A 72,089-nucleotide genomic window follows, 5' to 3' on the forward strand; every position below is an offset into this window, starting at 1 on the left:
GATTCTCCTCTTTTCTGATGTGTACTCTCTATCTCTTTCTCAGATTTTGTTCACTGCGCCGTGTAATATTTTACAGGGTGAACTGCTCACGATAAGATTAAATAATTGTTGATCAAAACTAGTGCTACAAAATCTTTACTCTATCTTGTATTGAGTGCTACAATAATAATTGATCCGAAAGTTAGAATCATCATCAAATCCTACTGTGAAAATAGCAAAAAAGGGAAAACATAGAGAGAAAATGCATAATTATTTTATAAGCACATCCATTTTGCATATATAAATTATCTTTAGATAATTTGTGATGTTAATAGTATGAGTAATCTACATGCTTTGATAATTGCTCATTTGCATCATTCAAGGAACCTTTGATGTCGTCCAAAGTATTGGGATCAAATAAATCAAAAGAAAATTTACATTTTTCTTTGATAATATCCACATCTTTTTTCATTGTAATCTAGGTTAGGCTACATGCACTTGATAGGATCTCCAAGTCAAAGGATTCAAAAGATAGAGTACTAGATTCATCATAGGAATCAAAAGATAAAGTAACCATTGATATTTTGATATAATTTTCTAAAAATGGTCAAATTTTTATTTTTTTGTTTTTTTCTCCATTCTGCTTTTGTGCTTTTTGGTTGTGCTTTCTTGTTTTTTTTTCACCAACTTTAAAAAGTAGCTAATCTCATATTTTTTCTAGCCAACTTAATGTAATGTATCAAGTTTGCATCGTTGAGGCAAGATTTTTGAAAAAGCCTCCAAAAGCACAAGTTTTTTCAAGTGAGTTGATGCAATATATCAAGTTTTCTTCCTTGCACCTTTGGTTATTCACTACTTGAGTAGTAAGATTTCACACTTCTTTTCTTTCTAAGATCATCATGCTCAGATTCATCACGACGATCATGTCAAGCCATAGCCACGATCAACACCACTTTGCAACTATTTACACAATCATTTTAATGACTGTGCTAGGTCTGGAATGCATCATAGTTAGTGTCAATAACCATGGAAATTCCAAAATACATTATATCGATCCATATATCATTCTTTAACTCCATATTCGGGGATTTGGAAATTTCCCATCAATATGGGAATTCCAAATCAAAATGGATTTTGTGAATTTCGGGAATTTCATTAATTTGGAACTTGGTGCAATGGAACATATTACTGCTTATGGTTGTTTTTTCCAAGATATTGAAAAAAACTCAAAAATGTGGTGTTAATAAACACCTTAGTTTTAATATCCTTGAAAATATTCAAGGAAAATCTTCAGTCGATGGATTCTTGTAGACTTTCTTTGGCCTTCAATACAACCTTTGGGGAATTTTAAAAAATTTTGGGAGATTTTGTACATTTCTTCATCCAAGAGAAGACAATGCTATCTATTGTTTCCCATCGTTCAAGATCTTTTTTGTTGCACATCCAATATTTATCCCAACAATTAAAATACACCTCTACATCTGTAGCATTTTGACAACTACAAACTGGTGCCCAATATTGTATACATATCTTGTTGAAGTTTTTGGAATTTCTATTTGTATCGACCTCACTTTGTGCAACACCAAGCCATATTAGATATATTGGATTTGAAGGTCTAACAAGCACAAAGTCATCTTTCTTAACATCAAGCATTGGTTCAAATGCATGTTTGGGTTGTTTGCTGAGAGAACCACAATAATGATCATTCAACTCTTCCAATCCAATAAAGTCATATGCATTATCTACATCTATATTGGTTACATCACTTTGTGTTCTTGGCAAAAAATCTATGAAAAATAAATATTCTTGGACATTTGGGGTTTGAAGGGCGTAGATAATATGTTTCCAATAATCAATCACTGGTGTTATAAACTTTGTGAACTCTACTTGAGGTCCTTGTACATTTGACCATCTTTCCCAATACTTCAAATAATCTTTAACTCTACTTATTACTTGTTGATGATTCTTAACGTACTCAAACATGGACAGAAACATTGGAACACCCTTTGGAAGAGTAGGCTTTCTTGCAAGGTCTCTCTTACATAATTTAGTGCCACCTTCTCTTGGTAACTAGTTTGGGGACTTTGGATGCATCTTGTATTACATGATAGGTGTATATCCTTGCATATAAAACCGAAATTGAAGAGGTTTTGATTGACCAATAAGTGTATCTTTGGAATCACACAAGTATCCCTCAATGTTTCTCTTAAAGTCAGGCACATGTGTCAATAAGAAAGCTGTAGGACTTGTCATCTCGCATGATTGAAAATGTTGCATAAGATGAGGAAAAGTGAAGGTCATGCTCATCCTTAGCTTCTTTGAAAATTTGTTGAACATTGCATCAATGTTTTCATGTGTATGACCCACCATGAGAAACCCAAGCTGGATCATCTTGAATGTTCCTCATGCAACAAGCAATGATAGATATGCAAAGAGATAGTGATTTTTATTTTCTGATTCACAATTATCAATGATGCCAGGAGGCATATTTCACGGTGGATTCCATGAGGTTTTGCAGTGGATTCCATAAACTTTTATTACCGAGGCTCATACACAAAGTGGATTCTTTGTGCAAGAAGTCGATGGGGACGCCTATCCTTTTTGGGCGTTTTGTTAATTTTATGTGTACATGGGTGATTCCATAGTGGGTGATTCCGCAAAATACATATTTAAATTAATAAACTTTTATGAGTTTAGAGTGCGCACTCGTGATAATTTAAGGTTAGGATTGATTTCTAACCAATTTATTTATGTACCTGAAGACTGCTAGGTATTCACTTTTGTCGGTTTAATTGTATTATTTTTCTAACAATTGTGAAAGCTTCAGTTGATGTGTAGAGCAAGCAGCGGTGGCAGTGGAAAGCATTGGAGGATAGCGTGTATTCAAGTTATCGTCTATATTTTGATGGGCGCATACCTTAGGCATGGTGCCTATATTTTATCGCACTTATTTATCAAAGCGCTTGATATTTATTTATTATTTTTGTATGCGCATGGGCGCATGATTTAGATATTTGTATTGGACATTATATTTGGGTACGCCTGACTTCTTGGGCGCCCATTAGCTTTAATTCTTTATTGGCACAAAAGTAAACTCAAAAGGCTGAAGCGTGCTATTTTGTAATTTGGGCTATTATTCGAGCTTGAAGATGAATAATATATGAAATACGTGCTTTGTGGAGCACTCACACAAGGCATGGGGGGAGATTGCACCCAATTGGTCTCTTGTTCATGTCGTGCAAGCTTTCTACATTGATTTGTGTGCAAAAAGTAGAGTTATTTTGTTCTTGGGGACCTTCTGACGCTCACTACGCGCGCATACGGCGACCGATCTGTGCACTAGTGGTATCAGAGTGAAGCTGTGATCGAGAGCTTCCAATCGTTTACCATCTTGCGTGAAGGCGGAGCTCTTGGAACGAACGAGCTCTTCAGTCAGTTTCGTTGCGAACGGTCGATACTAGTGTGTTCCTGGCGGTCAAGAACCCCCTTCTGCACTCTCTGATCGCGAAGGACCAGCCTATGTAGGCGGAGGACCATGTGCATATCTCCTTCTTCAAGTCGTCTTCAAACAGTAAGCTTCCATAGCTCAAAAGCTTCAAAAGCTTTAACTTAAAGCTTATTAAGCTTAATAGTAAGCTTTAAAAAGCTTACTCCATGAATTTCTCAATCGGCGACAAGAGTATGTCCAGAATGGCATCGAATTCGTCGTCAACGTCCTCAGATACACGAAAATCATGCAAGTACTATAAAGTTTAAGGCTTTTAAATCTTCTAAGTTACTCCAAGTCTTCCTAATCCTGCAAGTTACAAAGGTCATAAAAGACTTCAACAACAACTACTTAAGAGGGAGTTTACACGTAGAAGCATAGAATCTGTCTATTGCTCTCTGGTAGACTTTGTTCACACTTGCAGACTTGCTGAACAAGTTTCAGCAAGAACAGAAGGTCATACGCAGATTATACGCAGTTTCTACACAACATTATTCTCTTGGAAGACGGTTGTGACAACGAATTCTGCATATGCAAAGGACAAAGACTACAAAAGCCAAACAAATTTTGCAAGCCTTGTATACCCGCCTTTGAGCTACGCTCATCCCGCTAATAAGATTTTGAGAGTATGAGGTCTTTTGGATTTTGCAGGATGACTGAACAACACATGGACGATTTTATGGCTGAAGGTGATTTACCCGAACCAATGATGGAGCAAAAGTTGGATTTGATTATGATGCAGCTCGAAGAAGAATGAAGAGCCCGACAAGCTTTGCAAGTTCAATTGGCCAATTTGCAACGATCTACCACCGACTAAGATGGACTGCAACCCGAAGATCTTATACGACGTACCATCGATGCGACACTTGAAGCCCAATCCATCCACAAAGAAACAAAGATAAGTAAAAGAAACTTCAAATTTCGTTCTTTCAATGGAATACGCAATGGAAAGACTGTACTTGCTTTTATCAGTCAATTTGATGATTACTTCCATGAAGAAACATATGCTGAGAAAGACAAAATTAAATGTGTCACTAACCATTTAGTTGATCGAGCATCCTTATGGTGGACTGTGGTCCGCAAGAGCATTGATTGTCCTACTACCTGGGAGACTTTCCAAAAGAAATTTTTGCAGAATTTCCTTCCTCCTCAATTCCATGAAAAAGCCATCAAGCAATGGGATCTTTTACAGCAAAGAGATCGCGAACCTATTTCCCAATACACTGAACGTTTCTGGAATGCCCTACTACAACTATGCATGCTCGAAGATGTACCTGAAGAAACTCATAAACGCAAGTTTATGTCCGGCCTACTTGGACATTTCTATACTGAAGTCAATATGTTCAAGCCAACAACTCTTGAAGATGCAATTTCCTTGGCTCATGACACTGAAGACAAGATTCGCGGAAGAGACAAGTGACCACAACAATTTCTAACTAATGGTAACTATGGTTCCAAACAATTCAATTCAATGCACCAGCTACATTTAGTCATATGATGAATCACATATTTCTGAAACATCAGCATTGTGTCATAGTATTCTTTGATGATATATTGGTATTCAGGTAAAAATGAGAATGAACTTTATGAACATTTGTCTTTAGTTTTTAAGTTGTTAAAAGACAATCAATTTTATGCTAATCCAGAAAAGAGTGAATTTTTTCAAACAGAAATTGAATATCTAGGACATATTGTTTCATCAGAAGGTATTAAAGTTGACCCTAAAAAGATAGAAGCAATTTTAAATTGGCCCATACCCAAAAATGTGCATGAATTACATTCTTTTCTAGGTCTTGCTAGTTTTTACAGAAATATTGTGCAAAATTTCTCATTTCTTGCATTACCTTTGACTAAACTTTTAAAGAAGGGTATTGTGTATAGCTGGTTTGACAATCAACAAAAGTCTTTTGAATTATTGAAACATGCATTAACCCATACTCCTGTATTACAACTACCTGACTTCAACAGACCATTCCTTTTAGTAGTTACTGACGCTAGTGGATCTGGAATAGGAGCTGTCCTTATGCAAGATAATCATCCCATAGCCTACTCTAGCTGTAAACTCAAACCATCTAAACTTAAATATTCTACCTATGATAAAGAATTGCTAGCTTTAGTACAAGCCTTACATCAATGGAAACATTATTTAATGGGATCTGAATTTATGATCAAAACTGACCAACAAAGCATTAGACATCTTCTTAGTCAACCACAAATATCTGATCGATATATTAAATGGGCCGCTTTTATTCAAAGTTTTCATCCCCTTATACAATATCAACCAGGAAAAGAGAATGTTGTAGCTGACGCTTTGAGTAGAAAACCGACAATTCATAATATTTCTGTGATATCATTTGATTCCCTTATCCCTATGAAAGATACTTATCATCAGGATATTACTTTTCAAGCTGATTAGAATAAACTAGTTGCAAATAATTGGATTCCTATTGATTCATTGTCTTACAATAATGGATTCATGCTTTATGAAAAAAGATTATGTGTGACAGTTCCATTTCGATCATTTGTTTTGAATGAAATTCATTGTCCTCCATATCAAGGTCATAGAGGTATTATATCTACTTTGCGTACATTGACTTGTAGATTTTTATTTGCCACATATAGACATTGACGTATCTAACTTTGTATCTGAATGTTTAGTTTGTCAACGAGTTAAAAGACACCATGGTAAACAATATGGTTTACTAATGCCATTATCTATTCCATCACGACCATGGGAACATATTTCAATGGATTTTATCATTGGTTTACCTAACACTAAAGCTAACCATGATATGATTTAGACTGTTGTAGATAGATTTAGCAAACAAGCATATTTTATTCCATGCAAGAAAACTTTAACTGCATCTCAAGCTGCTCAAATATTTTTGAAAACTGTTTTCACTAATCATGGTTTACCAAAAGTCATTATTTCTGATCATGATTCTAGATTCTGTAATAATTTTTGGATTACTTTGTTTGCTAATTTAGAAACAAAGATTGATTTTTCATCTTCATTTCATCCTGAAACAAACGGTCAAACAGAAGCTACTAACAGTACTATTTTAGATCTTTTGTGTGCTTACACCATTTCAAAACCACATACATGGGATACACATCTACATTTACTTCAGTTTGCATATAATAATACACCACATACAACTACAAAGAAAGCACCATTTGAAGTTATTTATGGATATAGATTGCCTACACTTGTTGCATCATTATCAAACAAAATTCAAACTGCTGATGATATTGCTAACATGCATGCCACTATTTTTGATGAAGTTAAAGATATGATTACCAAAGCCCATCAATCATATACAAAACAAGCAAATAAGAAAAGACATGCTATGAATTTTAAAGTTGATGATTATGTTTGGTTACGAATAGAAAAACAAAGAATACAAAGTGTAGATAAACACCCAGTTGTGAAATTAGCACCTAGATTTTATGGACCATTCAAGATCATACACAAAATCAATGACAATTCATTTAAACTAGAACTATCACAACATTGGAAAATCCACAACACCTTCCATATCAATTTATTACGACCTTTTAGAGGCCAATTAATTGTACACCCTGTCTATGAAAACCCTCCTTTGTTAGATAATGGAACTGAAATCCTTGAGCCTGAAACTATTATAGATACTGACTTTATGGCCACTAGAACTGGCCGTAGATATTCTAGATATTTGGTCAAGTTTAAAAACCATCCTATTGAAGAGGCCCAATGGATGCACGCTAGAGACTTAAATGCTTTCCCCATTTTGTTAGCTCCACATTGAGCTAATAGCAATTGAGGACAATTGCTATCCACCCCGGGGGTATGATGCCAGGAGGCATATTTCATGGTGGATTCCGTGCCACGGTGGATACCGTGAGGTTTTGCAGTGGATTCCGTAAAATTTTATTACCGGGGCTCATACACAAAGTGGATTCTTTGTGTGAGAAGTCGATGGGGATGCCTATCCTTTTCGGGCGTTTTGTTAATTTTATGTGTACATGGGTGATTCCATAGCGGGTGATTCCACAAAATACATATTTAAATTAATAAACGTTTATGAGTTTAGAGTGTGCACTCGTGATAAATTAAGGTTAGCATTGATTTCTAACCAATTTATTTATATAGCTAAAGACTACTAGGTATTCACTTTTGTCGGTTTAATTGTATTATTTTTCTAACAATTGTGAATGCTTCAGTTGATGTGTAGAGCAAGCAGCGGTGGCAGTGGAAAGCATTGGAGGATAGCGTGTATTCAAGTTATCGTCAATATTTTGATGGGTGCATACCTTAGGCATGGCGCCTATATTTTGTCGCACTTATTTATCAAAGCGCTTGATATTTATTTATTATTTTTGTATATGCATGGGTGCACGATTTAGATATTTGTATTGGACATTGAATTTGGGTATGCCTGACTTCTTGGGCGCCCATTAGCTTTAATTCTTTATTTGCACAAAAGCAAACTCAAAAAGCTAAAGCATGCTATTTTGTAATTTGGGCTATTATTGGAGCTTGAAGATGAATAATATATGAAATACATGCTTTGTGGAGCGCTCACATAAGGCATGGGGGGAGATTGCACCCAATTGGTCTCTTATTCATGTCGTGCAAGCTTTCTACATTGATTTGTGTGCAAAAAGTAGAGTTCTTTTGTTCTTAGGGACCTTCTGACGCTCACTACGCGCGCATACGGCGACCGATCTGTGCACCAATCAAGTTGAAGTAGTAAGTTCTCTGGCAATCGTTTGAAATGATGATGGCCATCTTGTGGTGTATTATCTTCCATGCATGATTTATTTTGTGCAACGCCTTGATGGTGGTCCAGTGCTTTTTTCGAGTTGAGGGCATTTAGTAGCATAGAGGTTGATCTTGGCATTCCATCTACGTGTAGATCACCATTTGCATGCATGTGTAGTCGCTCCAAGTTGCTAAAGCACAATGACAATGAGGCAATTGCGAAGTTAGGATTGTGAGGCCATAGATCGAGTGAGAAATGTCCATATCTAACTTCTCCATGTCCATGTGTAATCATGCCTATTAAAGAAATAGGTAGTTGAGTAGATCTTTCAGTCTCTTTTAATCAAAGTCTTAACCTAGAGATAGCTGCCTTTTGCTACTATCTTTTGCTAGCCCATTTTATCATGTATGATACACAAGTTTTTATTTGGATCTAATGTTGAAGCCAAGCTCCAACTTTATTATATGTTCTGAAAACTTTTTTGTTGTAGCATGTGACATTGATGCTTCTTTAGAATCACACTTCTCTCTTGAAGACACTTTGTTACTGCAAGTTTCTCTTTGATCTCTGAGCAAATACTACATTTGGAGAACTCACTTGTCTTTGCCAAGGTTACTTTCTTAAACTCTGTGTTCCAAATACAATTGAGGTGGACAAGGACACTTGCTTACATTCAATACCACTCAATGTTGTAATTTACTTCTGCCCCTATATCTACGTGCTTATAAACATCTGGGATGACCAACTGTGTCTCCCTTGATCCATCTTGCATTGTTATACTCTTGTGTGGCATTTGCTCTGCATTCTTCTAACAAAGTCTCTAAGGATGGCTCTTCCCATCTCTGTGTGATCCCAAGCTGCTCTTATTACCCTCTTGTTTCCATGCATTGCCCTCCTCACACCATGCTCAAATTGTATTTTGTACCTGTAAAAAGATATCTTTGGGATTCCATGAATCTCATACCATGCCCTTTCACATACCACTTGTCCATTGAAGATGAAGTTGTACTTCCTTGTTCCCAAGTAATCAATCCTACATGATGATTCAAACTTGTCATAAACATAGTTTGTGCGGTCTTCAAATTGCAATCCCCAAAAGTATTTACGTAATTGTTACATTGCTTCTCTATCAGCAAACTGAAAACACTTTTCTTGGCAACAATCAAACATGGAAACCTGTGAAATGGAGTCCACAAAAGTCCTCAAGTTTGCACCTTTAGGGGCAATAATTTGAGGCTTTCTATTCACCATACAATATGATTTCTTCTGAACAAAAATTGATTTTTTTGCAGAAACAGAATCTTCATTGGTATCTTCCATGTTTTTGGCACAAGCATTTGTAGAGATAAATTGCATGTATGATTGTTGTTGTAGCAGTGATGTTCCATCATCAAAGGTGACTTGTTTAATAGGTCATCTTTCAAAGTGACACAGTGGAGGTTGTCATCTATGTATGTTCTTGCGGTTTGATCAATGTTTTTATCTACCACCACACCAACATCTTCTTCTCCTAGCAATTCAAAGTTTATCACATCATATGGAAAAGCTAATAATATAACCCCTATTCCAACACACATTGTGTTGCCTTCTGTCCATAGCATCACTTTCTAAATCCTCTCCAACTTTCACAATGCTAAGCACATCAATATCCTCAGAAGGTACGACATGGTTTGATTCATAATCATCTCCTTCGTCATGAATTGTAATTGAGTTTGAAACAACCACCACATCTTTCTTTCCCCATTTTGCAAAACCGCCTACAGCTTCATGAACCTTCATTGCGTCAATTGTTGGGAATGGCAAATATGCTGCTACATTTAGACATTTATCAATAGCCACTGAAATATATCCATCTTTAAGTATTTCTCCATGGCATGTCTCATTTGGATGTATTGCATGCACTCTCTCAAGTGCAACAATCTCATGATCAACTAGCGAATTCACAGTTTCTCCAAAATAAAATTTGTTATTCATGATACTGGTACAAGTGAGAAAATGGAGATTTTATAATTTGTATGTTGTCACCTCTCAGAAAGAAAAAAAAGTAATGAAATTGCTAAATACAATGAAGTATCAAATTTCATTGAAATGGAAAATGCACTTAAACATTAGATAGAATGAGTCCAACATCCATAATAGAAAGTATTAATGGAAACATTGTATAGAAAGGGGATAGATTTGACCATATGGCCAAAAAAAAAATTCTCATGAACTATGCTCTAAAGTAAAGAAGAAAATTTTCTTCTATTATTTTTAGTTGCCCTTGATTTTACTTTATTTTACTAGCTACTCTTTGAGTAAGCAAAAACTTCCTTGTGGGTTCTCATTGGGAAAAGATATAGCAGATGTTCAAAACTTGTACTATATCTATTCAACACAAGAACAATGATTAAAATTCTTTATAATGTGTATAGGAAAAGATTTAGCCACCTAGTAAAAAATCTATTGTATGTATTCCATACCATAGCAAATATAAAAATTCTTTGTGATCCCCATAGGAGAAAATATAGTCAAATGATTGAGACCTTTGTTATATGTATTTCGCATGACAAAAAGGATAAAAGTTCATTGTGGTCTCCATAGAAAAATATTTAACCAGATGGTCAAAACCTCAAGAAAAATACATATAACTAGGATAAAAGTTCATTGTGTAACAAGTGGGATACACACCGACTAGGGTTTAGACACTCAGTCACACTAACCGGGGTATATGAGGTTTAAGAGCCCCAAACTAGGGCAACCAATTATTATCAAGATCATACTCTTCACCTCCATCTCCTGCTTCCATGACTTCCTCCTTCCTTCTCTCCTCTTTTCTCTCTTTCTCTCCTCTTCTAGTCTTCTTCCTTCTTTTTCTTTCTCTCTTTCTCTCTCTTTAGCTATTCTCCTCTCTTTTCTGAGCTTCTTTTATTACAAGTGGTATCAAAGCTTCAGGGTTTGGTCCTTTTCTCCTTTCCCCTTCTTTCCTTTTCAAATCCCAAAAAACCTAGTTACTCAGCTTATAGGTACATGTACATCAAGAAGGACTGCAGCCAACTTCAGGTTTTGGAGCAAGTAGAAGCTATGGCTAGAGACTTAGACATATCTAGAGGTAAAATGGTTAAAATAGCAGGTTGTTACTTCTTTTCATGTAGATTTTAGGGGTTCCAGACCAAGTTTAGAGTCCCAGGAGTTGGAAGAGGGCAAAAACTCAGTTACTTTTTGCTCCAGTCCTCTCTCTCTCTCATCTCCTGCAAGATGCCATGACTGCCAGCCCAAAAAACCCCAAGATCTGGCTTGAGGTTGCTCCCCAACATCAACCAACCCCCCAAAACACCATCCGTGACCCCTCAAGCTACTAATCAATTAGTGGGTTGGGGGAGTTGTCACCAAGAAGGCCTATATGGCAACCCCCACAATTTGCGGTGTATTTTGCACTAGTTGCCCTGCTTTTCCCCAACCCTCCTACCCTTCTCTTCTTGGTACCCTGCCCCTCCTCTCACCCCCTTGGCACTCTTGCTCCCATGATTTAGATCCAAGGTGGAGAGTTTGGAAAAGTTTGGGGTAGCCATGGATTCTTCAAGCTCAAGCCATCTCCTGACCTTGAGAGCTCAACCCCCACAAGCCCTTCAACCCATGAATGAATCCTCTCACCCAGATGAAAAAATGGAGTTCAGCATGCATGGAAGCTTTGTGGGAAGCCGTGAAAGCTTCACTTGAAGCTTTCCCTCTCTGAAGCTCAAGCTTAGGGACAAGCACAAGAGCCATCCTCATCAGTAGGACATTCAAATGTTGAAGTCTTCTTCCATGGATGCCCGAACCAATTGGACTTGATTGATGGAGCAATCGGGCATCATGAGGAGTTATGCTCAACAGTCTCCCGAAGCATTAAAGAGGTATGCCAATCTGATCTTAATCTCTCGAATTTAGCCACTTGCTGAGCTTAATCCATTATTGGAGAGATTCAAGATTGCATAAGTTTAATAGTTCAATCCTCTTCATCTGCATGCATCATAGCTCTTCTTGAAATTCATTGTATTAGCTGACGTTAACACCCATTTTGTCTTGTGATCTTGGATGAGCCCCAAAATGAATAATAGCCATTGTAAATTGGGTAAGTAGTAGCCAAACAGTACTGCCAAAGTAACCCCTACCCCAACCTTTGTCATTCCTTGCATCTCATGAAAAGGCTAATGATACCCATGTATGACACTTGAAGTGCATGCAGTCAAAAGGGATGTATGGCAGTGAATACACTTATGCATTGATGAGAGAGAAGATGGGTATGCAATGATGATTAGGATAATGCTCAGTATGCTCACTATGCTATTGATGTTTTTGATTAGGCCTCTCAACCTAGGCTCTATCCATGTAAGGCTTTTGCAATAAGGGACATGCAATGTTTTTGGTCACAGTCCTACAGGGTAGTCACAAAGATCCTATTACAGAAAATTCTATTATGAACTTCAAAGTAAACCCTATAGCTCACCTCAAAGAGGGCTTCGTACCCTCCAATTTGAATAAAAAATCTCCCCAACCAAAGCTACGGTTTGAAAGTTATGCCCATTTTTGTGCACTAGGGTCACTATGGATAGGGTGCAGACCAAACATGCACAATAAATCCATTATAGAAAATTCTGATCATTTTCTGTCCCAAAGGTTAATATCTCATCTCGAAGAGGACTTTGTCCCCTCTCGGACTTGATCCAAAAACCTCTTGGACTTTGTCCCCTCTCAGACTTGAGCCAAAAACCTCAGCAATTGGAGTTTCCTACAAAGATACGCCCCTTTTACTGACAACAAGTCCTGTGGACTGCATCCAAATGGCTGGCTAGAAGGGCAAAAGCAAGGCCCAAGAAGAACTACAGAGGGAGATTCGAGACTCTCGGACCTCCATGAATGAGGAACTAAGCTCAGCACAGGACTACCATGGTGATGTACATGAGAAAATGCCTGAAACGGACCCATACACCCTTCTCAATCACACCCTCTATTAGCATGAGCTTCGTCATATGGAATGACATAATCATATGGTCACCAATCACCGCCAAATGATGTCCAAGTTTGATGAAGCAATAGAGCACATGACTCTCTCAAACTCAAAGACTCAATAGACCTTGGCGTAGCTCACTACTCTTGTTGCTATTAGCAACTGCTTCATCCCAAGAGAAGGCCAATGACTCTAGGTATGAGTTTAGACATCCTCCACATCAGGAACCCTTGCATGGTCCACAAGGTATGCTTGGCGCTAAGGGAATTTCCCCTTCTACCTACAAGGTTGGTGAACCCTCTCATGTGCATGATGATCCCCTATTGAATTCCCACGTCCACCATGCAACCAACATCCATTTGAGGCCTTCTTCCACCCTTGGTGAAATTTCCCCTGCTCTCCCTAGGATCCCCCATGCACCCCATATGAATCAGCCCCATCAAGGACAATATGATACAAATGAGCAGCCTAGAAATCATGGAAAACATGATGGACAACATATGCTTAATGCACCACATGGGATGTATGGAAAGCAAGGCATGTATGGCGACCACGGGATGTATGAACATCAAGGGTTTCATGGAAAGCATGGCCTTAATGAATTACGTGACAAGATAGTCCTCACAAAGTACAATGGGAAATCCCCCTCACCATCTGAGTTAGAGGAATGGAGGTCCAAGTTGGAGTCCTACTTTAATATCTTTCCTCACACAGATGATCTAAAAATCATTTTTTCTTCTCTCCACTTGGAAGGATTTGCCCACACATGGTGGCGCTGTCTCCTGTGGAAAAAAAGTGGTTGGCAAGATGGTGGTACACCCTTGACCAATGTAACATTTTTGTATGTGAATACACAAATGAGTTCATGAACTTGACCATGTATGTGGAGAGCATTAGTGATAGTGCTAAATTGCAAAAGTATATCTATGGATTCGAACCGAGTCTATTGCCAGATATCATGGCCCAAAAACCTACCACACTGTTTGATGCAATTGAATTAGCTAAGAGATATGCCAAAAAGTACCTTAAGAATGACAATTTTTAGCAAGGTGTTGGATATCCTCGCATTTCTTCATGATCAGCCCCATACAAAGGTGGTTTTTGAAGCACTTCTATGCCCAATACCAACCCTAAAGTACCCACTTACCCACCTTCCATGCTGAAAGAAAAATGGGCACTTTTGGGACAGCATTTGGCTCTACTGCTCAGAATTAGTATGGTGAAAATAAATACTCCACTACATTGCCTTCCCATGGATCCAGTAGCCAATGGTTCATTTCCCTAGATGTTGTGAAGGAATAGAAAGGAAAATGGCCTACGCTTTAAGTGTGGAGATAAGTACACTGCGGACCATGCTTTCAAATGCCCGTACAAGATAACCAAGGTCAAAGTTCATAGCATGTATGTCATGGAAGATTGGCACAATGAGGAGGATGATCTGCCCATTGAACAGGTTGAGCCTATGGAGGATGTTGATCACAAGCAATTCTATGACCTGTAGGCTTGGGGAAGTTACTATATGTATATCCTATATATCACATGCGTTCATCAATGCCTATTTATAAATATCCTTATCTGTGAGTTTTTCTTGAATAAAACATAATCATTTTCTATTCAATTTGTGAATAACCCCTTTATATTACACCAATTTGTATGTTAAAAATTTATAAAAATGATATTAGAAAAATACTTTATTTTGAACCCATGTGATGCATATATATATTCATGAGTAACTTACCCGAGCCTGGAGGATGGTTCCCTTCGACCCAGGTAGTGATCCATCACATATACTTGATTTGACATCCCACCCACCTACCACTTCCCTTTGCTCGATCTCTTTGGATGCTTGGATGGGTTCTTGAAGCCTCAGCACCCTTTGCATTCAAGGCAGTATTAATGGAAAGCATGTCTTCATCCTTGTGGATAGTGGTAGCACTCATAGTTTTGTCAAGAAATTAGCCATTAACTAGTTGAAATGTGCCCCTATGGCATTTCACCACCCCTTAAAGGTCCAAGTAGCAAATGGAGAAGAAGAAATCAGCACACATGTATGTCCTATAGTTCCGTTATACTTGGCTGAAAATTATGTGGCACTGGTTGATCTGATTGCCCTAGATATGGGCCCCATTGATGTTGTCTTGGATTGTGATTGGCTGAAACAATTGGGAAAAATTTCTATAGACTTCTCTTAGCTCTAAATAGAGTTTATGATGCATGGATAGCCTATCCACCTAGAGGGAGTTCAAGATCGTGCTGAATTTCAGCTTATCACAGCAAAGCAACTCAAAAGGGAGTATAAGAAATGCTCACAAATCTTTGTCTTGCAACTGAATAAGGACAACCCTGATCATCCCTCTGCAGTATCTAATGATTTAGCCTTGCATGATTTACTTGAGGAATGCAATGATATATTCTAGATGCCTACAACCCTCTCTCCTAAGAGAAAAGTGGACCACCCACTTGACTTAGAGCCCCATTCCAAGCCAGTAAACAAGCCCCCTTACAGACTCTCCAAGTGTGAGCGTGAAGAGGTTGCAAAGCAAGTCAAGGAGTTATTAGAGATGGGCTTCATTAAACCGAGTTCTTTCCCCTATGCATCCCATGTCTTGTTAGTCAAGAAGAAAGATGGCTCCTTTTGCATGTGCATTGACTATAGAGACTGGAAAAAAATCACGGTGAAAAACCGCTACCCCATCCCACGGATTGACAACTTGCTGGATGAAAGGAGCATGTTTTTTCACTAAGATTGGCCTATGCTCTGGCTACCATCAGATTCATACGAGCGAGGGAGATGAGATAAAAATGGCCTCTAGGATTGATCATGGACTTTATCATTTTCTAATGATGCCTTTTGGGTTGACTAATGCCCCCGCCACATTTCAAAGCCTCATGAACAAAGTCCTACAACCCTTTTTGTTCAAGTTTGTGCTCGTTTTCTTTGATGACTTCCTCATTTATAGAAAGTCTTCCAAGGAGCACTCGCAACATGTCAAAAGGGCGTTTGAAATATTGAGAGAGCATGAACTCTTTGCTAAGGAGAGAAAATGCACCTTCATGCAGACATCTGTGGAGTACTTGGGACACATTGTGAGAAAAAATGGCATACAGGCTAACTCGAAGAAGGTGCAATGTGTTAGAGACTGGCCTACTCCTTCCAGCACCACTTCCTTGCATGGATTCCTTGGTCTCTCTTCATTTTACAATTTTTTCATTAAGCACTATGCCACCATTGCAGCACCTTTGACTGACCGCTCAAAAAAGGAGCCATTCTTTTGGGATGCCAATGCGGATCATAGCTTCAAACAGTTAAAGGATGCACTCACTTCAACCCCCATCCTTGTTTTCCTTGACTTCTCTAAGCTCTTTACCATTCATTGTGATGCCAATGGTTAGGGTATTGGTGCAATATTATTGCAAGATCATGGTGTGATTGCATTTGAGAGCCACAAACTTGATGAGAAGGAGATGCAAATGAATGTGTATGACCTGGAGATGTTGGCAATCCTCCATGCCATCAATAAATGGCACCACTATTTGTATGGTAGCCACTTCCAGGTGGTGAAAAATGACAACCGATTCCTTCAGTACTTCTTGACTTAGTCCACTTTGACTCCTAAGCAAAGGCAATGGATGGCAACCTTACAAAACTATGACTTTGATATTTCACACACTCGAGGCAAGGATAACATTCTGGCTGATTCGCTTTCTCAAATGTGGGCATGCAGAGTATCCTCTATCTCTGAATTGCACAGTGATTGGGTTGAAGAGCTTCAAGAGGTTTGATCATTAGATAATCACTTCAACCACATATTTCAGAAATTACAACATGAGGTCACCTTCCCCTTCACGTAGAAGATTATGGAAGAGATGCATTCTTGCCCCACTATTGGTCACTTGGGTGTTTTCAAAACATATGACAAGATTCCCAAGAGTTTTCATTGGAAAGGCTTATGAAGGGATGCCAAGGACTTTGTGACCAAATGTGTTCCATGCCAACAGAACAAGGGCAGTACACTCAGGCTTGCTGCCCTCTTACAGCCTCTCCCTATCCCTAAAGGGAAATGGACTCACATCACAATGGACTTTATCACTGGCCTTCTCGTGACCAAGAAAGGGTGGAATATTATCTATGTGGTAGTTTATCACCTCACCAAAGCTACCCACTTTATCCCCACTAACACCCAATACACTGCCTCTCAAGTGGCCACTTAGTTTTTGGAAACTATTTTCAAGTGGGATGGCTTGCCACAAGTCATAGTACATGATCGGGATGCAAGGTTTATGAGCAACTTTTGGTAGATAGTTTTCACCTCCATGGGGACCAAGCTTGCTCCATCCATTGCATACCACCCTCAGACCGATGGCCAGACTGAAAGAGTAAACAAATGGCTTGAGACCTATTTGAGGCACTTTTGCCATGATGTACAACACAGTTGGGATATGTGGCTCCACTTGGCTCAGTTTGCATATAATAACTCTATGCAATCTAGCATTTAAGTTTCCCCTTTTGGGGCCTTATATGGGTATAAGGTTCCCCTCTCCACAGTCTTATTTAATGATAAGATCAATCCTCAAAGTCAGGTTGAGTTGGATTGCATGCAAGCTTTACTTCAGCAATGTAAAATGAACCTTCAAAAGGCCCAAATACACATGAAATTCTATGCTGATGACAAACAAAGGAATTTGGAATTCCAAGAAGGGGAATCGGTCCTTTTGAAAGTGTCAAAGTCCCACTACTCGACTCTCAAAGAGGGCAGTAGCAACAAGCTGGCCCACTACTTCTATGGCCCATACCGAATCCTGAAGCGAGTTGGTGACTTGGCCTACCTCTTAGAACTCCCCCCTACCACCAAAATCTACAATGTTTTTCATGTCAGCCAGCTGAAATCCTTTGTAGGCTCCTCACTAGACTATGTGGAAGAACTTCTCCTCATAGATGAAGAAGGCATCACTCAGTATATCCCTGAAGCAATCATTGGGTAGCAACGACATAAGCACTTACAATCCCAAACCATTATAGAATACCTAATCAAATGGCAAGGCCTACCCCTAGAAGAAGCCTCTTGGTGCCCAATAACCATTGTCAATGAATTCCCCTACCTCCATGAGGCCCAACGACTGGAAGACTAGTTGGTCATGCCCCAATGGACCACCCTCTGCCTACAAACTGCTTACAAACTGCACACTATTTTAGAATAATTTTATACTTAACTCAATGTCAAGTACATGCTTTTATAGTTGTAGGATGGTTCCCATTTTCTCATTGTGCCTATGGGATTCAAGCAGCTTCTCCTAGGCTATTGCATGTCTCTTGCCCTATTTTTCATACAAAGAGGTTGCCTTAAGAGTGTGATTGCATAAATCTCAACAATATGTCCAACATACGTTATTCTAGTTTTACACCACAAAAAATGGTATGTCAAGTTCACCAAATTCAAGCCACTAGAGAATACATCTTTGCAATGAGTAGGTTCAACTCTTCATTGTTATAATTGATAGAATGGCATTATAAGTACAAGTTGTGAGCAAGACTAAAACAAAACTTTGACAAGGCCTCCTCAATGGCATTTGCAAACTTACTGTTTTGTGCTCGAGTGTAATAAATTGTCTATTTCTCTTGAATATATCAACAAGGGATTATGTATGTACATCTTTGACAAGTTGAGAGAACAAATGTTATTGAAATCGTGAAATTGAACAAGGCTTTCCAAGATGCAACAAAACCTTGGAAATGTGAAAAGGTTATTGATATTCAGGTTAGTGTTTTACATGTAAGACACAAAGCACCATCCTCAAGTTCCAAATGTCGATTTCCTTACTTGGCTTCCAAAAGAACTTTCCTATAGCACCATGTAGGGAGAGTATATAACATTGTGTCTCTTGTCCTTTGATATAACTGGCAGTAAATGTTTGTTCATTAAGTGGAATGAAAGCATCAACAACATGCGGCCTAAGCATGTTCCCTAAAACTTTTATATTTTCATAATCCTTATTATCCATCCTCCTATGTCTCAAAAGTCAGGTCACTCTTATTTTTCAATAAAACCAAAAAAATTAACAAGGTTCCCACAACCTTTGGGCATTGTGAAAACCTCAATAGAGATGGGTCCTTTGGCTCTTGGCCTGAATACCGTCATCACTTGGCCATCACTTCAACACAAACCCTGACCTCAAGCTTTAGAGTGGCTATCTTTCCAAACCCCTTTTCAACAAATTAGAATGTGGCTTTTGTTAAGCCACAAGCTTTCAGGCAGCCAATGTAAGTCATTGCGATTGGAGCAACAACCTCTAGCTACATCTGTCTAAAACAACTCAGTGCTACATCACCTTGTGTATTTTTACATGGAATCAATGTAGTCCATGAGACAACATCATGAGAAGGAAGCCTAGCAAACACACTTTGTGCGTTTGCAAAAAACCCATAGCTGCCGTACATGTCCACCAATGTGCTTCTGATAAAGAGATATGCATTCAATTCCCCTTGAGGCAATGTTAGCATGGATGCAGAGGCCTATAATGCACATCATTCAGGTTGTCACTTTCTTTAAGGAGGCCTACATACATATTTGTTGTAAGGCTGTAGATAGTCCTATTGCATTTGAGGATAGAGGAGCAAGGCCTACCAAGATGAGAGCTATCTAGGACATTGGGCTCTAGTGGGGAAGCTTGTCAAAGATGAGGCAGGTATCAACCAAGGCCCTACATTCGAGCAACATGAACATGAGACTACTAGGGGTAGAGTAGATCTTGCATCGTAGGAAAATCTCCCTATGTTGAAATGTCCTCTCAGGTGGGTCAGTCATAAATATATGTATTCATCACAAAGTTTTAACATAAGTGATTTTCCAAATACCATTTTTACATATTTTTTACATATAGAAGGTTGTCATATAAAGGGGTTACTTATAGATTGAAATAGGCTTTCTAGACAATGAGAAAAATGGAGAGATTGCAAAAAAGAAACATAAAGAGGCTTAGAGGCTTGGGAGCATGTTATGCATGCCAAATAGGATTGGTTTTAGGTTCGTGAGATTTTTAAAATATTAAATATAGTATAGATTTGTTGACTTAATTGGATTAAAGATCACAATGATTCAGTTTTACAATATTTCATTCAATTGGATTAAAGATTGCAATATAGTATAGATTTGTTGATTTAATTGGATTAAAGATGACAATGATTCAGTTTTACAATATTTCATTCAAGGTACCTCCTAAACTTGATTTGTATATCTAGATTACAATGACAAAAAGGGAGGGAAGCTAAAGATTCAAAGCTAGAATGGATGAATCTCACAACTATTATTGGGGCATTGTATCATGTTGAAGATTTAAGCATTAAGAAAACCTTTAGTGTCCAGAGTGGTTGACTACATTTCAGCTTTGAACCAAGAGCCATGATACTTTGATGTTGTCTTATGCAATGAACAGTTCGAAAATGATAAGATGTGGACAAGCTAGAGATGTGTCATAGGGTTTGGGGAGTATGATGTTCAATGGCACGTGCATGGGGATTCAAAGTCAATTAAATGTTATTTTGCTAATATCCATGGTGCCTTGTCCAATATGCATAAAGGCATAGTAGTTCTTCATCAGTTTTATTCATGTAGTTGGATAGCAAGTGGCCTCAAAGAAAGGTGGTAGTGAGCGTATTGGATCAAGAAGAAGATTGAAGGTGTGGCCAAAGAAGTGGATGATTAAGATATGGTAAGGTCAAAAAAGGGTTATCAATGGTAGAATGTATAGCCGGTTAAGCGAAGGCTAAGGATCATCTACTAATCGAGGATTTTATCATGATCCTAATTGGGATCCCATTCTCCAATTGAACTAAAGCACATACACTTGACCTCCTATAAAAACAAGACAATTAAAATAAAAATTCCAATTTTCCAATTGAACTAAAGCAAACGCTTTTTTACCTCTTATGAACAACACTTGAAATAAAAAACATAAAAAAAAGAATTAAGCTCGTAGTTCAATGTCCACAAGGGGCATCTGATGGATACACTTAAGTTAGATAACGAAATTCCTAGAATACATAAAATTTCAACAAAATATAGAGCTCACAATTTCAAAATTCTCGATTCCGTATCTTAAGTTTTAAACAAATTCTCAAGATGTGCAAGGGCTACACTATTGACATGGTCTCTAAAATGTTACCCTTGCAGGAATGAAATTCAGACCCCGCTTAATTGTATCACAAAAATAGGAGCATATTCAAATGTGTGGTAAGAAATGCTAAATTCACCATCCAAATTGTTGCAGGCAATGTAAAATGCTTAGTTTATATAAGAGAGAATTGCCTCCACGGGGGGATGTTGCAAATCGATTTTGTTCTCAAAAATTCTCTGTTTAAAATTGTTAATAGAACTTTACAGCTTTTATGGAAAGAAAAGAAAAAGAATTTAATATCTTCAGTCCTATTATTATTATTATTATTATTATTATTATTGGTTCGATAGGCCAACAGTTATATGTAGCCTATGATCGGCTATATTCGCTCGGGACTCTTAGTAAATAGCAGACTCGACTCGCTAAGATTACGTTCGTTCTGCGCAGGGCGAGGTGTGGCACGTTCCCCTGTGCAGACAAACATTCGACAGTGCCGCCGAGTATCTCATCAGGGCCGTGATCCGAGGTCTGATCCGCACAGGATTTCTGCTTCCTGGCGTCCTTTTGGTGTGATCCCACCTGCATCACAACAGCTGCCCTCTGAGAAGACGGCCATGGAAAGCCTTGGCACAGCAGACCTTTGTGATGCCCACATGGAGGCCATCGCTGCCGGCGATGTCCGCGCGCTGCTGCCAGCCTTCCAGGCTTACGGCAAGCGCCGCGAATTCTCTGGCCCCATCGCCACCGTGAAGGTATTCGAGGACAATGTGCTGGTGAGGGATTCACTGGCAGAGAAGGGAGAGGGCAAAGTGCTCTTTGTGGACGGGGGCGGAAGCCTCCGGTGCGCGCTGCTGGGAGGCAATTTGGCTGCCATGGCCCAAGACAACGGATGGGCTGGCATCGTTGTGAATGGGTGTGTCAGGGACGTGGACGAGATCAATGCATGCGTGATTGGGGTTAGGGCACTGGCCTCACATCCTATGAAAAGCCTCAAGAAAGGGGAAGGTGATAAGAATGTTGTAATCTCCTTTGGAGGAGCGCGGGTCTCGCCCGGCGAGTGGTGCTATGTAGACAGTGATGGCATAGTGGTGTCAAAGCAGAAGCTGTCCAAGCTCTAGTGGCAAGCAGGTATATCAGTGCTCTCTTTCGCCATCGCCCTTCCCTTCCTTCCACCAGTCAGTTGTGATGCTGTGAGGAGAGGATTGCCTTGTCTTAAGTATTATTTATGAACCAGTTGTAGTTGAAGGCAGCTATTTTGCCACATGCAACCAGTTGTGATGCTGTGAGCATTCCCTTCTTGGTTCTCTTGTCTTAAGTAATATTTATGAACATGTTTGGCCCTTTGGGCATTGGGAATTTTGAAATGGGCGATTGCACAGAAGTGGGGATTTGTACCCACATTCTTTGTCGCTGCATTTGGAAGTCTAATTTCACTGGATTTCAGTCTATTACTACTTGAATTTATTCACTGCATGGAGATGCCTTAAACGAGAGCATATATCATCATTAGAGTGCTTTTACTGGCAGAATACCTGGCAAGTGCCCATTTGGACCTGCTCAAGTAGAGAACAGACGAGCACTTGGACTCGTGAATGGATAACTGATCTTTCCACAGTTTAGATAAGCAGCACGTTTCATAGCAAGTGATAAGACAGGTTGATCAGACTCTGCACTTCAAGCATTCTATTTTCAAGGTGGCACACATTTTACATGGTTTTGAAAGTGGGCGTGATGTAGCCATGCCTAATGTTCACATCAAAACACTTTCTGGAAGCAGATTCAAATGCCTCCAACGTGAAATTCCGAGGGGAACTTCAAATTGAATTACATGGATTCGCTATTTTTATGATCAATCCTTCTACATAAGGTTTACAACCTTCTTTAAAGTATTATGAAATTGTAATTCATTTTGGATTGGACATCAATTTTTGGCAAACTGGCCCCCTTAAGTGTGGAGTATGTGGCTGCTACATGTTTCACCCACATATATGCCACAAAGGAAATAGATTTATTGTTCACATATTCTTCCAGTTTTAATATGGTAGTATAAAGTAAATATAGAGACCATTTGGGGGGTTGGAGAGAGAGAGAATATACAAATGATTGGCTTATAGTAGGGTCACTAAGATAGCCAAGTAAAGTTGGAAGCTGAAACACAAACTAATGCAATAGAAGATCACACTTGTGAAGTGTCACATACTTGATCACCAACTGTGGTCATGTGACTCTAAACCACACTGAGTGAGAAGTTGATGTGGCTTCGAATATGCTATGAATTTGTAGTTTCACGAGCTCTATCCGATTACTATGGGGAGAGTCTGTATTCCTCACTTCTACCTGTTGAGATGTTGAGCTCTACATGAGTTGGTATCCACTACGTGCCTTGGTGATGTGGTACGATATTATTCATTGGTGTGCTAGGTGCCCAATATGAGATTATATCAGTGATTCTACAGCTGTATTACACTCATGTAATTCATCCTCGATTATGGCACATTTATTGTGCTACCTCTTCTTTCCTAGTAGATTCATACTAAGTGATCGTAAGCACATACGTTGTGGTACTTTCATATTAGTCTTTATCATGTTGTAGATTTAGTTCTTTTGTGTGGGAGAATAAGAAAGAAGAAGAAGAAGAAGATTTTAGTTCCATCTCTCTATTAGATATGCTCAATGCCTCACCCTCGTAAGGTATCATCAATTATCCATGATGCTCTAAGTTGCAAGGTCCCCATTATGAGAAGCCATGTATGAGCACAGATATTGGGTGGGTCTTGACTTGTATGTTAGATGAGGTCTATGTGATCGAATGGCAAAAAGACAATCTTTATGGATCTAGCCTTTGGGTTAGATAGAGTAGTTATGCTGGTAGCAACTCAAGGCACAATGCATCAAGTTGAGGGATGTGGAAGTTATCAAGGGTCCCTATTTTGGGGTTCGAGACAACACTCATTGCTCGATGGTAAAGGAAATATTCCCTAGTCGACTAGGGAAGGTTCATAATATGGTCAAACATGCTAACAAAACTACCTTCTCGATCTATAAAAAGAAGACCCTTTTAAAGCCATCATCAATCTATCTTTCACCTAGTTAGAGTTCTTCCAACTATCCTTAAGCTCTTTGTCTACCTTCATATTATGAACCTTCCCTAGTCGACTAGGGAAGGTTCATAATATGGTCAGACATGCTAACAAAACTACCTTCTCGATCTATAAAAAGAAGACCCTTTTAAAGCCATCATCAATCTATCTTTCACCTAGATCATTTGTTTGGATTGTTATCTAAGCTTCACAGTGGAAGCACATGGAGGGATAGTGTCATCTTTGTATCAATTTGTTTGAAATTTAAGTAGTCTCTGTTCTTCTCATATTTGTTATGTATTCTCTAATCATTACTTAGATTTTGTCCGATGTGCCATGTAATTTGTACATAATATCAAAGCCCAGGGGACTTTGAGGAGTGAAGAGTACACGCGAGAGACAAGGGCTTCAACAGTGAAGATGAGAAATGTGGTCTATTGCATCAAGTAGCGGTGTTGTCAGGTGGTGGTGGTCTTGTATTGGCAATTCAAACATTGAGGATTCGTCCATGAACCTTTAGCAAAGATAAGTTAGATGGTACAAATTATACTTTATGGAAGTTTAAAATCACAACTATCCTTCATTTCTATGAGCTTTTGGAGATGGTGCTAGGGACTTGACCCAGTGTTTATCAATCCCCAACAAGAGAACCCAAGATCAACATGCCAGAGAAGTTTAATGGTGACCGTTCAAAGTCCAAGGGATTCTTGTAACAAGTAAGACTCTGTATCCACATGCATCCGAATAGGTATCCAGATGATGATTCCAAGGTGGGATTTATTGGTACTTTGCTTTGTGGTCAAGCTTTATCATGGTTCACCCCAATCTTGGAAAAGAATATGCCAACACGTCATAACTATGAGGTATTTCTTTGCAAGCTCACTTCCACATTTGGAGATGCAGACATTGGTCGAGTAGCAAAAACAAAACTTTGGAAGCTACAATAAGATAACCGCCCTACCTCTCCTTATGCATTTGAATTTAGACAATTAAATTGTGACCTCACTTAGTATGAGGATTATTTTATCAGCCAATTCAGATGGGGTCTTCGAGATGACATCAATGACCTTATACTCACTATGCTCGAGGCAAAAAAACTTGATGATTATATCATGCAAGCCATCTAGTGTGATAATAGATTATTGGAGAGGAAGCAAGAAAAGCAAGAATAATTAAGGCCTTGCCAATGAAACCCAAACCCAATCAAAGAAGAAACCAAGCCCGAACTGATGCAAATAGATAATACCAAATTATAAACCTTGACTCCACAAGAAGAGCAAAGACAAAGAGAGAATCAACTATGCCTATATTGTGGAAACCCTGGACACATAGCCCTAAATTGCCCAAATAAGAGGACAAGAATCTTAAGAGTTGCTGCAACCATTCTCAAGTATGAAAACGAGGATGCCCGATTGTAAATGAGACGGTACAATTGGACCTTGATATAAGAAAGGGTCTCTTGATCCCAGCCACACCCCTGGAAACTTTTCTTGTCATAGTCTAGATGATCGTGCCGAGAAAGACCATTTTCCTCTAAGCCCTGGTGGGTCGGTTTTGGGGCCTCTGCATGTTTCATTGATAATGGCTTTATGAATAGATACTAGTTTCCAATACTCCAAAAGAACAATTCTGCAATAGTTGAAGTCGTGGATGGAAGACCTCTAGCATCTAGAGACATTACCAAGGAAACCCGGCCACTCATGGTAACTCTTGGCGATTACAAACCTCATGTATACTTTAATGTCATATCTAGTCCCACAAATCCAATCATCCTTGGGATGCCTTAGCTAGAGAAACACAACCCAAAAATTGATTGGGTTAAGCAAAAGATTTCACATTGTGAAAATCAAGGAAGGTCGGTATATCCAGGAGCCAAAGCCTTTATGGACATAGCAAAGCAGGAACCGACCTACATGATATATCATATACCAACTTAAGAATCTAGTAAGGATGAGTCAGTTAAGCTACCAAGCCAGTATCAAGAAATCCAAGATGTCTTTGAAAAAAAGAATGCAAATCTCTTGCATGAACACAAACCATATGGTTGTGCTATAAAACTCCATGAGGGGGACTCAACCACCTTTTGGACCCATATACATGCTATCCCCTAATGAAGTAGCTGAACTACGCAAGAACATTGATGAGAACTTATTCAAAAATAGGAGATTTTAAACATATCACACACACACACACACACACACACATATAATACAAAAGGGGATAATATAAAGGGGATATTTACATATTAAATAAAAAAGGGTTGTGTTTTATTCATGAAAATTTCATAGATAAGGATATTCATAAATAGGCCTTGAATGCATGTGATATAAAGAATATACATATAGTAAATCCCCTGAGGCTTCTTCATTAACGAGTCCCAATTCTACTTATCTCTAGCTCATTTAGAATCCGCATGACTTTGTTTGGGAAGGCAAGGCCATTGCATTTGTTGGGGCCTTATCATCGATCCTTTGCATGTAGCATCGGTCCCCTCAACCTCTCATGTTCACGTGTAGTTGTGCCTCTCTTCTATCTTACTTGCTACATCGATCTCATGTTGCCGACGATCTCATGTTGGTCTCTTATGTAGATTGTTAGATTTTCAAAAATGAAATTTAAAAACTCAACACATAGAAGATAAATTGATACCAAATAGTATTAGACACTACAAAAAGTTAATGATGGGTTCTAAATAATATAAAAGGTAACAAATTGTATGACTCCCCAAAGGTTTACTGCAAAAAGTACAAAATAGTTAGTAAGATGAGTTTAAGCTATAAAGTATCAAGAGGTAAAAATACATTCAAATGTATCAAAATGTACTAAAATGATATTTATACTAATATATACAACAATATACCAAACACTACAAAAAGGTTGTAAATAATACAAAAATGTACAAAAAGTATCAAATAATAATCAAATTTAAATTTTTTAAAAAATAACCAATTTATATGGATTTAGAATATACATTTTCCTAAAGGTTTACTACAAAAGTACAAACAAACATATGATATGGTACCAAATGGCACCAAAAGATACTAGAAGGTATCGAAATGTTCCAAAAGTCCATAATAAATATACCATAATGTCTAAATTTTTTCATAATGTTTTAAAATGTACAAAAATGTTCATTATAGAATGTGCAGTATGTACCAAAATATATAAAAGATACCAAAAGGTATGAAAGAATCCAAAATTTTCATTACAAAATCTACAAGAAATCATGTTCATTTTTAATGTGAAAAGAGAATCAAATTATACAAAAAATATTCAAATTTTATCAAAATACACCAAAATAAAAACAATAACAGACTAATTAGGTACAATAGTTACCAAAGGAGAAGAAGGTGTTGAAAGATCATAGGTAAAAACATGTTGAGCTTCCACCTCTCGAGTAAGAAATTTCAAATCCTCACTGATTCCAACTCAACAAAGCATACACTTTGAAGCATTCAGATTAGCTTGTACTTCTTTTAGCTCTTTAACATTAGCCAACCTTGTTGATGTAGTTCGTTGAGGTGAGGTCGAGGTGTTTCTCAAACATGATAATGTCATCCTTAATTGTTTTAGCCACAACATTGGAGCTCTCAACCCTCAATAAGATCTCCTTCTTTCATTGGAAAGTTTCGCTCAACTCATGTAATTGCTCGACTTTTGCATAAACTTTGTTAGAACCATGTTGGTAATGCCTTGCAATCAAAAATATAATCTACTTCAAAAGGTCCAAACTTCACAACATTATCCTCTTCAGTGTAGATGTTGCTTATACCTTGTGTATAGTTGATCCTTTTGTTTAACCTAGGTAGGCCATCCTAAAATACACCTCCTTCAATTGACAAATTTTGTTTCTATCCCTCCAAGCTTACTTTTACATATTTTTAGTACATTTATCTGAAACTTTGCCCATGAAATCTTATGTGCTGATGGTTCATTTTTTGTAAAATTACACCTCTCAAATGCATAGCACTTGGTAAACTTTATCATGATCTCTCCACATGATGGGAGGGGACCTAGTACACCTTGTGGAAAAGAAATCTATTGTTTGAAAAGAATCTAGGTTATAGATGGTTCAAGTATATCTTGGTATTCTTTCAATGTAGTAACCTCAATACTATGAGCCATTGATCCTTAGGAAGATCACTAAGTCTCAAGCGATCTCCTTAAGGCTCAAGTCATACACCTCATATAGTTTCTCAACTATAGAGCAAAATTTGTTGAGTACAAATTACTCATCCATTTCATTTTTTCTTGCAATGGACAAGTATTTAATTAGTTTCTGTATATCACAAAAAATTCATCCTATAACTATATCAAATCATACAACCAATGATGCAACTGCTTATCCCTCCTCATTGCCAATATACTCTCTTACATAAATGAGGTCTTTTTTGTGATCTCACTAAAGAGATCATTTGTCCTCTCCAATGATTGACCAATATCTTGTGTCAACACTCCAGATCCTTGTATTGTTGTATCATTCTTTACTGCTGCATGCCTCCTTTTGGTTTTGTTGGTGAATATTTTGGTTTCCTTTGTCTTGGGTACTTTCTCAATAGCAGCTCTAGGGATCACCCTAAGTGCATATCTGCATGCTCCTATCCTCATATATATCAACTAGGGAAAATGTGTTGAGATGTTAAGCTCAAAACAATTTGACATGCATGTGCCTTGGTGATTGTTTCCATATTCATATTAGTGACATGGAGTGCTCAAGGGAATGTAAAAGAGTTTTGATTTGAGCATACTTAGTTGGGAATCATGTTTTGACATGTTTCGACCTTTGTTTGAGTGTTAGAGACTATTCCTATGGGAATCTAATAAGGTACATAAGCTTTCCAAACCTCATCATTTCACAAACAAGTTGCAAGTATTGGATATGTCAAGAAATATTTGGATACTATAAAAAATTATAGGTGTTTCTCATGGTATGCTTATATATTGAGTTTAGCACATAGTTCACTAAATTCGTAGATTGTTAATAAAAGTAGATTTATGAGTTCTGCTACACAATGTCTAAGGGATTAATTAGATTGTTAGCTTGAAAAGCATACCTTCCATACTTGGAAGTTCAGATTGATCAATTTTCGTAAGGACAAAGATAGTTGGAACTATATTGAAGGAGATAATGTTAAGACTCTAGAGTTACTAGAGCTAGGTATGGAATAACCTAGTCAAACTATTTGCTACAAATATCAAAGCTAGAAAGGTACAATTGACGTCCAAGTTAAACAATGTCAAGCATGGCAATCAGTCTATTAATGACTATGCATTCAAGATTAAGAGCATTGTTGAAGATTTTGGATCTATTAAAGTATAGGTTGAGGACGATGACATAGTAGCTACATGTTTAGATGGCTTGCACAAGGAGTGCAAGAAGTTTCAAACCTCCATCAACACAAGAGACATTATCCTTGATTTTGCAAATCTAATATCTATTAGAAGAAAAAAACTCAAGCTTTGTTGTATCTTCGTCACAAAGTAATAATAGTTTAAAATAGGTACTCTACTCTAACGCAAATAGAGGTAGAGATTGTGATAGTAATAGAGGTCACGGTGGTTGCCATTATGGGAAAAATTAGGGGAAATCTCATGACTCACAAAAGCTTCGCATATAGGTGGTAGAGGCAAGTCTCAAGGTAGGGGGAGTTGTAAAGGGCACGACAAAAAAAATGCCCTAATTTGGTAAAAAATGTTACATTTCATATGGATTTTCAAAAAAGAGAAAAGATGGAAATAATAGAAATGGAAAAAGACAACATAACAATAATGCATCTACCAATAATCAATTTGATAATGAGATTTTTTTTGTTATGCAATACTTGATGATTGTAGTAAATGTAGATGCATCGATGATAATGATTGATGATGTATGATATGTGGATTCAAGTGCCTCTAACCACATGGAGCCTCATGAAGAATGGTTTAGAGAAATGAAAAATCTTTAAATGTTTGATTTTTGAAAAGTGGGTGATAATATAGTGCCAGTATATTGCTCATATTTCATTTGGAAGCATCAGTGATGGTGTGATGGCATTAGCAACTCCATTTTTTAAAAATATGATACATCACATGTGTAAGATTTAGCATAAGTGTCGATTTATTATATATTATGTTGTATCTCTTGTGTTTATTGTGAAAAATGATTGAGAATGCTAGAGTTATGTTTGCCAATATTTAAAATCATAAAAAACTCAATCACTTTCAGTCATTTATATAAAAAATATTTAAATTACAAAACCAGAGATCATGTGGGATTTAATTCGAAAATAGATATTTTGTTGGGTTTTGAGAGGAATAATATCCCTACTCTTTGAACTCGTGACAGGGTTATAACAATGATCCCCATTTTGCTCTAAAGAGTATCTAATGAAAATACAATTTTTAGCCTTTGGATAAAGCTTATTTTCTAGCTCATCTAGCACATGAACATATGTAATACAACCAAACACTTTTAAGTGTGACAAATTGGGCTTCTTGCCTATAAAGCATTCTTCAAGGGGGGTCATGCCATGAACTCTGACTATGGAAGTTCTATTCATAATATAGACAATAGTATGAAGAGCCACCTCGTATGCATGAAGTGCAGTGACTCGTCCATGTCCTCAGGATATTGAACTAGTCACTGATATATACTATGTTGAAATTTTGATCATGCTACCTTTCCTTCCCTTCTAGCTTGCTCATACCTACCTAGTAAGTTCTCCATGGATACATGGTGTAACATACAAAAAATAATTCACTTTTTCCTCCATGGCTTTATCCATTCTCTTTTCTATCCCATTTTCAAATAATCAGTTCTCCTACTAGTTTGTCATTCTTTACCATCCATAACATCATGTTATATATATCCACCATCAGTAACCACTCCAAAATGTATACCAATGCCTCCAATACTAGCCAACCTTCAACCATGCTGCATCTAGATGAGCCCGTCACTGCACAAAGCCTTTTAGGGTTTCCATGAAGCATCTAATAAGAAATTTCATTGGGTATAGACTAGTCTTACAATCTCCACTTCATCCATAATATATATTACGAGATGAGTCTATATTGTGAGCATGCTTGCAAGTAAGTACCTCTCAAAGAGAGAGACTATCTCCATTGCTTATTGCCTTGCAGATTCAATGGAGGATGTTCTTATCTCCTTTTTCTAAATCCAATACACTAAGTTTGATAACTTATAAATCACCAAACGTATCTCTCGAGTGAGAGAATCCACAATCACATCGATAGTATGAATACCAGAATTTAATACATTTCGAACTATAGATCAATGCAAAGTAAAATATATATTCGCAGTACTTGCTCAAGTCAGGTATTATCAAGTCCAATATAAACTTGGCATATCTTATCCTAATCATAGGATTTTAATCTTGTTAGTCGGTAATCCTTAGAAAATGCAAGCGTCTTAGAGAACGTATCATATCTAGTCGCATGCAAATAGACCTGATAATTTACTTCATCATATGTTCATATTTAGAGGATAGGATGTAAGGAGCATGAGGTAGCTATACATGATTAGAGTTTGTTCTGTATACTACTCATGTTGTCACAATAAATGACAATTGGACCTTCCACCTGCACATCTAAATCAGCCAATAACGTTTGTAGCCATACTACCTCACATGCTGCAACATCAGCACCTCTATACTCAACCTCTATACTCGACAAAGCAACTGTAGATTACTTTTTACTGCTCCAAGTAACTGCTGCACTACCAAGAGAGAACATGTATCTGCTGGTAGATCTTCTATCAGAAATACTACCAGCCCAATCTGCATCTGTGTATCCAAACACCTGTATATCTGTACCTGCCTCATAGAAAAGTCCATAATGTAATGTGGACTTCACATATCTCAATATGCGTCTGATTGCATCTAAATGTGGCTTTCTAGATACTTGCATAAACTGACTCACAAGACCAACAACGTAGCTCAAGTCTGGCCTTGTAATGGTCATATAGATCAAACTCCCCTCTATCCTCCTAAACATAGTAGGGTCTTCTATCTCATCCCCAACATCAGCACTCAACTTTACATTTTTCTCCACCGGGACTGAAAGTGGTTTGCATGCTATCATACCATACTTGGACAACATATCCAAGCCATAGTGTCTTTGGGACAGCCATATACCATCATCACATCTGATCACCTCAATGCCAAGGAAGTACCTTAGCTCACCTAAATCCTTCATCTCAAACTTCTTCTTCAAAAAGTCCTTGACTTCAACAATCCCACTATCACTATTACCTGTAATAATCAAGTTATCCACATAGATGACTATGATGACCAAACCTGCATCTCCCTTTCTCACATAAAGTGAGTGATCAGCATCAGAAACATAAAAGCCAATATTGACAAGATACTCTTTGATCTTGTAAGACCATGCTTTAGGTGCTTGCTTGAGCCCATAGAGCGCCTTCTTTAACCTGCACACATGCGTGGGATGCTCTAAATCTTCATAACCTGCTGGTTAATCCATATACACTTCTTCCTTCAAATCACCATGCAAGAAGGCATTCTTCACATCCATTTGCTGCAACCTCCAACATTTGGCTGCTACCAAAGCAATCACGTATCTGACAATTGCCATCCTAGCAACTGGACCGAAGGTTTCTTCATAATCTATGCCATATGTCTGGGCATAGCCTTTTGCAACCAGCCTAGCTTTGTACCTACTAATAGAACTATCAGTATTGTGCTTAATCTTATAAACCCACTTACATCCAATAGCTTTCTTGCCCTTTGGCAATGATACTAGATCCCAAGTGTTATTGGCCTCTAATGCAGCCATCTCCTCATCCATTGCTGCATCCCAATGAGTATGACCAACAGCATCCTCAAAGCAAGTGGGCTCAACATCCTCAACTAGTTTCACCATATAAGCATAATGGTGAGATGCATAACCTTCAAAACCAAATCTTTTAACAGGGTATCTGACCGTGCGAGATCTGCGTACCACTGGATCACTCAATGGAGCCTTTACATTACTAAAAGCTCTCTGTACACCTGGTGTCTAGACAGAAGGAATACCAAGCTCATCATCCAAGCTCTCTGAGCCACTGGAGTGTCCATCAAGAACTGCATCAATGCCATTTGACACTTTATTCTTTCCTTTGTCTTTACCTATAGTGCTACTAGATGCACTTGAAGATGCAGAGCTACTCCTTAGTCTCCCAGACCAAGGACTGCCAAATGATGTCTCTGGTGCACTAAGAGTCCGTGATTCTTGCTTTTCAGCCTGTACATGAGTGTCATGATCATGATCATCATCCAATGCATCACTACTAGATGCATAACTACTCATTTCATCAAAGATGACATCCCTGCTCACTCTGAACTTACATGTGATAGGGTTATAACATCGATACCCTTTCTGCTCTAAAGAGTATCCAATAAAGACACATTTTTCTGCCTTTGGATCAAGCTTCTTCCGTAGCTCATCTGGCACATGAACATATGCAACATAGCCAAATAACTTCAAGTACGATATATCAAGCTTCTTGCCAGTAAAGCATTCTTCAGGAGTCATAACATGAACTGTAGGTGTGGGAGTTCTGTTCATAATATAAACAGCAGTATGAACAACCTCAGACAAAAAATGCTTAGGCATATTCTTTTCAGCCATCAAGGCGTGTGCAACTTCTGCAATATGCCTATTTTCCCTTTTTGCAACCCCATTTTACTGTGGGGTATACCTGCATGTGAACTATCTCTTTATCCCATGATATCTCAGAAAATCACTGAACTCATTCAAGAGGTACTCTCCCCCTCCATCTGACCTCAAGCACTTTACTTTCAAGCCTGTTTCTCTTTCAACTGCAGCCTTGAAAGTTCTAAAGTTCTCAAACGCTTCACTCTTTTCCTTCATAAAATATATCCATAGCTTTCTAGATACATTTTGTGTGGACCCCCAAATATCTATATGCACAACATCAATGATATTTCCGCTTACATCTCTATCATGTGAAAAGGGTTGTCTTGCATGCTTACCAAACTCACATGCTTCGCATACCTTATGAAATTCTGCAACTCTAAATGTAGGCAAACTTGTTACCAACCCTTTGGACTGCATTAATTTCAACCTTTATACATTTGCATGTCCAATGCGTTTGTGCCAAATTTCAATATCTGCAACAACACATTTTCCTTTAGCATACATAGCAGCATTCATAGTAGAAATTCCAGCATCTAGAGTAAACATATGTCCAACTCTACTTCCCTTTCCAACTAACTTGCACTTGTCATTGAAGTCTTCTACAAAGCAGCCCTTTGCATTAAATTTGACTTGCAGCCCTTGCTCTACCATCTGACCGACTGACACCAAGTTCTTTGTAATAGATGGCACATGTAATACATCTGAAAGACTCTTTGTCTTACCATCATGCAAGGATAAGGGAACTTTTCCAATATGTGAAATTGGGTGGCATGAATCATCACCCGTCTGCACATAACCTGTATTTTGCAAATCCTGCATCTCTCCAAACCATTCTGTATGGCTGCTCATATGATTGGATGCACCTGAACCAATATACCAAATATCATAATGTATTCCCTTTCCTGTAACAGCATTTAGTATATGCTCCATAACATACATACGTTTATTTTTGTCTTCATCCTGTCATGAAAATGATGCATAGTTTCCTTGCTGCAACTTACCACACTGCGAATATCATCTTTCTTAGCATAACATTGGGTTGCAATATGACCTGTTTTGCCACAGTAGTGACACACAATACCAGAGTTGTTAGAACATTTGTTCTGCCATCCACCTCTTTCTCTAAAGCTCCCCCTACCTTTAAAGTTACCACGACCTCCTGAAATCTGCATATCGCCAAATTGCTGATTCAATTTGTTTTGCTAATTGTCACTACCACGTCCTATACCACGGCCTCTTGAAGAGAATCTGCCACGTCCCCTTCCTGAACTGGAGTAGAAAGCTTGGACCCGTTCACCACTTTTTTCAGATGTCTCACTCTGCATGTTGATCTCTTCAATGATTATAAGGGAGACCAACTCATCAAAATCTGGAAATGTCTTTTTGATATATACGGAAGTTACAAAAGATTTCCAAGCCTTTTCATTGTTAAGTCCACCCAAGGTAGACGACACCAAATCATCATCATCGGGCATTGCATCAATCGCTGCCAAGGCATCTGCAATGCTCCTTACCTTCAGTGCATACTCATTGATAGACATCTTCCCTTTCTTCAATGTATTCAACTCTTGTGAGTTGAATCTTCCATGCCTTTGTATTTACGGAAAACATACTTTCAAGTATGGTCCAAGCTGCATATGAATTCTCTGCATTTCTAATATGTCCCAGCATATTATTGTCAATTACTGCAGACAGCCAATACATGAACTTTTTGTCTTTTACATTCCATTCCTTTCGTGCCTTTGTCTCTTCTGCAGTTGGAGGATCACTCATCTCCGGCTCCTTTTCTTCACCTGAAACAAACTCGTAGAGGCCTTTACCAATAAGGAAGTTCGTGACACAGAACTTCCATGAAGGGTAGTTGTTCTTGTCGAGCTTCTCAATGATGGGGTTCCACTGTTCTCTGCCATTATCACAAAACTGATACCAAACAACAAGCAAATCTTTTGCAATCTTTCACAATACGTGCACAGCACTATACCAAACAATCTTTTTCACTGATTGCTTAATAGCACATGTAATCTGCAACTTGTTTGTAGATAAACCTTATGTTTTCTTTTTGCAAACACCTAAAAAATTACAGATTCGCAATCTGTAACCTGCACACCCACTTTTGGTCAATACAGCCGAAATCAAAGTGTACGCTAAAACTGTTGTCCGTAACCTTGCGGCTCTAAAACGGGGCCTGAAATGACCTCGAATGGCCAAAATAGTAGCGGGACAGCCCTAAAGGGCTGATCTGCAGAATACACAGCACTCTTCGTGCACACCAAATCTCATTGCAATCTGAGATTTTTTTGCTCTGCCTTGCTTCTGGTGCCTCCACAGGCACTGTCCAAGAGAAAGAGTGGAAGAATGGGAGAGCTTCTTACCCGTGGCTTGCTTTCTCGAACCTTGCTTCTTCTCCTTCACTTCAGCTTCTGGTGCCTCCACAGGCACTATCCAAGAGAAAGAGTGGAAGAACCTTGCTTCTGGTGCCTCCACAGGCACTGTCCAAGAGAAAGAGTGGAAGAATGGGAGAGCTTCTTACCCGTGGCTTGCTTTCTCGAACGTTGCTTCTTCTCCTTCACTTCAGCTGGAGGGGAGCATCAAGCTCTACCCAGAGACCTACGGACCACTTATTGCTCAAGTGTTTCGAACCGAGCGGCCATGGCTACCTCTCACATAGCCGACGCGAAATGCCTACCTTACGGGCGTAGTGAGCTTACCTTGATGCTCGATCGAGTACCCTCCTCTTTCTTGCACACCGGTAGCTCCACGATCCTTGAGGCAAGCTCAAGCAACCTCAATCCCTCTCCCATGAGCTTCATCCTCCATAGCCACGCGCGAGACAAGAGAAGAGAAGAGAGGAGGAGAAGATGAAGAGAGAAGATGGAGAGCTTCTTCTCCAAGATCCCTCATTCTCACACAATCACTCCCTCACTCCCTCACACTCTCTCAATCCCTCTCTCAAGCACAAGCAAGAAGGCAAGAAATAAGAGAAGAAGAAGAAGAAGAAGCTTTGGCCACACACAAGAATGAGCTTCCCATTCACTTTTCAACTTTATATACATGCCCTATTTTTCATGGGCGGTCATCCCCCTTTTTTACATGGCCGGCCATTAGCCTAGGCCCATTTTCTCATTTCCCACCGTTCTAGTCTATCCTATCCCCAACTAATGCATACAATTTGCATAGGAGTGAGCCTGGCGCTCTCTTATAAGGTTTTGGAAGTGTTTTTGCACTTAATGGTGCGCTTTTTATTCTTTTACTCTCCTTGGGCGACTCTAAGACCTCTTGAGGATCATGTCCGTGCATTTTATTTTTCCCAAGGTCTAGTTGCCAGTTAAGGTGCCTTTTCCTTCTTTTCTCTTTTTTCCATTTCTCACTCCTCTGTGCTGCGATAAACATCAGCCTTTGAAATTAGCCTCTCTCAGTGGCGTGGCTCTGATACCATGTCAAGAATCATGTGGTGGGAGGACTTGCTCAAGATGCTGCACCGAATACACATAGAATGCACAAAGGAGAAGCTCACTCAAGAGACAAGAAGAGAGGTGGAGGCCAAAACGTTTTCTTGCTGGTTTCTTCTTCTTCTTCCAGACACTTTACAATGTACACAACGTATAGATAAGATACAACATAAAGGAAAGTGGCCTACTAAGTCAAACAATGCATAACCGACTACATTACACTACAACAAAAAGGCTCCATAGACACACTTGTAGACTCAATATTTGAACTGTGTTAAAAAATGTCGAGCGCGTTTATTACCGCCTCTACTGTTGTGTCTAAAATTTCGCGTCTAAAAGCGTGCTTATAGTCAGAGTTACACGCGCATATAGACGCGCTACGCAAATATATAATCATATTTATAAAAAAGTGGATATATTCATAATGTGCGTCTATACACGCGTGTATTTGCGCATCTAAAAAAGCGTTTCCTCTGCAAGTTTTTGACGAGAATAGACGCGCATTTATCCTGCAATTTAGACACGCAAAACAGAGGTGTGAAAAAAAAACTAGCTCTCTGGTTTTTTCCCCCCATCAAAATCAAATTGTATGCTTAGGGAAAACAGAGAAAGATTATTTCGAAGATTTTTGTACTGAAATTAAAACAATGTATGTAGAACACGAAATTTCATATATATATATGAAACATTTTTACATGATGAGTTCTAGTGCTTGTGACCTCAAGCATGGTCATGGTCCCAAGCACTAGCTGAAAGTAGTACATATCAAAAATAAAAACTACAAGCCAAGGTGAGGCATGCATGTATGGGGCTCCTCTACATCTCCTCAAAAGAGGCATCATCATTGCTACCATGACCGCTCCCTGTGCCCCTGCCGTTGCTGCCACCGCTACTGCTAGTTCCCCCTTCGCTATCCTCAACTGCATCAGGGTTCGCCTACACAAAGGATTAAGGTATATAAATACCATTATAAACAATAAATTAAAGTTACCTATACTTTTCATGTAAAAAATAAAACATATCTCTTCTTGTTGTGGAATCCTCATGGCATGATTATATTGCTCCTCTGTGATGAGTCCCTCCTCGTAGAAATGCTGCCAAGTGGATGCCCGGTTATGACCTCGATGGTAGCCTAGCTCTCTAGGAGTAGGCATCCTACCAATGATATGATACTACAAAACAATTTGAACATATAACTTATTAGAACACACTACATAATGAAGTGAAACAAATTACAAAATTTAATTTTTAAAAAAATCAAATAATACTTACAAACTCAGCCTCCCATGACTCCCTACCACCCGATTCATAATGCGACGATCCCATGGTTGCCATTTGGATACATCACGCCTCTGCATGCTGGTGACTTGTCATTTTCTCTGTTGCTCTCTTCTTGGCCTCTTTCCACTCCTTGCGGTGGCAATTGGGTGGTTGGCCATATCTAGGGCGCCCCTGCTCTTGTCTCCGCAGTGACTCCTTGGTGCACATCATAAGGTGAGACCTCTTGTTATGAAGCGTGTCTCTCACCTTTGACCGTCCCCAATCATCTAAGAATCGTGAATTCTCGGGATTAGGGTACCTTCTATGTACTGTCCGCAGCACCTCTTGCCATCAACCATTTTTTTGGTGCTTGAAGGGAATCATGCAATCTTTGTATGTGGCATACACGACACTCCTCAAGTAGGCTATCACTTCCCTCCCCTCAGTCATGCAAGATACCACCAACATCAGTGGACAGAGTAGTACATTTGTGGAGGCTCACCTCTCTCATTTCTTGGTTAGGGTGATCGAGAGCCACCTCCTAGGCAACCCCCACAAAGCCCTCGACCTCCTCGTCCTCCTGTACAACTCTCCCTCCTCCCTCGACGGGCACTACCCTCTACCTCACTCGATGCACGTTCTTCTACATATGCATGTGCTTCTGCAAATGCACGTGCTTCTGCAGATACACGTGCTTCGGCCGATCCATGTACTTCAGCTGATCCCTATGCATCAGTTGATCTGTGTGTATGCATAGTGCGTGGAGTACCTATTAGTAGAGGTGTGACAAGTTTTGGTGTTTGTATAGCAGTGCTAGGCAAAGATGTGATAGGTGTCCTAGACATCACACTGAAAACCTCCTCTGCAGTGGGAGGGCGATCAAGATAATTGGTCATCTCCCCCATGAATTACTCCTTGTTTGGAAAACCCCCAAAAAAGCTACTAACACCTCTAGAAAACTGTGCTAAGGTGTTGTTCATGCGTTCCAACTGAGGATCAGTGCTGGAAGATCCAGGATTCCACATCTACACAAGAAAAATCATATTACCCTGTGTAGATAAAACATATTACATGTAGCGTCTATATCTACGTCTCTGTGTGCGTCTCTCAGTGCACCTATTTCTGCATCTATACTTGCGTCTACACTGTCATCTGGATGCACTGACAGACGCGCACACTCGGACCATTTTTTTCAAACTTGGTTAAAAAACGCACAAAAAAACCTCCATAGATGACAATCTATAGCATGTAAAGAGAGAGAGAGAGAGAGACAAATAGACAGAGAAAGCAAACAAGATAGAGAGAGAGAAGAAGAACTCACCTTCTTTGCTTGTTCTGACGTGTGGCAGCTAGGTTGCAAGCTCCTTGTCCTCCTTCTCCCTTCCTTGGTAAGTTGCTTGAATCTTCTTCTCTTCCTTGCTGTTTGGCTCTTGTTCTTTACTCTTTGGCTCTTCCTTCCTCCTATCCTCTTTTTTCTCTTATTTCCTTCCCTCATTGTCTTGATGAAGTGATAGATAGACATGATTAGTGATGTCGAGCTTGAACTACAGAAAACATGCAAAAAACGCAGGAAAGCACTGGTTTGAAAAGAAATCCACAACTTTTTTAAAAAAAAATTTATATTTGCGTAGCGTGTCTATAAGCACGTGTAGTTGCGTGTGTATATGCGCAGATAATACTTATTACATGCGCTGACAGACGCACAGTAACAATTAAACTGATTAGATGCTAGCTTTTGGTTGTTTTTGGATCAACATGACATGACTTTCCTAGTCTTTCAATATCAAAATGTTTGCCTCCATGTTGTAAGTATCAATGTATGCATTTAGGGAATATGATATATATACCAAATGAAATCACATTTGTCCTTATGATCCAGGTGTAATTATGTCGTATATACATCTAATCATGCCCTATACATGCATCACTTTGGAAAAGGTGGCCATAGAACTTATTTGGAGGATTTTTTATGTTTTCTTTTAGTTCTTATTTTCTTATTTGGAATATCACTTGTCCTAATAATCTTATTTCTAACAATGCTACTTTGTTTTCTTTATAGCACTCCATCACAAACCGTGATCCTATAGATTTGTAGTTCTTGCTTGTTGCTCACCTTGTTTCTATCATGATGAACTTTATCAATTAACTATGATGTACAAGAGTCTAGACCTTGGAAATTTTTTTGGTCTTAAGAATATGAAACCAAAGTTTTTATTGTGATTTTCCACACTAGTTTATACTTCTTTTTTGTATCATGTATTATGGGACCTTACCATCTTATATTAAGAATTGTTATCTCTTAAGTTACATCTAAGAATGCTCTCTTGTAAGCTACTTGGAAGTTGATGCCTAAATTTAGAGCAAAGGTGTCAAAATGAAGCTCACCAAAAAGGATAAAAGTGTCATTGATTTTGTCTTGAAGCCCGACCTTGGGCATCAAATTTAAAGCCTAATTTGAACTGTGAAGACTCGGTTCTGGCAACCTTGCTAATTTTAGATGTTGATACTACTAATTAGCAGTCGTGTCAAATTACACTTTCTAGATATGTAGGGCAATGTACCATCATGTGTCCCTGCTAGTTTCAAGACTTCAAAACAATCTAGTAGAGGTTAACCTAATCTAATACTCACATTGTGGCACAAAATATTTCAAAAATTTTTAAGGGCTATGAATATCCCTTCGTTCATAAATGGGAGCAACCGGTTCATTAGACTAGATGGAAAACTGCACTCGACTACAAAAAAAAAAACACACACACACACACACACACTCACTCACTCTCTCTCTCTCTCTCTCTCAGCGTACCTGATTGGTTTGAAAGTCTCACAATCCCTTTGTTGAGAGCCTTCAAGCGCAACTCGATTGTTGGAGAGAAGGAAATCGCTTCTTTGTATGGCTCAGTATGCTCATCGTGACTTGTGGTACTTCTAAAGCATGTCACAGTTGGCATCTTAGAAGGAACAACTGAGGTAAAGTACGCATGCCGATGCGCATACAAAAGCTGGGAAGCTAACCGGGGTACAAACCAAATGCTAAGAATTGAAGCCGTCATCTCTCTCTCTCTCTCTCTCTCTCTCTCTCTCTCTTCAAAAGTAGGAACTACTAGGAAGAATCTCACCTTCTGACAGTCGCTGTAGGCTGCATTATAAGCTTCACAAAGGACACCTCAAGGTGTGCCTCACTGTCAGGCTACAGAGACATTCCATATAATTTTGTGCAGCTGTTGATGATCATGTTGCTGCCGATCATTGATCTCTGGTTGAGTCATGAGGGCCATCACATGCCACAAACTTCTCTGGCACAGAGAGCCAACCTCCAAGGCCGCCATCTTGCTGCTATCGTATCGAACTCAAATGACTTACATAGTCCATGGTATGTACAGATGTCTCTCATAAGAGGATCATCACATGCGATCCATTGTCAATCCCTCTGAATTGGGATGTCCTACCAAACAGTCAGTATATTCACTGTCCTTCTTCAATATGGGCAATGAACGCAATCTTACTTTTTTCTTTCTCCTTTTTTTTTTGCAATATCTATGCTTACTATGACTATGGCTGGCCAACTCTCTACTTAGACTTCATGGACGCAACCTGTGTTGAGAGAGAGAGAGAGAGAGAAAGAGAGACAGAGAGAGGGGCGGGGGGGCGCGACAGGTATGAAGGGCAAGGTTGCAGGATTAGAAATGAGAAAGATATTCTGCTGGAGCTGACTTGTGCTATATCATGGTTTTGCACAAGCTTCCCATGGCGACATAGGTCTTCCTTGCCCTCTCGAAGCCTCGAACACACCCACGGCCACCTTTAACAAAACCTCTACCTCTCTCTCTCTCTCTCTCTCTACTAAAAATGTCCCACCTTTCATATATAGTCAACAGTTTCAGAACTTAACATAGTAGACACAACGCCATTTCTATGTTCGTGAATTGTATACATAGATTCTAGAGAGCCAGGATGGGCTAACCGTCCTCTCTCTCTCATTTTTAGGATGCCTCATTTTTAGGATGCTCCATTGACTTCAGCAAGTTCCCATAACAGTGATCTATTTTAGTCACCAACAAGTGGACACACTGGCTAAATAGGATGAAAAGAGGACATGTGTACATTGGCTACATGTGATCTAGGTGTAATTATGTCGTATATATATCCAATCATGTCCTATCCAATCACATTTGTATAGGGCATGATTGGATGTATATAGGGCATGAAATCACATATATATAATTAGCTTTGAATGGTTGGATGTATATTTGTAATACTCAGAAAGAAGTAAAGTTGGTAATGTATTCAAACAAATACTAGCTGTTAAGAGGTTTGGTCATATTTAGGGAATTTATGAGAAATAAAAAATATGTGCGTTTATTTTCACATCTATAGGCACGTTTATAAACATGGATATATAGACGCATTCTGTATACTAGCATAAATAGACGCTTTGATACACGCGCTTATAAACGCGCCCGCTTTTTCGCATGTACAGTGCGCGTCTATAGGGCCTTTCTCTTATAGTGCTAGTCCATTGGCGCTATAACTATGCCAGCTGTAAATAGGTGTAACAACCTGAATATAATAAGTAATGAGTCACTGGCCATGTGAGAATCATAATGACCACCGACATGCGAAGTGTAGACGTGCGGACCCATCTAACCAGGCGGTCCATCATTAATGTCCGTATGTGTTGAGCTTGTCATCTCAACAGTTTATGGACAATATGCCTCCATCTTACCTATCTCTTTCAAATCCATCCACACTCCCACAGTTTTCAACTTTTCCGTGATACGAAGCTGCCAATATTCTTAAAAATATTCATATTGGCATGTTAAGATCTTATGCTATAGATATTATTGGAATCCCACAAATGGTTGATATTATTGGCATCTAGCAAATGGTTGATCTATAAATGGGTCCAATATGGCAACTCATAGAAGACTAAGAGCCATTGCATTCTTCTTGGAAGTGACTCCTCGTGGACCATCTTCTACTCATACTAGCTTTGGATATTCATTCTTACGTGCGTTGTCCAAGAAAACCTTCTCTCAAGTGAATGGCCCTTTGGCAATAATGCACTGTGCCCTTGATAAACCATCTTCATCATCATTTGTAAACTCCTTTCAAAATCCCTAGCTTTGGTCCATATAAATGGACATGCATGGTAACTTGAGTTGATCAAGGTTGCCATAACATTTATATCTAGTCAACACAAACATAAAAGAGGTATGTTAGACACTAGTAATGAGAATGGAAGCTCATTTACTTGAGCACTCCCCAAAACCTAGAAAGTATGCATAATCTTTATATAATTGGCTCATATATCAATGGATCGCCTCCCAATATGCTTACTCATGTCTTCCACAATAATTCTCTCCTCCTACAACATCTTAAGCTCATCAACTAATGGATGGAGATAGGCGTCCATATTCTTGAATTTATAGGACTTGAGAATAAGCAAGCTAACGATTAGAAAGCCTATCTTCATAGAAAGCCATGGCAAGAGAAATTGTAGTTCACAAGTACTGTTGGTGGCCATACATTGTAAGAAGTTAAGTAGAGTACGAATGGATTTATGCCATCCATAGCAAGATTGAGCTAAAGAATCATTACCTCTTGTGTAAAGACTTATAAGGTGGAGTCAATGTGACACCATATCTGCAAGTTTGTTGGTATTTTTTGGATTCCATTTGTGGACCTATTTTATGCATGTCATATTGTCAAGCTCGCCATGTATGATATGTGAAACATGTGGATGGACAATATAAGTAGAAAATATTTGAGAACCTTTTGATAGATGGTTTATCCTTGTAGCTCTTGTTAATACCTATGAGAACCCACTTCTGATATGTTTCCATGGACTCATGTTCTCCTCCAAAGAGCACACAATTATTGATATTTGCATGAATGTTGTTTAATCCATATCTAGCTTTTCCAACACTTGTCATATATCATTGGAGACTCTATCATTGTGTTTCTAGATATAAATATGTGACATTTTAGTAGCTTGAAAAAACCCAACATCTTGAAGAAATAAAAAACGTTTCTTGTTTATGCAGCGAAGTAAAAAGAGTGTACTATGTATCTCAACAACTTGATCACACTTGCATCATTACATTAGTACTTTGCTTGTATAATTAAGAGTGTAAGAGGAATCTTTGTGAGATGCCCAACACCTTGGTATATAATGGTATGGATGCCTTCTCTCTCAATGGATTAGATGATTCGGCATCCATATTAGATAGTAATGTACCCTTCATCACCTCCATCTAAGGCTCCAAGATTTGAGGAAGGTCTAGAAGGTCCCCAATATCTTTTTTTGTCAAGGGTGCACTAGATGAAGTACCTTAGTGGGTTTATTGACTCGGAGTCTCCTTCCATTGTGTACCCACAAACTCTTTTTATTGGCCACAATAGATGCATTACTTAGGATGGATCAGTAGCTCTCTATGGATATGTTTAATGCATATTTAATATGATTAAAAGTTACTTCAATCAGAGTTTGATTACAAAGCATGATTAGTACATACTGACTCAGCTCTCACCCACCAACACACCAAGAAGCACAAAACCAGGGTGACCAGGCAGCAAAGTATATGCTTGAAGCTTTGCTCCTCACCATGAAACTTGTAGACACACCTCTCTTGCACTAAAAAATGCACACACACAAAATACTCAAGAGAATCCCACAGTGACTAAGAGACAAGATCAGGTGACTCCTCTTCCACTACACACTCAAGATCCATAGTTTTTTGCGCAAAAATAGAGCAAGAAGGAGGATGGACAAAGAGAGTTTGAGAAACAAGGAAGAGGAAAGTTAAAGAGACACCACCAAATCAGTCGTGCTCCAACCTCCTCAACCACCTTTTCCCAAGAACTCCAATTGCACCCTTTTACACCTTTATTAAATCAAATATGTCACTATACATGAACTAAGGTATGAAAGACTTATGTGTTACATGCATTTTTTTTGCAAGTTCCTTAAGGTTTTTTTAAAATGAAACAACATACGCAATAGCTTTTATAGCTCCAAGCCAAGCATTTACAATGCACCAAAACATATATCAATGAAGTACAATGAATGTGCACATATCACATAATTTTTAGATAAAATAAAAGATAGATTTTTTGGTGACAAAATCGGAGGCTATCATTCCTCCCACACTTGAATGGTGAGCTCCCATGAACCAAAGAATCGTGGTAAAATTCCATGTCAAGCTTTAAGAAACACTTAGTCTTCCATTCTCATCTTTTGTGGATCATTTGTCCACTTCCTCAACAACTATCTCTTGTCTTTGACTTCTTTTTTCACTTCACACAATTTACTTCAATAAAAAATGAATGATAAGGAACAGATACCATTCAACTTTGTTGTTCAAATGAACACCATCTTCATGAAGAAGAAATAGGGAAATTCCACCACTTTAGCAACAAAAAGGTGAAAACCCAAAAAAGATCTTTCTTTCAATACACCCACTCGTTAGATCTGACTTTGAAGTTCTCTTACCCATGTGACTTCATCCTTGGCTTGTTCATAAAAATGAAGGAAAGTAGAAAATTGGATTCTTTCCTTTCCCACAATGTATTGAATATGAATTAACATGAAAAAAGGGTAAAAAACGTAGGGCTTATTTTCTTTTAAATAAGACATTCTCTTCTTCTTCCTTGACTGGTCATGGAAATTGCCATGAGATCTACAAGAGAATGCCAAAGAAGAACATTCCATCAAGGTGCAAGGAGTGAGAAGGAAAAAACACATCACTGCAAATCCGCAAGACAAGGAGGTTGCTAAAATGATGGCGTGAGGGACCAAAAATCAATGTGCAAGTACAAGCACATGTAGTGGCTTGGGCTTAGAGGGTCCATGCAATAGGTCGCTTCTTCTTTATCCATCTTAGTTTTCTTTCCATAACAACCTCTAGAGTGGGTTAGGTGAGGCCATGAGGAGGATTGGAAGAGTTGGATTATTGAAGCACATCTTCAAGTCATGTAGGCAAACCTTAAATACCGCAGGCAAATTAAGTGATGGATGTATGGTTCTGAAGTTGATTGGGGTAGTCAATAATAGAAAAGAGGTGGAAGACGCGAAGCATAACAATTAGTAGGAAATTGAAGAGCAATAATAGTAGATCATTTTTCCTCCCTCTAATATTGTGTTATTGTGTACATCCTTCTACCTTATCTATACTGTAATGGTAAGCCTTGCCAAGAAAGCACTCAAGGAAACAAATGGCTTGACATTTTATGGGCATGATCTTGGCTTGCTTCTTACTATCTATGCAAGATTTCCCTAGGCCTCTATTACCTGTAACATCTTCCTTTGATTGGGAACCGCCATGCACTTGCCATAGCCTCCATGAACCACTTCCTCTTCCTTTCCCCCCACCAATGGATCTTCATGCCTCTTTCTTGCTGACTTTGTAGTGATACCGGTCTCAACAATGGAACCAAGAATGACTCGGCTCACCAAGAACCACAAAACCAGGGTAACCATGTAGCAAAGTATATGCTTCGAGCTTGGCTCCTCACCATGAAAGCTGCAAACACACCTCTCTTGCACTAAAAAATGCATACAAACAAAACACTCAAGACAATCCCACACTAACCAAGAGATAAGATTAGGTGGCTCCTCCTCTTCCTCCACACTCAAGATCCATAGTTTTTTGCATAGAAATATAGCAAGGAGGATGGACAAAGAGAATTTGAGAAAGAAGGAAGATGAAAGTTAAAGAGACACCACCAAATCAATCGTGCTCCAACCTCCTCAACCACCTTTTCCCAAAAACTCCAATTGCACCTTTTTACACCTTTATTAAATCAAATATGTCACCATACATGAACTAAGGTATGAAACCCTTATGTGTTGCATGCATTTCTTTTGCAAGTTCCCTAAGGTTTTTTTAAATAGATGAAACAACATATGCAATGGATTTTATAGCTCCAAGCCAAGCATTTACAATGCATCTAAACACATATCAATGAAGTATAATGAATGTGTATATAGCATATAATTTTCAGATAAAATAAAATACTTTTTAATGAAGAGTCCTAATATTTTAGCTTTTTTGGTGACAAAATAGGAGGCTATCATTCAATGAAGATTTCCCTCCAAGCACAAAAAAATCCCACGAAAGGGAGGCTGCGAGTACTCTCACAGATTGGAGCAACAACAAACAAAGAAGTACTTAAACACTCTCCTCTTTCACATAGAGCCATGAACCTCTGTGCACAAGAAATAGTGCCATGAATTAATTTTGACTCCCTCTTTCTTATAAGATTATACATGAAGCACTAGAGAGGGGAAGAGAGTTGTGTAGAATGAGAACAAGAGATAAAGAATAGTCAAGTTGGAAGATAAAGGAGGGACAAGACCACCCCTTCCAATCACCTTCCCACGACTCTTCACATCCTTATTTTATTCATGATGTAAAATGATAAAATACATGGTCTTGTTGATTAAGGTTTATAGCCTTTAATGCATTAGGCCAAATACATGGTCTTGTTGATTAAGGTTTATAGCCTTTAATGCATTAGGCCAAATACACCATGATTTTCCGTGTCCAAAACAATGTGCAATTGCACCACACTTAACAATACATATCAATATAGAATTGAGAAATTTTGCATCAAAAGAAGGGATCATCATTCTCCCATACTAGACTGGTAAGCTCCTGCAAACCAAGATTGGTGAAGACCTGCAAATGTTCATCACTTTGCTTCATTATGCTCCCACACTAATTCTTCAAACACTCTTCTTTTGGAATCCAACAAGGATCTCCCATCCACATTTGGTCCACAAAAGTATAACTCTAGAAACATAGTAAAAATGACTTTGCCACCATAAAGCTCTGTGCAAGAAAGGCCCCATTAAATAAACTTGCATTGTAGTGTACCCTCACTAATGATAGCTTCAATGAAGATCTCCTCCATGGCCTCTTTATCTTGAATATGAATTTTGGTTTAAGGCTTGATTTCAGTAATATCATTGCAAAATTTATGTGTGGAGTAGAAAGGCTTCAAAAATTCATGTGAACTAGACTTAGATGTAGGGTTTTTTTTTTTTTTTGGGTACATTTGTAATTTCAATTAATGACAAAGAGAAAAAATTCGTCTCTTGCTACAAATCCCTCCTTTGGCTGTTACAATGCTTAGTGTTGTGATGGCAGCCATCGAGATGAGAAAATCGTTGCTAATTTGGCGGTATTGGGTTCTTGTGTGTTGCCTTTCTTCATGCTTGATGGTTGCCTTCTTGGTCGATACACTGAGATATCATGTTGTGACTGATCTGGCAAGGGGAAACAATAGTTCAAGTCAAGCCTTCCATCATTTTTCTTCTCTTGTCTTCTGATTTTGATGGTGATGCTCTTTTTGAAATATGGTCCTTGATCTTGTGCCAATTATGAACTCACTAATTTTCTTCTTTCCACACTTTTGGTTGAATTTCAACTTCTTTGTTTTCCTATTTGATCACCTCCCTCCTAGCAAATGCACCAACAAAGATTGCCATCCAAACACAAAAAATTCATAGGAAAGGAAGGTTGTGAGTACTCTCACAAATCCAAGCAACAAACAAAGAAGTACTTAAACACTCTCCTCTCTCATAAGATTAGACATGAAGCACTAGAGAGGGGAAGAGAGTTGCGCCAAATACACCATAATTTGATGTGTGCAAAACAATGTGCCATTGCACATCACTTGAAAATACACAACAATATAGAATTGAGAAATTTCGTACCAAAAGAAGGGTTCATCACATACTTTGCTCACCATTAACTCAAAGGTGAAGACTTCAATGCTTTTGAGTTGAAACTCATTGAATCATCGCATATAGTCTATAGACAAGGAATGGTTTCATTGAATTGCAAGCTTACACTAAGTGCAAGAACATGAGATATGCTGATTGAGATATGCCTCTTGGTCTATAACATCACAATCCTCGTCATTTTCCATTTCTCCTATGTAATAGGCAATAAATTTCTCTATCTCAATTCATTGTTCTCTCTCTTTTCTATTTCACTCTTCCTCCCTCTGCCTCATTCTCTATCTCTCTCTCCCCTCTCTCCCCCTGTCTCCCCATCTCCCCATCTCTCTCTCTCTCTCTCTCTCTATATATATATATATATATATATATATATATATATACCTCTCGCTCTCTCCCTCTCTATCTCCTTCTATGTCTCACTTCCTCCATCCCTTTCCCTCCATCTGTCTCTCCTTCTCTCCCTCCTCTTTCTCTCTCTCTCTCTCTCTCTCTCTCTCTCCATGTTTCTCTACTTCTATATATATATATATATATATATATATATATATATATATATATATATATATATATATATATATATATATATATATATATATATATATATATATATATGTATGCATGCATGCATGCATGCATGCATGCATGCATGCATGTATGTATGTATGTATGTATGTATGTATGTATGTATGTATGTATTTTTATCTCTCCCTCCCTCTATCTCTATCTCTATCTCTCTCTTCCTCCTCTTTATCTAGACTCCCTCTTTCTCTCTCTATTTATTTTTATCTCTATGTCCCTAGCACGTCTCTCTATATCTCTCTCATTTCCTCTCTCTTTGCTCCTCTCTCTATTTTTCTCTCTCCCTCTCCATCCCTCTCTTTATTTCTCTCTCTCTCTCTATTTTTTTCTCCCTCCCTCTCTATATTTCTCTCTCTCTCTCTCCCTCTTTATCTCTCTCTCTCCCTCTCTTTCTCTTTTATCCCTCTCTCTCTCTCTCTCTCTCTCTCTCTCTCTCTCTTTCTCCCTCTCTCTCTCTCTACTTTACTTTTCTCTTCCCACTCTATATATTTCTCTCTTCCTCCCTCTCTCTATTTTTCTCTCATTTTCTATATATATATATATATATTCCTCTTTTTTTCTCTCCCTCTATTTCTCTCTCTCTTCCTCTTTTTCTCTCTATTTTTCTCCCCCTATATTTCTATATTTTTATCTCTCTCTCCCTCCCCCTCCCTCTATATATATGTATGTATGTATGTATATACATACATACATACATACATATACATATAATTGTTTATCTACCTCTTTCCCTCTATCTCTCTATTTTCCATTCTTTTCTTTACTTTTCTCTCTCCCTCTCTCCATTTTTCTAGACTTCCTCCCTATCTTGCTCTTTTCCCCTTCCTCTAACATGCTCTTAGAAGTAAGAAACATGATGTATCATAGTTGAAAGTATTTTGTTGCATTACATATGTTCATATGTGTAATGGGTTTAAGAAAGAAATCAGACACAAAGGCTAAATAATGTATTTTCATTGGATACTCTATTGAAAAAAAAGGATATCATTGTTATAACCCTAGGAGTGGTGAGTTTTAGTGAGTAGGGATATAATTTTTTATGAGATGAGTAGCTAGTATGCATCTAGTAGAGATGCATTGGATGATTTTGATAATAAAGATAGTCACGTTGTCGTAGCGCATAGGGTTGAAGGTCACCATAGGGGTTTGGCAAGAAAACTGGATAAGATAGATAGAGATGTGTCTTCAAGAGATAAATAGTTTACAATGAATGTTTAAAGGTTCAAGAGGTACTTCACGGTCAATCACAGGGGTTTGAGAGAGAAGAATGTATGGCGGTTCAAGAGCTTAGACTCTGGAGATGGTAGAGATAAGAGAAGGGTTGAAGGTTTTAAGCCAAGTTCTTGACGATGTTAATAGAGCTTCCAATTGCATGTTCTTTGCAAAGATCACAAGAGTATTATCTCATAAGTTCTAACTCAAATCAAGCTTGTTTTCTTGACTATAAGAGCAATCACAAATTATAAAATCAAGTACAATATCATGTCATGTATCATAAACAACTCTGCATCCCATCATTCATACATGATGCCATACCATGAATCGACTTTGCATGATTACATTCAATGTAGATTGTCAGGGACAAAAGCTCATGAGTCAATTACAAGGCTTGTAGGGCAAAGAGACTTGCTTCAAGAGAGCATTGCCAAAATTTTGCTCTAGTGGAAGACAAGTTTCAGATGCATGAATTTTTCTATCTTTCCAAAAGACAAGCTTTTGTGCTTCAGCCTCACGGAAGGTAGAACACTCCCTCTTGTCATGTTGTTGCCTATCACACCAAATACAATGCCTCTTAAAACCTTCTCTCATGGGTCTTTGAGTTGATGATCGTCCTCATTCTTCAACTTTGACATCCATCTTCTCCACCTTAGAACTGATTTATGTAAGATTTAGATGCAAGTCACCCATGCTTTTCATGAGTTCATCCATGACATCATTTTTAGAAGGAACATAAGAAGAAAGAGTTAGTTGATTAGTCAAAGGAATAGGGGATTTTGAAGGTGGAACAAGCTCCATCAATGGATTTGTTGAAGTTGAAGTAGATTCCAATCTTAGTCACATCCGCTCTCTTTGAGAAATCATGTTAATTGCATCAATATCATCTATCCATGTAGTCTTGACTTCTGATTTCGGAGGTAGCAGCTTCCAGGTGATCAACAAGCTTCTCTTGCAGAATGGGATCTGTAGCCTTAAGGAATAATTCAATCTTCTAACCTTTCATACTTTGTTGATCTTCAGCATCAAGTTGTCCAAATTTACTTTCAAACTCATGGTATAAAGTTGTTGCAGCTAAAACTTTGTTGAATTTCTCAACCCAATCAATGAAATTTTTCTTTGTCATTAGGTCAGAGTCTTCTAAGAAGAATTCTTCGCGTAGGGCCTTTTTGAATGCAGCCCAATCCGCATCTCACTGAAAAAGACCATGAATTCTTTCTTTAAGACCATGCTTGGCTAGTTTGGCAAAATAGTGACTCCATGCATATTGTGGTATACCAAAGAAGAGCATTTTCTCAACATATGAGCGAATTAAAAAAAAGACATTTTGACAATTATTATTATTTAAATCCCACCCAACTTCCTCTAGGGCATTGATAGCCATGGAATCAATCTTCTCTTTGTCTGGTCTTTGTTGTTTTTGTTAAAACATTTGGATTTGTTGTTGCTGAGTCTGCTGCAGTATGTGTATCAACTATTGTAGAGTATCTCCTAAAGAATCCTCCATCTTGGAGTTCTCTTACACTGACCTTCACGTCGGGTTCACCAATGTTGCAGCATGTAGGGTTGAAGGTCACCACAGGGGTTTGGCAAGAAAAATGGACAAGATAGATAGAGATGTGTCTTCAAGAGATAAGTAGATTACAATGAATGTTTAAAGGTTCAAGAGGTACTTCATGGTCAATCACAGGGGCTTGAGAGAGAAGAATGTATGGGGGTTCAAGAGCTTAGACTCCAGAGATGGTAGAGATAAGAGAAGGGTTGAAGGTTTCGACCCAAGTTCTTAAAGATGTTAATAGAGCTTCCAACAACTGCATGTTCTTAGCAAACATCACAAGAGTATTATCTCATACGTTCTAACTCAAATCAAGCTTGTTTTCTTGACTATAAGAGCAATCACAAATTATAAAGTCAAGTACAATATGTTGTCATGTCGCATAAACAACTCTGCATCCCATCATTCATACATGATGCCATAGCATGAAGCAACTTTGCATGATTACATTCAATGTAGACTGTTAGGGACAAAAATGTATGAGACAATTACAAGGCTTGTAGGGCAAAGAGACTTGCTTCAAGAGAGCTTCAAATTGAGTTCCTGATAAGGATAAGCTACCACAGACAAGAAATAAGAGAAAAAGCTCCTCTTAATTCAACTCAAAGCATCTATAAATGATCTACAAACATTGCCTTGCCATAGGGGCACATAATACTTGCATATTTTAATAAAATGTATTCTGTAGAGTAAAAATTGAATTAAAAGAATACTGCTATAGATAATTCTCTAAATATAGCTGAAGATATCAGCCCTAGATCAATCCAAATATCTTTCTGAATTCACCTCTGATGATAGCATAAACTTTCCCTAACATGGTGTCGGTGTGTTTGGTGTCAATATTCTACGGGGGTAAGAGACAGTAGGGTGAAGGGGGATTCAGGGAGAGGAGTAGATAGAAGAGAAGGGGTTCAAAGAAATAGAAAACGTAGAAGAATACTCACAGAAAGAAATAGAAAATGTAGAAGAATACTAACAGAGATTAAGCCTATCTGTTTATTTTTGCATTATGAGAAGATAAAAATTCTTGTAGACAAAAACATGTATAAAATAATACCTTCCACTATGGCTCCAAAAGGAGGGTAAAATACTAGCACACTTGGCCAAAATTCTACTAGATCACTCCCTCTTCATCTCCCACTTCAGAGTGATGCTCACTGCTTGAAAACATTGATTGCACGTCATACGATTTCGCTAATCTTTCTTTTTACATAAAATCCTCTAAACAATAACTGAAAACTACATGCTTTCTTTTACATATTATCCTAATCTAGAAATTGTCTACAGTTTTATGGATTTTTACAAGAGATAATATCTAAAATATAAAAAATTGGCCAAAAATCTAACATTTTTGAACCATGGATACTAATACTAATGCCTAAAGTGGCATTGTCTCTCCAGATCTATAAGGAAGCTGCACTCTAGAGCTTTTCACACGATGTGCATGTAGCGGCACGACAACCTACAAGTAGAAAAGTAAGAACCACAAACTCACTGTTAACTAGAGATATCATCTAGGTAGTAGATCTATAGTTAGTTCTTAGTCTGGGAGCCTCACATCTTCATGTGCATCTACTAGTGTTGTAAGTTATAACAAAGGGAAGAAGAAAATGTCAGATGGAAATAAAAATTATATTGGCCCAAAGAGCTTTGATGATGAGCTTTGCATTCCTTTAGTGAGAATACCATGTATACAAAGAGCACATAGTAATGTAAATGCTCCATTGAGTGATCCAATGGTATGTAGGTCTAGCACAGTGAGATACTATGTTAGAAGATTTAATTTTGAGAGCTATGCAAGTTACCATTATGCTTATACGATAAAGGTAGTTGAGGATGTTTAGCATGCTTCTTTTGAGGGAGTTGTTGGTCATGCTCATTGGGATGCATCAATGGATGAGGAGATGGTTGTACTAGAGTCCAACATGACTTGGGATCTTGTACCATTGCCCAAGGCTAAGAAAGCTATTAATTGTAAGTGGGTCTACAAAATAATTGCATAATACAGATGGTTTTGTAGGTACAAGGCCATGCTAGTTGCAAAAATCTATGCGTGGACATATGATATAGATTATGAGGAAACATTTAGTCTAGTTACAAGGATGGAACTATCAAAATATGTGATTGCTTTGGAAGTAACCAAAGGGTGGAGTTTATATAGAAACATAGTTAACAAAAAATGGATGTGAATAATTACTTCTTGTAGGGTGATTTCCAAGAAGAGTGTATATAAAGTAGTTGACAGGCTATGAGGATTTAAAGTATCCCACATTATGCATGTAGATTAAAGAAGATGCTTTATGGACTGAAACTTTAGCTAGAGCACTATCTAATAAGATTGAAGGATATCTTGTCAACATTGACTTTAATATTTTAGGTTCAAATCACTCACTTTATGTGAGGAAGAGTAATTTAGGTTTGCTTGTCATAGTCATCTCTATGGATTACTTGATTATTATAGGTGATAGTGATAGTGGGACAGCTAATGCTAAGGGCCTTTTGAAACAAAAGTTCGAGATGGAGGATTTGTGTAGCTAATATACGTACTATTAAGATAATCAGATGTGCTGATGGTATATGGTTTTCCCAAAGACAATATAGGTTGGATATATTATCCAAGCATGGTATTGGTCTATAACTTTGTAGAAGAAAGTTTTTTCAAATTCCTCACAAATTTTGAGATATTCAGCATAGATCTATGTAGACTAGCTATTTACTACAGTAAACAACAGGTGATTCTAGGGAACAAGTGGCTTTCATCTTAACAATGTATATGCCCTTATTATCATGCATTTGAGCATGATACTGGAGTGTTAAATGCTCAAATTTGGAGCTTATTTGCAGGCTGGAAATAGCGAACTGGTTGTTAACCTAAATTTGGAAACAATATACCTACAGGGTTGAAGTATATGTGATGCTTATTTACTACTGACAAATGCTTGGATCATACCACTTGACTGGTAGATGCTTTTTGGGATATTGTGAGTGCTGAAATTCCAAAGTTTGGACTAATTTGTTGCTGGTTATACCAAGAAATTGATTGGTTATTGTCTATAGGAAGGATACCTATCATCTTCACTTGACATACATGCAATATATTCTGACCGGTTGGACATATATCAACTCCTGCATAGAGTGGCAATCAAATGAGATGTTTTGGGGCTATTTTGAGGTTTGAATACTCTTTTTTTAACATAGAAAATACTGCTGGTTATAGTAGTGGACTGGTTGTATTTGGTACTGCTACTTGCATACAGTACAAACATTGATACTTGTATGGATATAGTTTGCTGCTGGGATGTTTTACCACTACCATAGAATGTTTTAAACTAATTTGAGCTTGGTTTATGCTCAGTTGACTGTGTTTTTTCATTGTTGGAATACAATTTATAGCAAGCAAGTTGTCATGAATATTGTCCTGAATTGTAGGAATCTGTCCTGAATAGCAAAAAACTGGTCCTAAATTGTAGGAAAAGGAGTTAGATACTTACATGTTGTATACATCACTGAATACCTAAGCTGTAACTATGGAAAATGCTCAAGGCACTGTCAATATCCCTCAAATTGTGGGAGAAAAGCTCGACAACAAAATTTTTTCTTTATGGAAGTTCCGTATGAAGAGTTTTTTTGGTTGGCAGAGGTTATTGGGACTTATATACAAGTGATGAGGCTGAACCTCAAATATATGAAAGAATCTGATAAATGATCAGATAAGGGCTCATAAGCTATGGACTGAGAGAGCATGCAAAGTGTTACATTGGTTTTCCCTATGTATATCAGATGCTATGGTTATACACATTACTGGATGTAGTTCCCCAAAGGATGAATGGGATATACTCATGAAGAATTATGGAAATGTAACACATGCAAGAAAGATTCAGCTAAAGCAATAGTTCAATAACACGTCTAGGAATGGCAGAAGCATTCAGGCTACACTACAGAGATAAAAAACATAGCAGATCAGCTTGCAACCACTGGATCTTCAATGTCTGAGGATGATATGATTGCAGTGACACTGAATGGACTTGGCAAAGGGTATAAAGCATTTGATACATCTATTTCTATGAGAGTTGAATGCCCTGATTGGGATGAGCTGATTGCTTTGCTACTGCATGAGGAAGTTAAGCTTGGGCTGAATACAGGTTCTAGTACATCTCAAAGCAGAGACACTCTTTGTTATTCGCCAGGGTCGTAGAGGTGGCAGAAGCCGTGGCTCTTTTTGAGGTCGAGGAGAAACTCGAAATGCTTATGGGGACAGCATAGCAGAATGGCTCGCATGGCACAAATACATAGGACCAGCATGGATTTGGTGGCAGGGGGAGATCACCCCATGGTAGAGGTGGTGGATTTGGTTCATTAGTCAAATAGAGATAAGGACTATCATTACTATGGTAGATATGGACACATTGCAAAGGATTGTTACAAGAAGCAGGGAGATATGAAGGCAAAGGGCAAACAACATGGGCACTATGGATCTTCTAGCAGTGCTCATGATGAGCAAGTTGACAGGTTGTTTGCCATGCAACATGTGTCTAAGAATGCATCTAGGCAAAACAGAGATGAGAGATGGTACATTGATTCAGGGGCTTCAAATCATATGACACCCCATGGAGAATGGTTTGATGAGATGGTTGCAGGTTCACATGGTTATGTGTGTACTGGGGATGGCACCCAACATGACATTCAACACACAGGAATTGTTCTGTTGTTGATGCGTGATGCAAGAAAAAGTGCCTACATGATGTACTACATGTACCTACAATAACCAAGAATCTTTTGCCAGTTGGACAGATGGCCGAACAGAATCTGCAGGTGAGATTTAATAGAGATAGATGATTTGTTGAAGAATATGGTAATGGCTGCAAATTGATTGCTAGAGGCCGAAGAGATGGAAGAATGTTTACTCTTGATGCGCCAATTCCAGAATTGACAACAGCCATGTTTGCACATGATGATGGTGCTATACGGGATGTTGAGTTATGGCATAAGCGCATTGGCCATGTTAATGTACAAAAGCTGAAATCTATGCAATAGAAGGAGATTGTGCTTGGATTGCCTAAGTTCAAGTATCATGAATTTGGACATGTATGTGATGTATGTCTGTTTGGAAAGCAAGCACGGTTTCCATTTATGAGACATGTACAGAATAGCTCACAACCCTTGCAATTGGTACATTCAGATGTATGGGGTCTGTCTCATAATGCTTCATTTGGCGGTGCTCGTTACTATGTATCCTTCAGTGATGATTTTAGCAAGTATACTTGGCTTTACATACTAAAACATAAGGATGGTGTGTTTGATGCATTCAGGGACTTCAAGAAGCATGTTGAAAATGAGTTGAGCTGTAAAGTTTCATGTCTTAGATCAGATGGAGATGGAGAAAATGTCTCTAATTACTTTGAAAGGTACCTTGCTAAATATGGAATCAGAAGATAGTTAACTTGCAGCTATACATCGCAACAAAATGGTGTAGCAGAAAGGAAAAATAGGGTACTAATGGAATCGGCAAGAGCTATGCTGAATGAGAAGAGTTTGCCAAATGATTATTGGGATATCTCAAGATACAGATGCTAGTCCTCACTCTCATACATGTTCGAGAGAGGGTGGCTTAGGTGGGTGTTGTGGAGGCACCGATGCAGTGTCTTTGTCTTGTTGTTCTGGTGGAGATGTATCACCTATAGGATTTGTCACACCTATGAAGACATCTACTCCAATGACTCCATCTTTTGCTTAGCCACCTACAAGTGGCACCCCTATGGTTTCTACTCCGAGAGATACCACCCCCATGGGTATACCAAATGCTCAGGGGTCACTTGGTTATGCCTAGGAGTGCGGTCATAGGTGGGAGAGGACATACCTTATACATACCCTATAGAGGTATGGATACCTCATAGATGACAGAATAGGAGCTGTGATTATGAATTATGAGGGGAGGAGGGTGATGTCTCGCATGAGAGAGTTGTGCCAACAACTTTTTTGGCACAGTATCTTTGACCATTGGAAGAACATACCCGAGGGGAGCAAGGACTAATAGTAGCATCCTTGCATGATGATTTTTTGGTACCTACCATGGCAGAGATGTTTTCCATTGGGTGGATGATAGAGTGCATGTGTGCGTATATGTCACACAGATGATCAGATGCATGCAAGGCATTCAAGAGTGGTGGCTCAAAGCTTGAGTGGCTAGATGCAAATGACTAGCAGAGATTCAGGGAGGAGACTACAGATTTTACAAGATGTTGGCGACAACATTAGCCGGAGGCAACAAGTGCATGATTGAAGGTAGGGGTCATCCATCATCTTGGGAGTGGCGACCACAGGACTTATCTAGAGGACTTTGTAAATTTTTTTTTCTTGCTTTCTTATTTGCAATATCACTTTTACTGAGACACTTGTACTAACAATCGTGTTTCTAATAATTGTATTGTTTTCTTTGCAGCACACCATTACAAATCACAATCCCACAGGCTTGGAGAATCGATATGTAGAGAGACATAGTCTCAATGCATTGATCAATAGACTATATGCACGTGGCAGTCTAGTAAGTTAATCATCTTTCTTGTCCATAGTTACTATTTTTATTAAAATGTATTATGTATAGTGGATTGATCTGTAGTTATTCATTTTGTAGATTCTGTTTGATGCTCCTTTGCGTCGGGACAAGCTTTTGAATGGCAAGGATTTATAGCTCGTGCTTGGATTTATGGAGTACACATCCTCTCCTTTTTTGGTCATGTGATTTATGCAGGCATCTTCTATGTACTATGTTGTTATCATCCTTTATATCTTGCCATAATTCTATGAGTTTTCATCAACGAGCTTGTACTTATTCTATGTATCAGTCTTGTGGGTTCAAGTGTATTCTGCGCTCATCTTGACGACCATTGTGCACCTAATATATAAAATTTGTAGAATATAAATATAGCACATAGTGCTATATGTGACAGGGGATCCAATTTTTTTTTCTATGTAACCATCACTATTAGCGTCGCAAATTTACTATACGCATTGCTATTGGCACCGCAATACGATCTCTTTAATACTTCTACAGTCATTGGATAACTTTGCTCTAGTTATTTTTCTTCACCTAAAACAGACTCATAGAGGCCTTTTTCGATAAGGAAGTTTGCCATACAAAACTTTCATGATGGGTAGTTACTCTTGTCTAGCTTCTTAATAATTAGATTTTCACTATTCTTAATCATTGTGATACAATTGAGTATCAGACAACAAGCAAAGCTTTTGTAACCCTTTGTAAGATGTACACAATAAGGAAATGTGTGGCCTTTTTCATAGATTGCTCAATACTACATACAGTCTAGAGGTTAGCGAATAAACCTTGTGTTTACTTCTTAAAAAACACCTAAAGAGACTTATATATTTTAAATTTGTAACTTGTGCACTTCAAAATTACTGACACAATCCAAACTATACTATGCTCTAAAACTATTATTTGCAACTCTATGAATGTAAAACCACCTAAAACATTATCAAATGGCTAAAAATACAGTAGATAATACTTAAAGAAATTATTTGGGGAATATAATTTTAATATTCTATTAGAAAATTTGGGAATCTGCCAAGTTCCACTTTCAAATAAGGAGTAAAGATTTGACCAAGGGGCTAAATCTTAACCCTATATTTGAGAGTGGAACTTGGGGGGATTACTTATATAGTATCTAGGGAAAATTTCATCTTCAAGGGGATAATATTTAACCATGTGTCAAAATGTTAATCACATTAGGAATTTCCAAAATTTATGAAAATTTTCAAATTCTTGAATATGTGGTTTTTTTTGCTTCACCGTAACTTTGGTACCTCCACTATCCTAGGAAAAGAGAGAGAGGATGGGAGAGGCTCTTATCAATTACTTGCTTGCTTGAAATCTTTCTCCTCCTTCACTCCACCCTTCAAAACCAGCCTCTCTCAATGGTATTTCTTGGATACCATGTCACAAATCATATGGTGGGGGGACTTGTCTCCACTAGATACATACAATACACACAAGAGAAAGCTCACTCAAGAACACAAAAAGAGAGATGGATACCAAACACATTTTCTTGGTGGCTTTTCTACATTCTTTCTCTGAAACTGCAATGTTTACAAAGTATAGATAAGATATAGCATAAAGTAAAGTGGCATACTAAGTTACAGAGTGCATAACTAACAATACAATCAACTAGTACTATAACTATGTGTGTTGTATATAGATGTAACTAACCAAATATAAGAAATGACAAGTCACTGGCCATGTGAGAATCATATTAATCACCAACATATTAGGTGTGGATGTTTGGACCCATCTAATCAAGTGATCCATCATCAATATGTTCAAGAGCTTGCCATCTCGACAATGGGTTCTACTGAGTGTTTTATAGAAATCGGTCTTATTTTTTATGTGGTGCGTTTAGATACATGTGTCTAAAGAGCATATGTAGGGATTTTATTTTGATAATTTTCTTTAAAACTTGTTCCCTTCACAATATGAAAAATCATTTCTCAAATTGTAATCCCCACAAGTCTTTGGAAGTTAAATGATTGATGTAATATTTATAATTTACTTGCATTATGATTAGTTCATTGTAGTCAAAACCCTTACTCAAATTCTAGTCCCCCACAAGTCTTGCCAATGCCATAATTGATGTAATACCTTACCCTAAGAAATTCTAAAACTAAGACCCTTAATAGTTAATATTTGAAATTCATAACTCTTTAACTAATGCCATAATCATGTGTGTGCGAAAGCCAATGTCAAGAGACAATTTCATTCCCTTCTCAAATGAGTTTACTGTCATCTTGGAATTTCCGCCCTATATCAAAAGTATCAAAAACCCAAAGAACTACTAGATGTAGTATATGGTATAGTAGTTGTTCCTAGGGAGGAGTTTTTTCTTTTAGAACCTCATGCTGCTAAAGATATCACTCCATTGTACATGCCTATAAACACATCAAAGTGACATTCTATGTACTAAAAAGGAGAATAAGGCTATTGTATGATGAGTTTCATAGTCTCTTGTATAGATTTGCTATTCTTTGATGGTTTAAAATCTATGCCTTTCAAAGTATGATAGTTCCTTATATGTGGAAAATGCATTAGGAAAAAAATGAACTCACAGATGGGCCCTTAAAAATAATATAGTTTAAGATGTGGGCCTTTTGGATTGTCCAATAGGAAGGCTAGATGTTGACATCCATGGAGGGTGAATCTTCTCTCTCCAAATCTTGGGTTTTTTATTAAAAAAAGAGATAGTAAGGGATTTAAAAAAAGGGAGAGTGAATAGTATACAAAATTTGAGTTTCTCTCGCCTCATATTTTTCCCCTTTTTAATTTGGAGAATTTTCAATTTTGATTTTTTTCCCTCTCATGAAATCAATTTGACCCAAAAGTTAAGCAACAGACCACTTTCCCTCTCTCTCTATACTCGTGAATTTTCGTCTCCATTGAAGCTCCCTATTGAGAGTAATTAGGGTTTTAAGCATTCTACTTACCTTTGCATTTTCTTCTCCATGTAGCTACAAATTTTGGAAAAAACACAAGTGCCCATCTCTCTTTGCATTTTCTCTTGTTTACTATTTTTTCAATAGGGCTTGATGTCGTTTCTTACTGTTATTGCTGTTTTTTTGCAGAGGTTGTTTTGGGCAGGAGGCATAGGTGCTCATCTCTCTCTCTCTCTCTATGTGTTGTTTCTCTTTTATGTTGTGTTTTCAATAGAATTTGATGTTGGTTCTAGTTGTTGTTTTCTTACAAAGTTTATTCGGAGCAAGAGACAAAGGTGTTAATCTATCTCTCTGTTTGTTTGTTTTTTTGTTGATATATTTTCAATACAACATGATGTTAGTTCTAACCCTTGTTGTTATTTTATTACAAATATAATTTTGGGTGACATTTCATAAGTGCTCATGTCTCTCTCCCTCTCTCTTTCTCTCTTTGTGTTTCCTCTTTTCTACTGTTTTTTCAGTATACCTTCATGTAAATACTAACTCTTGCTATTGTCTTTTGCAGAGATCAATTTGGGAAATATTGGATAGGTGCTTAATTTTTTTTCTCTCCCACGTACTCACACACTCTCTCTTTCTTCCTCTCTACATTATCCCTTTTCTACTATCTTTACAATAGGGTTTGATGCTAGTTCTAACTTAAGAATCAATTGTTGTTGCAACACTTAACACAAGGTAGAGTAGAGATTCTATAGCTCAATTTAAGGGTAAATTTGCCATATTTTGTGGTGCCAAAATTTATTCATTTAATTAGTGAATTTTATGTTTGATGGGATCGATGTTTTCTAATGTCCATCATTTGAAATGGGTTTTGATCAGCAACGATTCAAGCTTATCTTTAGAAGATTAGTTTATAGGTAAATTGGCCCTATTTTATATTACTTATATTCATGCAGTTATCTAGATATTTCTTGTTAAAAAGGGATTCATGCAAGTATTTTTATTAAAAGGGATTCATGCATGTATGTTTTTGTACATGCAGGTATTATACAAGGTTTAGGTGAAGCACATTATTCTCGATCAACTATTTTGATGTGGTGAGTGATTCCTTTGTGTTGGATGATATGGATTTGCTGGAAGTCGATGGTTCAAAAATCCTCTGATTTATTGGTCCTATGTGTCCATTCGGATCTCCATGCCAACTGGCAATGATCCATGAAACTCTTGTATCATATCATCCATATAATGCACAATGTGTTGAGTCTTAGAATATCTTAGGTGTCAATCCAATGTGCCTATTAAGATTTGCATGCCATATGACTGCTATCCTTGTAACAACTACTCTATATATCCACATTTCATACAATATATTGAGTCAAATTAGACTCCTATTCATTATAATAAAATTTATTTTGGCAAAATTCTTTGAGTATTCTTGTGCTATTCTTTTCATTATATTTCATGTAAATGATATGATTAAAGTGATACCTTGAAATTGAATCTGTACTTTATGTCGATGTACATATCCACTTGCGTTTTGATATCGATGTTTGTGTATGTTTACAAATGTGTAAACATCTCTTAATGCCATGTTGATTTGTATGGCATATTGGTGATTACTGGACATACTTAAAATGCTTATTATTTAGGGGTTAATACATACTTCTTTACATCTAATGCGTAGGTTATAATGCTTGAGAGAAGAACAAGCATTCTCTCGATAGAAGTACTAATAGAAAAGATGAAGAAGGGAATTGGATCACTGGTATGTATCATTGCTCGTCTTGGATACATATGCATCCAAGTATGAAGGGATCTTTTAGGGTGAAAGCATCTGCAATTGTAGATGTATCAAATCACTAGAAGAAAGGAATGTTGATTCTCACCTTGTAACAGAGACATTTGTACAACATGTATTCATCCAAAAACAGATACATATTGCATCCACTGTGCCATTTCAATGAAACATTGCAAACAATAAGTATTTGCAACTCATTGAGAATGAGAAATTTCATGATATCTATGTAACTACTTGTCTCTTTTTTACAGAACTATACCCTTTGGATTGCTATGAGTGGCAAAATGTTGAGAGTTTCACATGTTCTTATAAGTATTACCACCTCGAAATTGGTAGATTGCTCTTTAAGGGGCATACAACTAAGCAACTCGCAGAGAACCTTGTTTTTTTCTTTGACTCCAAGTACATATCTCCCAAGGGGGGTCAAGAATATGGAACCCTTGAGTCTATGCACATATCAAATCTCAATAGCATAGAATGGCCATTGTGTAGTAGCAGCATTTTGCACATGTGTAGCAAAAAAATTTCAGCAGACATATTGAATTCTATGAATCCAAGCACGGCTCAAAGAATGTACATCTAAGCTGGTTCATATCGATTGCAATTTTTGCACACATGTTCAAGGAATGTGAGGGTTTGAGATGTACCAAAAGCACATACATCATAAAAAGTGTATCAGAGGATTATGTAATAAGAATTCTAGGCAAAACTTGGACATAAAAAATGACTCACTGTCCTGACACAGTGGAGTGTCGAGTCACAACAAGGGACATGGCTTTTAGGTAAAATTTTTCTCTCTTAGTTGACTATTATCTTACTGTGGGATGAATCAGTTAACTTTCCTTTCTAATTATAGGTACTTTGTCACATGACAGACTTTATGCCTAGTGTTTATCATAGATGGAGGATACTCAAGAATAAATGGTTGTGCCTTGATTAAGACATGCATGAAAGTGCAGCTATGGATGTTGGTGTCATTGTGAGGGCTGCAAGCCCCAAGTGTTGCGAATGGAGGATGATTGGCCCTTGAGTATAATGCACCAGGAAAGAAGATCTTGGTTGCAAACTCCATAAAATTTGCAAGAAGCTCCAAAAAAGGGGAAAGAGAACCCTCTCTTTGAAAATATAATGTTACCAGTGGAAAGTGTGTGGCTCCACATATTTTAGGAATTGTGAAGTTTTCCTAAAAATCCCAACATCAAAAATTGTAATATCCCTCTGGAATAGCTCCTGGTATTTCAGGCAGGGAAAAATCACCAAAAAGTGGTGAATAGGTGTCTGGCCCACATGGATCCTTTGCATAGAGTATGCAGTGTTCCCATAGGCAGTGCACCATGTAAATCACCTTTGGATCTCGTGGAGTGTGATTGTGCATTGGCAATTTACCTCCTTGCATTGGATGCACCCCTAGAGGAGGAGAGTGATGAAGATGTAACTCCACAGGTTGTTTCTATCACATATATGAGAGAAGAACTGATTGAAGAGCTCATAAATGTTGAAGAGAAACATCGGGTGGTGGCAGAGAAAGGGTTGACTCGCATGGTGCCTTCTTTAGAACAGCCACAAGTCGACAAACCCAACCTTGCTCCCTTGATGCCCATTGAAGTAGATGGTGCACAATACTTGCTTCTATCAAATGTGCTGCAATACTTGGAAATGAAGGAAGAAGAGTTGTTTTCCATCCTAGTCACAACGATTCGATGGAAGACCTGATCGATTATGATTACATGGATGTGCATCCAATGATGGCAGAGATTGGAAGATATGATGGCGCAAGCTTAGATATAGTGAGTTCCATCATAGTAGCACAAGAGCATATTACCTCGATTGAAGAAGATTACCTTGTGTCGAATGCTGAATTTGAAGCACTATAGCATGATCTGTTTGGACCAAGGCTCAAGCTTCCTACCAATGAGTTTGTAGATCCCTATGCCCAAAGAGGTGCCTCACTAACACACGAGGAAATGAAGATATAAGATGATATGGACAAGGTGAAATTTCTAACTACTAAATATTTTTATGTGACAAAACTTGATGGTAGGGTGTGTCAGGTTCCCCGGAGTCCACTGGTGAAATCTTGGCAAAATATGATGCTTGCAGCTGCTCTCTGGCGTCTAGGGCTGTTTGATTTGACTTTTTCATTTAGGACATACTGTATATAGATGAGTTTGCATCAAGGCAAGGAGGATCTTGGCATGCGGATCGACAGAAGGATTCAGCTATGAAGGAGTACATTGGCAACCTTGTTGCAGACTTCGTGGTCTTCCATAAGAAGTGCTCATGATGAGGTCAAGAAATAATCATGAAAATTCGAGCTTTGACCAAGTTTGGACCTTTTCGATTGATACCTGTGACATCTAGCTTGGAGAATGTGGTGCTAATCAAGTGGTCAAAGATTCTTTACATGTTTGACCAATTGCATGGTGGAGCAATGTGTGTGCTTGCTACATTAGGTAACCTTATTAAAGTGTCAAATCCACTTCTTCTAGAGAAAGAGCTGAAGGGGGAGTGCATCATTTTTGAAGCAAAGAAGAAACCTATATTTTCATCAGGCTATTCCCTTCTTTCTAGTGATGAAAAAGCCAAGGAACAATTGAGAGTTCTTGTTGGCTATCAGCTTTTTGTATCTGCCATCATTATCAACCATCGCATGTATATTTCTTGATGAATATAGGATATTTTACTTTGTCCCTATACATAAATATTTATTGAATAAATATGTGTTCATGTAAGTGTGACAATAATGTGTGGTATATGAATGACACATTTGCATACGTTAACATAATTCAACACGTAGTAATGCACTTGCGATTGTGCATAAGCAATAATGTAACTTGTATTCATATGTATTACTACTTTCGATGCGTTCGTACATTAAACAAAAATTAAGAGTCATGCATTTTAGGAAATAAAACAACTTTACTCAATTATTTGAATTCAGTACACATTGTATGAGATATTATGTATGTATAAATAAATATTCAAATGTGGCTGAGTATACAAAAATTTTTGGCCTTCCAAGATGTTATAGTGCTATAATACTAATTACAAAACCTTGAATCATTAATCTTATAACCTATGGAGGAATCCCCTTGCCATGTCAAAGCCAAATGATAAAGTTCATGTCTTTATATATGATTGTGATATGCTTTGCATGGATGGCCGCAAGCTATGTATCATCAAGCAAGTTGATGAGAAACCCCTCTACAACTGTTTGTAGGCCCTCCATAGCTGCAATAGTCCACCTTCCTGCTGATGGGCCATCCCACACTCGGCCCCAAAATCTTGCCATCCCTTTCAGCTCCAAGTCTTGCATGACTTCCCGAACAATCTTATGAAAATAACTTTTTGGGATAAGAAGTTGGTATCCGTGTTGGATTGTCCTTACATCCTGAAGGGAAACAATGCCTGGTTTCCATCTCCCCTTCTTCTGTGGTGGTTGTTGTGCTCTATGGGGAGCACCTACTACTACACTAGAGAAGGCTCCACCTTGTGCTCCAGTGGCGGGCCTTGGTGTGAGGTCTTCCTGAGGCCGAAACGATGATATGCTTGCTTAGTGCATGCAATGTAAGCTCGAGGAGGGCAAGATGGAGAAGAGACAGGGTTGGGGGTATGAGAATGGAGGAAGCAAAGAAAGCAAGATATGAAAATGAGAAGAAGAATGATTTTTTAACCCATTTAAACCCCAAAACTGGGCTAATGCAGCTTCATACGCACTATCCATCGTGTGATCATAAATCCATAACCTTTTATTGGAATGTGATGAAACTTCACATGCACACTCGTTAGGTAGCCAAGAGCCCCTTTTTTTTTAAATGAATGCATGCAGACCCCTGGTTCAGGCGTCTGGAGCCACTTTCCTACAAATGGACCAAGGGTCTATAGGCAAAAAATAATTTGGGCTCTTGGCCACCTAATGAGTGCGCATGTGAAGTTTAGTCGCATTCTGATATAGTTTAGTATTTTAAAAATTATCCCATACCAAAACTATGGATGGATTGATAATTGAGAAATCAACATCGCAACTATTGGCCCTTAGAAACTTCACACTGCATAGACTATACACAGGCATTAGGAGTAAAGTCTGCAACAAGAAATTGTAAATTTTTGCATGTTTTTCCTATTGAAATTGATAGTGCTAGCAAAAAATGTAAGTAAGAATTGAAAATACAGTGAAGATGCACAGTCAAAGTTGAGAATGAAAGACAAGAGTAAAAATTTAATTCATATTTTAAGGGCGTATATAATAGTTTTGCACTAGGACATAGTCATATGTTCAATGCATGAGGATAGCACTATGCCAAAAAATATAAATTACAAACTCTGTTCATTCCATTGGAACGAATGCATGCTTCACAGCTTGAAGATTTCATACAAGTTGGAAGTCCTTGGGAGTTACAATGATGCACTTTGCATGTATTGCACAACATTGAGCATCAGTCATTAAGTCAAATAAAAAGGCCTTTGCAACACATAGTAGAGCATGAAGACATTTTTTTGTGAAGCGATCACGTCTATCTTGACCTTGTGCCAAAAACCACCTCCTGCTTTCTATGCGGTAGAGGTCTTGCACAATCTTGTGAACAAGTCTTGAGAAGCTCGCCTTTGGAATGATGAGATCAAAAGAGCGTTGATACCTCCTAATTTCTCTCAAGGCTATTGTACATGGCTTCCACTTGCCTTTCTTGTGGGGATGTTGAGGAGGACCCTTGTGAGGGCAGCTTGAGGAAGCTGGGTTAGGTTGAGAAGGGGGTACATCTGAGCTAGTAGATGCTCCAAGGGGTTGAACACGATATGGGGCTCTGAGCGGAAGCTTATTTGCAACTACCTTAGGCCTAGCCATATTTTTTGCACAAGAGATGTGAGAACTCAATGAATAAGATAAAAAGTGAAACCCTCTTTTATATAACCCTAAACTGTAAGACTCATTCACATAGATGCACACTCTCTCTTTCTCTCTTAAACTATGGATTGCATTCACACTGAACACATTGTTCATCTTACTATCTTAGCTCTCTTCGAACTCATTTGCTGCCTCGTCAAAGCCTTGTTTCTAGCCACTTGGCATGGTTTTCTATGGCATTTGAGGCTTCATAATGCACTCTTTTAGTGACACGACGTGATTCCATCATGTCTGCAGTTGATTCATCAGCACTTTCATTTGCTTTCTTTTGTGAGAGTTTCGCTTCAATTGCTACTATAATCCTATACCACCAAGATAGCAATTGGATCATTTGATTGCTACCATTCACCTCTCCACCATAATCAATTTTTATTTGGTATGCATCATGCACTATCCAATGTGAATTTTCCATCCCTTGTGTGGACCAAATTCCGATGCTTCCCTTTTCCGCAAACTATGGACCATGTGCCTCAAGGATATGCTACAAAGACACATATCGCACATGTAAACCATGCTCAATAGTTTATACAATTCATACAATTTTAAAATATTAACTTAGTACACACCATGTAATGTGTGATAGAGCTTTTGCCCCATGCTTCCACCATGTTTTTTTAGAAGCTATGCACAACATCATAAAAGTCTTGCTTATCTTCATTGTTAAACACCATCTTGCAAAGTAAGGGAGTCAATTTGTTAAGACTTATCCAAATCTTACCTTTGGCCAACCTTGTTTTTCCTCCATTACTTTGATTAGAAACTGCAAAACATAACTTTTTCCACCCATCGTAGTCCTACGGCCTACAAACCATGACATTCCCTTCCTCATTGATGGGTGCTGAGAGAAAATTCCTAGCCTTTGCTCATCCAAATCAAGAATTTTTTGGCAAGTTACAAAATTTTCTTGATCTCTTCTCATCTTTTTCAATCCTCACTTGATGCTTGTGTAGCCCAATTTCTAATAGCACTCGCTCCACATTCCTACACATTGCAATGGCTTCTTTTTTTGGTTGTATCCTATAAGAAAAGAAAATGTATTCATATATAAGTTTCTCCATAATTCTAACAAAAGTATGCAATGAACAAATGTGAATATGACCCAATGGAATGTTGAAGATGGGCTTCCAAGTGGGGTCTTCTCTATTGCGCATCAGTGGAGTACTTGTCATCCTTTGCCAGTTCTTCTTTTTGTCCTTTCCTTCCACCCTCTTTGTCAAGTAATTTAGGCATGGATTCTTTATATTTGCACCATTGGAGATTCCACACATGCATTTTAAAGTTTTCAAGTCTCTTGCAAGATGCCATTCAACCAAGTATTGACCATATCCTTCAACCAAGAGCATCTCACCATGTTCGTGACAATTGATGATGCTTTGAATGCTTGTGTGTATAAAGAAAAACTGCAGCACCTCAAATGTTTCCTTAGGAACTTCAAATGCAGCGAGCCACCACACATAGTGCTCAGATTGAACACTAAAGTTCCTTGGGTTATTATTGTCAAATTGTAAAGCTCTATTCATCGGAGTTACACTAACTCTTGCAAGCTTTACTCCTTTGACGACCTCACTTTTATCTAATTTTATTACAAACTACAATTTACCATTACATTCCTCAACAGACATATTGTAGTACATTACCATTGCCGATTGCACCTTGTACAAATCTAAATAGTAATTGTTGAGTTCGGTGAACTTCATCTCATATACATTTTTGGTCCCAGCCTTTCATGTTTCCACGCATTGAACATGCATGGGATCTCCTATCAGCTCCAAAACCTTTGTACTGAGTTGTCGTCGAGTCTCTATTAACTTTGAAGGTTGAGAAAGAGGCACAATTCTGTTTCTCTTCAACACACGACCAAACCCAGCCTTCACACCTTTGAATATCTTTGAGTAAGTCATTGTGCTAATACTGGCTCTGTCACAAATAGATTGTGCATCCATAGCTGAGAACTACATCTTTTAATGTGCACTCAATCACCTTTTCCTTCACAGTCTTAAACTTAGGATTGCTCAAAGCGTTTTCCAATGTACTTGCCTTCAACAATCTAATAATACACGATCCAACCTCACCCTCACCTAGGTTCTCTTTCTGAGCTACCTTACATGCTTTGATACATCGCTTCCACTGGCTGCTATTCACAATTAACTTATTGGCTTCTACTTTCGTTTGCGCTCCTATATTAGCTTGTCATTGGATCTTTCTCAAGTCGTCCAGTTGTGCCTTTGTCTCCTCATATGAGATACCAATGTCATGGATAATGTCCTATATTGAAAGAATTTGATTGCTTTGTTGAATTATAGTGTCATTCAGCTGTACCACTTGTCCTATGAGTTGTTGTATATGAAGTTGATGTGCAACTATCACATCATGACAATTTTTTATGGTTGCTTGGCAAGTTGTAAATACTTTGAATGCTTGATCATTGAGCCACTTAGTGTAACCGAGCAACCCATTTTCACCCTTGCACACATAATTCAGCAAATTTGTGATTCGTGAGAAAGTTGAAGGTCTATTCCTTAAGGGGTCAATTGGGTAGATTCCCCCATCAACCCACAAATCCACATGTTTCAATCCCATTTGCCTGTAACTCTGCAAAACCTGAGGGTTGACATTGGTACGTTGGGTTATTTTCAATAATGGGGCATATTCAATCTCTACCTCAACATGTAGCTCCTTCTTTCATGTATAAATAGAAACGGGGAGTCTACTTGGTTGTCATAGGAGGTAGAGTGGAGATGCACAAAGAGGCACACAAAGCTACTAAGGGAAAGGAGGGTGTAAGTAATTCACTTTGTTAATGAAGGTTGTATAAACATAGAGAAGAGATCACAATAGAGCCACGAGAGAGTATAGATATGGAGAAAAAAAGTTTAAAGGGTAGGGATGTCCAAAACTTTTTGTATATTTGATATTTTTATTTTACCTCCAAAAACATTTCCAAAAAACACGAAATTTGACTTGTGGGTTTGTTTTTTGACCAAAAGCTAGAATATTAAAAATCCCCAAAATATATGAAAAGGAACTTTCAAAATTTCATTTTCCTTGTTCTCAATTAAAAAATCAATTACCTCGTATCTACTAATCATTTTGCATTGAAAATGAAGCAC

At 38.1% G+C, this 72,089-nt stretch overlaps 1 protein-coding gene across 1 annotated transcript; it reads left to right on the forward strand.

Moving 5' to 3' along the window:
- Positions 1-21,687: 21,687 nt before the first annotated feature.
- LOC148030894 (putative 4-hydroxy-4-methyl-2-oxoglutarate aldolase 3) lies at positions 21,688-22,588 on the forward strand. Its single transcript, XM_087684444.1, has one exon. The coding sequence runs from the start codon at positions 21,907-21,909 to the stop codon at positions 22,408-22,410; it is 504 nt and encodes a 167-aa protein (XP_087540570.1). The 5' UTR covers positions 21,688-21,906; the 3' UTR covers positions 22,411-22,588.
- The last annotated feature ends 49,501 nt before the right edge of the window (positions 22,589-72,089 follow it).

Source organism: Lygodium microphyllum, chromosome 9 (genome assembly GCF_053477565.2).
Source record: "Lygodium microphyllum isolate KBCC chromosome 9, Lygodium_microphyllum_v1.1.10, whole genome shotgun sequence".
Classification (NCBI taxonomy): Eukaryota; Viridiplantae; Streptophyta; class Polypodiopsida; order Schizaeales; family Lygodiaceae; genus Lygodium; species Lygodium microphyllum.

Coding starts and splice junctions, on each gene's coding strand:
- LOC148030894 (XM_087684444.1), top strand. CDS start 21,907: ATGGAAAGCCTTGGCACAGCAGACCTTTGTGATGCCCACATGGAGGCC.